Source organism: Phoenix dactylifera, chromosome 2 (genome assembly GCF_009389715.1).
Source record: "Phoenix dactylifera cultivar Barhee BC4 chromosome 2, palm_55x_up_171113_PBpolish2nd_filt_p, whole genome shotgun sequence".
Classification (NCBI taxonomy): Eukaryota; Viridiplantae; Streptophyta; class Magnoliopsida; order Arecales; family Arecaceae; genus Phoenix; species Phoenix dactylifera.
Genome location: NC_052393.1, coordinates 20,470,405 through 20,541,852, shown reverse-complemented (window position 1 = coordinate 20,541,852; position 71,448 = coordinate 20,470,405). Strand labels below are relative to the sequence as shown.

At 37.2% G+C, this 71,448-nt stretch overlaps 3 protein-coding genes and 1 pseudogene across 5 annotated transcripts in view; 3 read left to right on the top strand and 1 right to left on the bottom strand.

Moving 5' to 3' along the window:
- The window catches only part of LOC103699723 (UDP-glycosyltransferase 86A1-like), a 1,683-nt gene extending 672 nt beyond the window's left edge, over positions 1–1,011 (top strand). Inside the window, 2 exon segments of the mRNA XM_039123636.1 lie at positions 1–260; positions 263–1,011. The exon segment at positions 1–260 is cut by the window's left edge and continues 21 nt beyond it. Of these exon segments, the coding sequence (XP_038979564.1) occupies positions 1–260; positions 263–868 (866 nt within the window). The 3' untranslated portion in view covers positions 869–1,011.
- Positions 1,012–11,533: 10,522 nt separating this feature from the next.
- Positions 11,534–13,862, top strand: LOC103698364 (annotated as a pseudogene).
- A 2,972-nt stretch (positions 13,863–16,834) lies between these two features.
- On the bottom strand, positions 16,835–30,954 carry LOC103696929 (ABC transporter G family member 3). Of its 3 annotated transcripts, none has more exons than XM_039123633.1 (13): positions 30,881–30,954; positions 29,129–29,801; positions 28,617–28,696; positions 24,339–24,625; positions 24,048–24,219; positions 22,460–22,573; positions 22,205–22,333; positions 20,918–21,109; positions 19,882–19,968; positions 17,990–18,262; positions 17,652–17,759; positions 17,389–17,520; positions 16,835–17,064 (listed from the first exon to the last, which is right to left on the bottom strand). In XM_039123633.1, exons 2-13 carry the CDS (start codon positions 29,604–29,606, stop codon positions 16,933–16,935), a joined length of 2,184 nt encoding a protein of 727 aa, XP_038979561.1. In that variant the 5' UTR covers positions 29,607–29,801; positions 30,881–30,954; the 3' UTR covers positions 16,835–16,932. The 3 variants fall into 3 exon arrangements, with proteins under 3 accessions (XP_038979561.1, XP_038979563.1, XP_008776879.2); XM_039123635.1 differs by lacking the exon at positions 30,881–30,954 and adding an exon at positions 30,587–30,852; XM_008778657.3 differs by lacking the exon at positions 16,835–17,064 and having other exon boundaries at positions 17,134–17,520.
- Positions 30,955–36,456: 5,502 nt separating this feature from the next.
- Positions 36,457–47,243, top strand: LOC103696930 (cell division cycle protein 48 homolog). The gene is made up of 9 exons (XM_008778659.4): positions 36,457–36,643; positions 36,732–36,897; positions 37,290–37,518; positions 43,894–44,660; positions 44,811–45,032; positions 45,160–45,231; positions 45,325–45,606; positions 45,704–46,063; positions 46,757–47,243. Exons 1-9 carry the CDS (start codon positions 36,606–36,608, stop codon positions 47,054–47,056), a joined length of 2,436 nt encoding a protein of 811 aa, XP_008776881.2. The 5' UTR covers positions 36,457–36,605; the 3' UTR covers positions 47,057–47,243.
- Positions 47,244–71,448: the final 24,205 nt, after the last annotated feature.

Here is a 71,448-nt window from a genome sequence, read left to right as displayed (position 1 = left end):
CCGAACTCATGTCATACCTCCAAGAGACCGATACGTCTTCCGTGGGGCACCAAATAATCTTCAAATCGTTCGAAGAAGCCAAAGGGGCGGACTTCGTACTATGCAACACGGTGCAAGAGCTCGAGCCAACGACCATCTGGGCACTGCAGAAGGAGAAGCCATTCTATGCCATCGGTCCGATCTTTCCGGCGGGCTTCACCAAGAGCACCGTCGCGACGAGCTTGTGGACGGAGTCGGATTGCTCTCAATGGCTTCGTACTCCAAGCCGGCAGGCTCCGTCCTGTACATTTCTTTTGGGAGCTACGCTCATGTGAGCAAGAGAGACTTGGAGGAGATAGCATATGGGATTTTAGGCAGCAAGGCGAACTTTAAATGGGGCCTTAGACCAGACATCGTGAGCTCCGACGATCCCGAGCGATTGCCGAGAGGATTCTTAGAGGAGAGTCATGGGAGAGGGATCGTCGTTCAGTGGTGCTGCCAAATAGAAGTGCTGTCGCACACTTCGATCGGAGGCTTCTTGACGCATTGTGGGTGGAATTCGATATTGGAAAGCATATGGTGCGCCGTCCCGTTGCTATGTTTTCCGCTGCTGACCGATCAGTTCACAAACAGGAAGTTGGTCGTCCAGGATTGGAGGATCGGTGTCGGAATTGGAGAGCTTAATGCTGTGAGGAGGAAGGATATCTCGAAGAAAATCGACAGCATGATGGGAGGAGAAATTGGGGACCAAGCCAGGAAGGAGATCAAGAAGGTGAGGAAGGCCCTCGAGAGTGCACTCGCTCCTGACGGCTCGTCGCAGAAAAACTTTGATCAATTTATTAAGGATCTAATGAAGCATGGCTCGGAAATAAAAGCTAATGGAAAATGATATGCATCTTATTTGTAGCTCAATTTCTTCCTCCATGTAACTATGAACATGCAGTATCTAAGGAAGAAAGACAATGAGCTAATTATTGTGAATTATGTTCTACAATAAAATAAGAAGTGTTCACTATTTTAGCCAAGCTAGAATTTTGAAGGACTGCTGTTCTCATGGCGTGGTTAGGTGAAACATTATGGAACATGCTTTGAGACATGGATTCTGTGCACGCAAAAAGTTGTCTGGACGCATTAACGCTCGATTGGTAGCTAAATAATCGAACTTCTGCTGACAATACCAACCTCCCTCTCCCATATTTGGCAAGAAGGACTTTCCATGAGCATACAATTATTCATGAAAATATTTGAAGATATATATATCCAAATTTCAACTTGTAGATTCGGCAGGGAAACTACCAATCAGGTATATGCAATGAGGAAAAAAAAATTCAAGTCCTTTTATAGGGGAGAAGTTAATATATACAAGAATGCATGTAAGGTGAATGAAACAATGTAGATTGTAGCCTTCGATGTTTGCACGTATTTCCTAAAGCAACCGTTCATCTTGCATTTTTACTTACATCCAACAAGCATGCATCTAGTTGATAACTATGGTTTCATTAATTAAATTGTAATCTACATATTAAAATTCTTAAAGTAACCAATCTTCCAACTACAGATTATGTCATTTAGATGCTAGCCAATTTGAGGTAGGGCTACTTGAGGCAGAGCCAATTGGGGGCAGAGCTTATTTGACACAGGCATATTAATTGAGGCTAAACTTTACATCTCCAGCGGTCGAGCAGCCAAACTTTTTTTGGAGACCAAATTATTTAAATATAATTATTTGAGATATGCCAAATGATTGAGGTGTACTAAATAAATTGCACTATGCATTTTTCCATATGTTTGCTCGTGGAGAAAGAATTTATTAATTATATTTCATATAAACTATTTACTCAAGATAATTAATTTTTCACTTCCTATTAGCTTCTAGCATTAATACAACTTGACATGCTTCCATAAGACTTTTGGCCGATCTAGCTAACTGAACAAATATATATAATTTAATAACTAATAACTCAGAAATTCCACTTAAAATTATCTGCATATAGCTTTATATTTGCTAGTTCTTGCAGTTTATTTATTCATTTATTTTTTGATGAAGAGGGAGGCAAGGCCACCCAGCCTTTAGTAGAAAAAGAGATTTTATAGAAACTATTTACAAAGGAACAATTTAATTAATTTAAATTATCATAAAATACAATAGTGTAGTTGTCATCTTTTGTTTATCTAAAAGAAATTATGTTACGAATTCCTAGTAGTGAAAGTTGTTAGCCTAGATGCACAAATATAATTGATAAATTAAATATTTCTAATATTCAAAAACAATAATTAAGAAGCTAGCAAATAATTAACTTGACAATATAATAATAAAATGAAGAAAGAGAGAGAAGATGGCCTGTGGATCGAAGCACGCTGATGCGCTGTCCCAGGAAAGTTTATGCCCCCCACGCACGGGTCTGCTGGCACAGATCTCCTAGAGATACGACGACCCAATACAGAACCACGTCTTCCCCGTCAGTGCGCCTCCAGGGAAGAAAGTAGAGCACGTTCACACTTGCAGATACCTCAAAAAAACTTAGAAAAATTATGAGGAGAAGAAAAATTTTCTTTATTTCTTTTCTCCCCAATGATCCCTAGAGCCCTTTTTATCTAGACTCTTGGAATAGGGAGAAGAGAAAATTTTGATTGTACTTTGAAATGATCCCTAGAGCCCTTTATATAGGCTCAGGCGCGTCAAAAGAAGAAGATTCCTCTCCGCGGATTGATGACGTGTCTTCTTGTGCTCCTTTGATCTTCGGCTTATTGCATCTTGGCCATCCACGTTTTCTTCCTTCTTCGAGGGGCCTTTCCATGCTTGCTCTTGCGCTGGATGCATGACACTTGTCATGGTTTGCTTTCATTGGAAATTTTTCCATATTTGCTCTTGCGCTGGATGCTTGCCACTTGGCCGTTGACTAATTTAGTTTTCAAATTTTAAAATATTTAATTTAATTCAACAATCCCCCACATAAATTAAATATTTAAAAAATTTAAAATCAAAATAAAATAAATAAAAATAAAAATAAAAATAAAATGCTGAGTATCTTATATTATGTAATAGGTGTAGGTACCTTTCGGTTTGAACCTTCACTTAGTGACAATTGATTACCTCTGTGGAGCCAAGGTGGACTATGCCTTGAACCTTGGTCCATGGCTCAGATTTCATCAACAGCACACATAATATAGCGTGAACATGCTCGAAGCGGGTTTGCGCTTTACGGCCATGCGCAGGTATCTCTTCATGTGTGTTATTAGGGAACAGCCACTTCCCACAGTCGCGGCCTCATGACTACACGCATATAGGTGAATCCTAAAAAGGGTACGAGCAAGTAGGTACCGCTGCCTCATGGGTATCGGATTCATTAAGAGTAAAAACTCAACCTAACTCTTGCTTTTTATGAGCACTTTTGCGCCTAGGATGGAAAAAATAAATAGTGCTACTCATTAGTCACCTATCTAGCTTGTTTCTACCATGAAACCTTTTCAGGTTGGGTTACCACCCGGTGGTGACTTTACTATGGGTTAGCCCCATCCCCCTCACAACTCTAGAACCACTGTTCTAGACAATCCTTTGGTAAGTCTGATCAGCTAGATTCTTTCAGATCTACAAAATTTAGTGCAATCAGTTATTCTTTAATTTGTATCTCAATGATTTATAGCGCACTTTCAAGTGCCTATTCATTTTCACAATTTGCATTTTCTTGCTTGCATTTATCTATAGCAGATCTGCAGTCACAATGAATAGATATAGAAGGTAATGGTGAAGTCTCAAGAGCAAATCTATCAGTAGATCTCTAAGTCCACTCGGCCTCAATGCTAGTGGTATCTAGGGCAATCATTTCAGATTTCATGGTGCTCCTAGCCACTACAGTTTGTTTTGGTAGACTTTCCATGATACAGCTGCACCTCCTAAAAGGAAGACAAAACTAGTGGTGGATTTGGTGTCAACCTGTATTACTGATCCAGTTGGCATCACTATAAGCCTTCCAGAACAGCAGGATGACCACAAATAGTGGTAATCCTAGAGATATGGTACCCTTAAGGTACCTGAGAATTCTTTTAGAGCAGTCCAATGATCATTATTAGGATTGTGAGTATATCTACTCAGTCGGTTCACAGAGTATGCAATATCAGGTCTGGTATAATTTGCAAGAAATCCTAAAGAACCAATGATCTGGGCATACAAGCTTGATTGACTGGATCACCTAAGTTCTTCTTTAGATGAAGAGATGGATTATAGGGAGTAGATACAGGATGACAATCAGAGTAGTGAAACTTTTTAAGAATTTTCTCCACATAGTGGCTTTGGGACAAAGTTATTCCATTTTCATTCCTCATGATTTTAGTATTAAGGATTAGGTCTGCTTCTCCTAAATCTTTCATGTCAAATTTTAGAGATAAAAATTGTTTTACTTCATTAATAATTTCTAAGTCTGTTCCAAAAATTAGGATATCATCTACATATAAACATAAGATTATAATTTTGTTATTCTTCTTTTTATAATATACACATTCATCTGTGTTATTAATTTTAAATCCATTAGTTAGGATTATTTCATCAAATTTAAGGTGCCATTTTTGGGGGCTTGTTTTAGACCATAAAGAGATCTAATCAACCTACATACCTTTTTCTCTTGACCTGGGACAATGAAACCTTCGGGTTGGTTCATGTAGATCTCTTCATCTAGGTCCCCATTCAAGAAAGCAGTTTTAACATCCATTTGATGTATAACCAGCTTATGAATGGAAGCCAAGGCAAACAAGAATCCTAATGGTAGTGATTCTAGCTACAGGGGCATAAACATCAAAGAAGTCAATCCCAGATTTTTGAGTAAAACCTTTGGCTACTAACCTAGCCTTATATTTGTCTACAGTTCCATCTGGCCTAAGTTTCTTCTTAAAGATCCATTTACACCCTATGGGTTTACTTCCTGGGGTAGGTCCGCCAATTCCCAAGTGTGGTTTTGGATTATGGATTGCATTTCATTATCTATTGCTTCTTTCCAGAAGGGGGCATCTAGAGATTTCAAGGCATCCTCTAAAGAAGTAGGAGAGTCTTCTATTAGGAATGTGTAGTAGTCTTCTCCAAAGTTCTTTTCAACTCTAGTTCTTTTACTTCTTCTAGGTTCAGTTTCTTCTTCTTCTTCTCTAAATCTGGTTCTGCTAGAACTAGTCCCTAAATTATTATTGGTATTTATTTGATCATTTATCCTTGTTTTAAAAGGAAATATACTTTCAAAGTAGATTGCATCTCTTGCTTCCATTATGGTGTTGTTATTAATTTCATTTATTTGAGAGTTAAACACTAAAAATCTATTAGCATTACTCTCAATTGCATATCCTATAAATATTGCATCTACTTTTTGGGTCCAATTTTCTTTCTTTTATTTTCTGAATTTTTACTTTAGCTAAGCACCCCCACACTTTTAAGTATTTTAAGTTAGGTTTTCTATGTTTCCAGATTTCATATGGAGTTTTATCATTATGTTTGAATGGAATTCTATTCAAGATATAAGATGCAGTTACTAGTGCTTCCCCCCAAAGATTTTCTGGTGCTCCTGAACTAATTAACATAGAGTTAACCATATCCATTAAGGTTCTATTCTTTCTCTCAGCTACTCCATTAGATTGGGGTGAATAAGGAGCTGTCACTTCATGAATTATCCCATATTCTTCACAGAACTGGGTCAGCTCAAATGAGGTATATTCACCTCCTCTATCAGACCTTAAGATTTTAATCTTTTTATCTAGTTGGTTTTCAGCCTCTGCTTTATAGACTTTGAATTTATTTAAGACCTCATTTTTAGCTTTGATAAGATAGATGTGACAGTATCTAGAAGGGTCATCTATGAAAGTTACAAAATATTTGTTTCCACCCCTTGAGGTTCTCCCTGAGTCACATACATCACTATGTATGAGTTCAAGGAGATCAGAATCTCTACTTACAGCGTGAAAGGGTCTTTTAGGTAATTTGGCCTCTACACATATCTCACATTTATCATTATTCTTAAGTTCTGATTTTGGGATTAAATTCAAGTGCATTAATCTTTTAATTGAACTATAGTTTACATGTCCCAGCCTACTATGCCAGACAATAGGAGAGTCAATATGAAGAACAATAGAATTTTCATTCATAGATGGAATAATTACATTGAGTTTAAACAATCCATCACAAAGAAAACCTTTTCCGATGAAAGAGACACCATGGGTTACTACAACTTTATTTGATTCAAAAACAATTCGGTATCCTTGCTGGACAAGCAAGGATCCACTAACTAGATTTCTACGGATGTCTGGAACGTGGTGCACGCCTTGCAGAGTAAGGATCTTCCCAGAGGTAAGTGTCAGATCCACTCGTCCCACTCCAAGCACGCGCGCCAAAGCATTATTACCCATGGTCACAGTTCCTCTACATGAGATCTGATAAGATGAAAACCAGGAGCGATCAGAACAAACATGTATACTAGCTCCGGTATCAATCCACCAGTCAAGTGCTAATTGTGTCATGTTAACTTCAGGTATGAAGGAAACAGACCTGATAGCAGTCTCAAAGGAGTCAGCCCCACAGGTCACCATGTTGGCCTGGGCGCCAGAAGTGGCAGGACCCTTACTTCTAGGTTGACGAGGAGTAGTGATCTTGTAGAAGCATTGGTGGCCATATGGTTGGTCCGACCACAGACAAAACAGCAACGAACAGATTCTCCTTCTTTCTCTTTCTTCTGGTTCTGAGAGAAGTTGGGTTTTCTGTTGTTGGGCTGAAAGGAGTTCCTATGGTTGAATGATTTCTTCTTGAAGGACTTGTTGTGGTTGGGTCGGAAAGAACGATTCTGATTTTTGGATTTGGGCTTGGATTCAACATTGTTGACTTTGGGCAAAGGATTGGAGGAGTGGGATTTTTCTCTAAGGCGATGTTGTTCTTCAATCCTGATAGAATTTAGGACTTGGTTAGAGACAGATCACCTTGGGTGTGGCTCAAAGTCTTGGCAAAGTCTGACCAGGTAGAGGAAGTTTGTCTATAATACAGGCAACTTGGAAAGACTCATCTAAGTGGGTTCCATTTGCCTGGAGTTGAAGAATCAATGTTTCATATTCATGGATTTGATCATTCATAGGTTTGGAATCAAAATTTAAACTTGCTAAAGTCAGAAGCTTTGAATCTCTTTACCCCGGCATCATCAAGTCCATATTTATTTTCTAGGGTATCCCAGAGATCCTTGGCACTCTTAGCTATATAATAAATATCATAAAGCCTATCAGAAAGGGCTCCTAGGATTCTATGAAGACAGTGGTAATTGGTTTATGTCACCTGTGGAATGAGAAGGTTTATGTCAAATTATTGCACTGATATCTAATTTGAACTTTAGATGTCTAATTGAAAAATTCAAAGAATAACAGCCAGATCAGCTCTAGATCGGTGGTGGAGCATTTGGCTTACTTAAGTACCAGCCTTTCTTAGGCACGTATGCCTTTTTGACAAGCTTTTCTTAGACATTGTTATTCAATAGATAATTTTTACTAGATATCGTTCAATTTTATCCTAAGTGCAATATTAAACTAGCTCCTATGAATTAACCAATTTCCGAATTTCCGAATTTCCGTTTGAATGAAATCTGGAAATTACTCCGTAAGGAGTCCAAATGGAGGTATTAATAAACCTCTTAGAGTTTAAGCAATCTAATATTTTGCTTGAAAGATTAAGTACTAAAGTAAAGCTAGCATAAATGTGTAACAGTTAAAATATAACAATTTATATTATGTAACAAAATATATAATAAATGTTGTAATTTAAAATCTAGTGCTAATAGTAAATAAACTTTTCTGGATTGTTAGCCTAGATGCACAAATATAATTGATAAATTTAAATATTTTTAATATTCAAAAACAATAATTAAGAAGAATAAACTAGCAAATAATTAACTTGACAATATAATAATAAAATGAAGAAAGATAGAGAAGATGGCCTGTGGATCGAAACAAGCTGAATGCGCTGTCCCAGAAAAGTTATGCCCCCCACGCACGGGTCTGCTGGCACAGATCTCCTAGAGATACGACGACCCAATACAGAACCACGTCTTCCCCGTCAGTGCGCCTCCAGGGAAGAAAGTAGAGCACGTTCACACTTGCAGATACCTCAAAAGAAACTTAGAAAAATTATGAGGAGAAGAAAAATTTTCTTTATTTCTTTTCTCCCCAATGATCCCTAGAGCCCTTTTTATCTAGACTCTTGGAATAGGGAGAAGAAAAAATTTTGATTGTGCTTTGAAATGATCCCTAGAGCCCTTTATATAGGCTCATGCGCGTCAAAAGAAGAAGATTCCTCTCCCGCGGATTGATAACGTGTCTTCTTGTGCTCCTTTGATCCTTCGGCTTATTGCATCTTGGCCATCCACGTTTTCTTCCTTCTTCGAGGGGCCTTTCCATGCTTGCTCTTGCGCTGGATGCATGACACTTGTCATGGTTTGCTTTCTTTGGAAATTTTCCATATTTGCTCTTGCGCTGGATGCTTGCCCCTTGGCCGTTGACTAATTTAGTTTTCAAAATTTTAAAAATATTTAATTTAATTCAACAATGAAAGTTGTCTGCTATAACCGCCTCTCGCTTCATTCCAAAGATTAGAAGACGCCTTGCAACAACTTGAAGGTAGAATATAACCAAGATTGGAACAGGTGAGCCAATGTTTTAGTTCTTGAGTTCTTTATCTCAGAGCCGTCTTATTTTAATAGATATCGACAAAGCAAAAGCTTGGTCCCGTTCTTCATACAATGGATTGTCTTAGACCTTTAGTGCATGTCTTGGATCCTCTTAGAAGGAATCCACTTTTCTGAAGATGCTTGTAAATAATTCATCTACTGACTTTTAATGTCAATAATCCATCAAAGAAACGAAATGGGCAATATCCTAGTGCTTGGATAGACCTTTCACCATGGTGGGAGGTTCTTGCCTTCATTGAACAATCCATCCTTATCTTCTCAAGGGAATTGTCTTCTTCTAAACGTCGTTAAGTAATCAATCTAAAGATGCCTTGAGTACACCCTGGACCATGCATATTGATCTGTCCTTATCTCCTGGAACATAAGCATAAACCTCTTTGTCCAGAGCTTGCCTAGCATTTTACTTTTTTAATTAAAGAAAATAATGAAAGAATCATCTAAAAATATGAAGGTGCACTTGCCAATTCACCTGCATTTCCCAAATCATGTATACAATAGAGACCGAAGGAGTTGTAAATATTCATCAGCTTTTAATGGTATTTGTGCCAAGTGCCATTTTCATTAATAAGAATAAAAGATACAAAACAAAACCACCAAACCCTTTGCAAAGTTAAGCGGAAAAGTTTGATGGAAACAAGTAAACAGAAAGAAGCCAGAATTTTTAAAGAAATAGTTGGCTTCCAAAATGAGAGAGATGGTAGTAGCATCAGTCATGATGATTTACCTCATGAATAATCAAAATAAGAGTCCACATACTGACATTGTAGCACAACAAATTTCTGGAAACTTTTCAATGATGCCAAACTACGAACACGCGGACAACCTTTCTCAAAGCTTGTGTTTTGATACCATGTAGAGTTACAAACATTAAAAAATCATCAATTTCAAAATCTATGGCTTTGGTACCATATAGAACGTCACACTAACCAATGTAGATCGGATGGGCCATTTAGGATCCAAAATAGACACCAATTAAAACAAGTAAAAAAAAATTGGAGAGATATAAATTACACACACACACACACACAAAAAAGAAGGGCTAAAACAGTCGTTCTACTCTCTCTCACAAAGACTGTCCTATGAAAAAAATCTCCCACCCCAACTTAAGTAACTTTCTTTCTTTCTTAATAAAACTACAGTTTTTCTCCTACTAAAAAATAAAAAATATCAATGTGGCCTATTGGAGGTTGAAAATATCGCTATCTCCAACTATGCAATAAACTTTACTATAGAGCCTAAGACTCAACTTAACTAACATAGGCCAATGTAAAAGACAAAAATAAAATATTTAAATTATTTAACCGATAAGTTGGAGTCCGAAACAATTCACCTAACAATGCCCGAAGATTACAAATGCTCAGCTAATGTTTTAAATAGTAACTTATTTATTCAGAAAACCTCTCATTTCCTCGAGTCCAATGCAACGATCCAATCACGTATTGTGACATTTATAGCACATATCTTAGCATAGCTGGTTCAAAACTGGCATGATAAAATAATATATTAGAAGATAACTTCATCATTAAATAATCCAATGCTTTTCCAAATTATCTTCATGGAAATCACTGGATTAATCTATCGAGATACCATGAATAACCTCTACCCATCTATAATGTAACAGATATTATTGCAGCCGATCTCCACCTCCTCTGATGTAGTACAAATTAGTAAAATATATTCTCCCATTTTCATTGGTCTTTCTCAATCTTTCGTGTATTTTTTATTAAACACGTCTTTTTTTTCATGTACCATAAATTTATCTTTGTTCAAAAGCTTTTCTCAATCTATTGATGAAATATAAAGAGAATGCATAAAAAATGAACAAGCGCATACGTATCTATAATCAAGAAATACTAAACTAACAAGAAAGCAGATAATTATAATAAAAAATAGTATATGAGCTTGTTGGGTAGTTTTTCTATTTTTTATCTCCCTGCCATTAGAACTATTCATGGACCAAATTTTGAATCTACACTATATTCATTTTTAGTCGGACTTCGGTCCAGTATCCAGATCCAGCCTTAAAAATGAGTTACGGGTGCACTTACAAACCCTTCCCCATCGAAACTAGATCTTTATCCATAATTTTATTGCTATATAGGTTTCTAGCATCTTAAGATTGATGATAACTTCATATTAAATTCAAGTCAATGGGAGCCTCAAACAGATACAATATGTACTTAAAAAAATCAAGAAAAAAAAAATCCTTCTTTAAAGTTGCATGTGCATTACCACACGCATGCTAAACTCTAGAGTTCGTTAATCCCTAGGGACACAATTTCATTAATCCAGCGGGTGAAGGACTATGACTCACCATCACATCTTCATGTTGACAGCTGGCCAACATCTCTGACCAGCTAACGGCAGCGACCCTCCCATTGTTTTAATGGGCTATATCATTATTATTATTTCTTTTCTCTAGATTCTTTTTTTGTTGTTGTTTTCTGGTAAAGTGGCCCTGTTTTAATGCGCAAAAATGCCGTGCCGTGCTCCAACATGATAAGAGATAGACAGCCGTCCAATAAAAAAGTGTTACGTGTCCATCTCCCACGTTGGTTATCCAGCACCATCTCACCGTCCACCAGGGATCCTGGGTCCCTGAATTCGTGAAACGTGTATGTAAGTCACAGCAAGCGACCTAGCCTTGTTTATTTTATTATTATTATTATTATTATTATTTAAGGCATACTGGGGCTCACACATCAAGCGTGAGTACAGCCCATTAAGTTGGAGAAAAATAAAAAGTAGCAGCATCAAAGCTTGCGCGTCCCAAGCAAAACTTGGAAAGTGAGGAGTTGTAAAAGATGCTATCCAGTCACTCAAAGATACCATCTAATTCACCGCACTGTTAACCTCAAGAAAGATACAGATAACCGCACTCTTCCAAAATACTGCAGATGTCTTGTATCAGTGCAATTCATCTGCTGTATGGTACGATTCCGAATTTAATAGAATTAGATGGTCCGCACTCAACACTCTTCTCGCATAAAAAATTTCCTCCTATATGACTCTGAGCTCAGCGCCGAAGCACAGACTAATTGGAGATTCGTCGATCCCAAAATGTCACAAATCTGACTTCGTGTTTCTCATAACAAATCAGGCACCACACCGGCCATCGTCCTTGGCGCTACCAAGTTCAAGCACCTACCCTTGATTTAATAGCTAGGAACTGTTTCGCCCCCTTTTTCTTGCACAAACAGGTTCCACAACAATGGCAGAGCTCCCACCGAAGCCCCACGCAGTCCTCATCCCCCTCCCTCTCCAGGGCCACATCAACCCCGCCGCCTGCCTTGCCATCAAGCTCGCCACCAGGGGCTTCGCCATCACCTACGTCAACACCGAAGCGGTCCACCACCAGTCCTCCCGCGCCCGCCGCTCCGCCTCCTCCATCGACCACGATATCTTCGCCGACGCCCGTGCTTCAGGCCTCGACATCCGCTATGAGCTCATCAGCGACGGCCTCCCCATCTCCTTCGACCGCGCCGCGAACCCCATCCAATTCCTGCACTCCCTTCTCTATGTGTTCTCCGCCCATGTCGAGGAGCTCATGCGAAAGCTCACCCGAGCGGCAGGCCCCCTATCACCTGCCTCATCGCCGACACCTTCTTCGTTTGGCCCGACACCATCGCCAACAAGTTCGGCATCCCCTACGTGTCCTTCTGGACGGAGCCTGCAGTCGTCTTCGCCCTTTACTACCACATCGACCTTCTCATCAAAAATGGTCATTTCGCTTCTCGTGGTACGAAAATTCCCTTCATTGATACAGCCATCTCTGTTTTGTCATTAAATTCATCGATTAGATTTCTTATTATTATATTTGCTGATGGTAGAGAATCGAAAGGACACCATAACGTACATACCAGGGGTTGCGGCGGTCGAGCCGACCGACCTCATGTCGTACCTCCAAGAGACGGATACAACTTCGCTGCTGCATCAGATAATCTTCAAGGCATTTGAAGAAGCCAAGGGGGCGGACTTCGTGCTGTGCAACTCGGTGCAGGAGCTCGAGCCGGAGATCATATCGGCCATGCAGCAGGAGAAGCCATTCTATGCTGTTGGTCCACTCATTCAAGCTGGATTATTCCCCGGAATCTCTGTCAGAACGACCTTGCAGGTTGAGTCCGATTGCTCCCAGTGGCTCGACTCCAAGCCGGCAGGCTCCGTCTTGTACGTTTCCTTCGGGAGTTTTGCCAACGTCAGCAAGAGAGACCTGGGGGAGATCGCATATGGGATTTTACACAGCAAGGCGAACTTTATGTGGGTCCTTAGGCCAGATATCGTGAGCTCTGACGAGCACGAGCCATTGCCCCAAGGATTCTTAGAGGAGAGCCATGGGAGAGGGATCCTTGTTCCGTGGTGCTGCCAGATGGAAGTGCTGTCGCACCCTTCAGTCGGAGGCTTCTTGACGCATTGCGGGTGGAATTCGGTATTGGAGAGCATCCGGTGCGGGGTCCCGATGCTGTGCTTCCCGCTGCAAACTGATCAGTTCACCAATCGGAAATTGGTGGTCAGGGATTGGAAGGTCGGGATCGACCTCGGAAGGATTGAGGAAGTTAGTAGGAAGGAAGTGTCCAAGAGAGTCGACAGCTTGATGGGAGGGGAAGAAGGGAATGAGGCCAAGAAGATGATCGAGGAGGTGAGGAGAGCACTAGAGAGTGCGGTAGCTGCTGAGGGTTCTTCGCAGAAAAACTTTGATCAGTTTGTGGAGGATCTAATGGGATATAGTTCAGAGAACAGGACAATGAAGTAAAGATCGATGGTCTTGCAGTGGGGTATACTGTCTTGGGGGATGGTACGGGATTCGATATCGGAGAGCGTATGGTACGGGATTGGAAGGCCGGGGTCGACATTGGAAGGATGGATGGGTTTAGTAGGAAGGAGAAGTGGGCAATGAGGTGAGGAAGGAGGTTGAGATGGTCGACAGAACTCTGGAGACTCCGCTCACTCCTGATGGTTCGTTCGTCCCAGAAGAACTTTTGATCGATTCATTGAGGATCTCACGAAACACAGTTCACAAACCATGATAATAAATTAATTGAAGGTAGTCTCGCAATGGAGAATGCTGTTTTTGATCTGTGGTTCAATAGCTTCATATCCCTGTAACTTTGGATTTCAAGTGCGAAAAGGAATGGAAATTAAGCAGTGGACGTACTATTAAGAGAAGTATTTGAGCCCTGCTAGCTGTAAGAAAGGTTGTTTTTGTCGTGCTTAGACAACTGAGGGTGCATTAATTACCAACCCATGGACTCTCTCTCTCTCCCTCTCACACACACAAATGAAGGAGGGACAAAAAAACAAGGGCCTGCAGCTCAGCTTAAGTTAGGAACTTACCCCGATTGGAGTTTTTTTGAATGAGGTCTTAGATCCTTATATCAAACTCCGGAAGTAATATATTACCACTATATTGCTTAAAAAATATCAAGAGATGTACGTAAACTATTTTCTAGAAAGAATATAGGCTTCCTCATAAATCCATTTCAAGAGATAAAAAATTAATATATTATTCCTATATTTTCTTGGGTATCCACGAAATATGGCTGGATGGCTTAGATTTAAGATAACAATCAATTGCTACCTCATATTTTACAGGAGGTATTGGCAGTAAGTTGGAGTTCCATCAAAAATAGATGAATATAGAAGCACTCTAGTGATTAGTTGACAAGAAGCTGTATGGCCAGCGAGCTGGCCTATTTCTTGGTTTGCCTCCCAATAAAAATATTGTCTTTTACCCTTTGTTAGGTTTATTTGGAATTAAAATAATTGCTTTTGCATGCTGTCCTTTACACTATTGTTCAGCTCCTTTCTAGGTTTAGTCGGGAATAAAATAATGGTTCTCCTGAGGGCTATTAATTGCCGTTATAATAAAAATTAATGGGCCAACAATAGAAGAATAAATTAAAGTAGTATTTGTTTAAATTGTCATCTGGTGATTAAAGAATTACTTCTTCCAAGAAGCGTAGAGATTCAAATTTCAAGCGGTTACTTAACTTATTTAAATAGTAAAAATATCAGATAAAATTGTTATCGTTATAATAGAAGAACAAGTAAATAATAGTTCTTATCTAATTCTTTATTACTACGTATATGGAGCATATAGAGAAGCCTTCCAAACTACTGCAATTGCCGTTATTACTTTGAACATTAATATGAACCTAGTGATTTGCTATCCTACATTAATAACTCATTTAGCATCAACAAAAGAAGGACCATTTTGACTCCACAATAATCCAATTTATTTAAGATCTCAGCAATGTCCTCCCACAACAACTATTCCAATCATTCCATGGTCGTAGCCTTGTGGGGTTCACTTTGCAAAGCTTTGCTGCTTGGCTTCGGTTCCCAGCCCAGGCATGGAGCTAGCAAGTCTTTCTCAAGTGATTGGACCACTGCAAGACCTTAAGGACTTGGGTCTGCACCGACAGAAAAGGCCCTGTCCCCAAGCAGCAGTTTTCTTAATAGGATTCACCCGAACATAATTGAAGTTTTCATGTACGTGTAAAGAGACTACCCACACGTAGCCTCTTAATAGGATTCACCTAGGTGGTAGCCTGGTGGTAAAAGAGCTTGGACTCTATCCGAGTTGTCTAAGTTCAAAACACGCAGATGTCGATTAAATCGAAGGACCGCATGCCCCACACCTAGATGGTTTTATATAGATATGCTTTCTTTCCATCAGTATTAAGGTGGCGCTGGGGTGACGTACATACGTAAATGATCTAGTGAGATTTTCCACGAATTGGGAAGGGCATGCGGAAACTCACGATCCGCATCGAACATTTCTTGACAGAAGGAGGGCTCAGTGGAGGCTGCTATGCGGGTGAGGTTATGCCCCTCCCCCTCCCCCTCCTTTTTTTCACCAAAAAAAAGAGACTACTCTACGTGCCGTGCCGACACACTCCGGACATGAGCTGCTAATCTAATTAAAATATTCAAAATGTGTATCTATAGTAAACAATTTTTATAATAGGTTATTTAACAATATATGTAAATAAATGCTTTTAAAATTAATAAATAAATGAGAAAAGTTAGATTGCTTGTTCACGATCAGAACTTGGTATGGCTGCCCTAAATTTTGTAATCAAGCACAATGCGCATGCGGTACTCACGTCATCTAGCGGTAAACATCTTGGAGTCCCCTCATTAATTGACACTTTTCCTTGCACATGCTTAAAAGAAGCCAATTATACAAATATTTTTACCATTGCCTGCTGGACAAAGATGAAGAAATAAATATTTTATTTTGAAAAATTATGGTGACAGCTACTAAATTTGGATGGATTCTGAAGACACTTTTTCAACTTTAAAAACTTTCAACCCACTCTTCAAATTTCTAAATTATTTCAAAGTGGTCCTTTCACATGACCATTACATTATAGCATGAAGTAGTTATAAGATAAAAATATCCTTAATGAGTATTAAATAGGTTGGAGCCTCAAAGTATCTTTTGTGTAAAACAAATCTCAAAGCACATATTTCAAAGTATCTTTGGTACATGGCCCAAAGTTAAATAATTTGCCGCCGACAAATCTCAAAACTCCAAACCCCTTCATTTGTCTGCCCGTGCATATCTCAAAAAATCCTATGTGATCCATAGTTAAAAATTACCAGCAGCACAAATCCAAGCACTCAAACTTTTTATTCATCCATCTGCACAGACCTTAAAGCATTGCTCATAATTAAGAATCACTCATTATACATATCTCAAAGCATTCCAAACTTTTTCATTCATTCTTCTATACAAATTTCAAAGCATCCTTAGTACATAGCTCATAGTTAAAAATTATCTATTGCTCATATCTCAAAACACTCTGAACTCCTTCCTACCAGCCTCAGCCTGCACCTGCACGTGCACGTGCACGGACGAATGAGCATTGAAAAACCACAACCAACCAATTCCAGTGGGCTACCTCTACCAAAATGGCTGCTAGTAATAGAGAAGCTTTACCATGCCAATGATGGTTTTTAAACTGAACCGAAATCAGTCCCTTTCTAAGAACAACCATTTTCATCTCATGAAGGAAAGCTACTGGAAGAAGTTTGAAGCCAAATAGTTTGCAAAAGTTTTAACATCCATTCAGAAAGGCTACGTTATATCTTCCCCCTTTCTTTTGCCCCACTTTCCAGAGTGCAAGCCATGAGAAACAATAAAATTTGATTTCTGTAACTACAAAATTATTTCCATATTTCCAGCTCAAAATTTTACATCTACAAAAGAACCATTTTCCAAAGCTAATGAACACCGAAATGCTACGCATAATTAAGATTCACCTTGCCTTACCTGTAAACATTCTAGGCCAGCAGAATTTAAAGGAGGCAATGTTTTTCTTACACTAAAGTGAAGCAAAGCAAACAAGAGAATACGGTATCCAACTGCCATTAGAAACAGCACCAGTAAATTTGGAAAGGCTACATTATATCTTCCCCCTTTCTTTTGCCCCTTTTTCCAGAGTGCAAGCCATGAGAAACAATAAAATTTGATTTCTGTAACTATAAAATTATTTCCATATTTCCAGCTCAAAATTTTACATCTACAAAAGAACCTTTTTCCAAAGCTAATGAACACCGAAATGCTACGCATAATTAAAATTCACCTTGCCTTACCTGTAAACATTCTAGGCCAGCAGAATTTAAAGGAGGCAATGTTTTTTCTTACACTAAAGTGAAGCAAAGAAAACAAGAGAATACGGTATCCAACTGCCATTAGAAACAGCACCAGTAAATTTGTCCACTTTGCATTTCTGGAAGATGAAATGTTGTAGGAACCGCGAACAGCCTGTACGCCAGAAATGGCCCTCACCTGACCAACTGCAAATGAAGTCCCAATATACTCATTTTCGAGGAGCCCCTGCAACACCAATTCAAGATCCTCATTTATATATATAATATATATATATATATATATATATATATATATAACCAATTGTATAGAAGGCAAGATGAGTTATATGGTAGACAAAGCCAGAGAAGACTGCCTGCCTGGATAGCGTATGTGTGGAATGCAATGTAGGATAATGGATACATCCAAACTGGTCCTGGAAGAGCATCTCGGATCCTAAAATAACCTCCCACTAGCATCATTATTACCTGGGAGATGAACACCATGACAGATTTAGTCATACCTGTATGCTTATGTAGTAGTCCATTATGATGCATTTTTAAGTAATGTATCATACTGTTCAAATTGTGTTCAGCCACTTCACAATTTAACATTATAAAAACATCATAGACTAAACATTTTGAATAAACAAAACATTTTGAATAAACAAATAAATGGTACCAGACCCGTCATAAATACTGCACAAAGTAGAACTTACATGTACAAAAACTACAGTCAAAGTGCACTCGAAAGTTTCAAGCCAAGTGTAAGCAACAATCATCATAAGTGCTTCATTTGCTAACAGGCACATGAAAATATTCAGAACAAAATACATCAACAAGCTGAATTCACCCCTCATCCCAACAAGGAAATAGAAGACCAGGGTCGAAGATATAGAAATGAGGAACAGGAAGGGGATGCTGGCAAAGAGGTGCCCAAGTAGGAAAACTACTGCACCAGAGTGCTGATTAGATTCCTCATGCAAGTATATCTGCAAAAGTTCAAAAAGTAATTTCTTTCATGAGGACAATACAAACTAGACAAATATTTCAATAAGAAATGCATTACAGGATGGAGCCATATTGCAGGTAATATGAATTTTTGTTGCACACCATGGGAAGCTAGTAGTACATGGAGACATCCAATTAATTGTACTTACCATACAGATCGCAAAGATATAACATCAGAGGTGGTCCTATACAGGATCACTTGGTTAATGAGGATTCATAAAGCCGACAACAAATGGTTGGGAAAAAGGCTAGATGATTGTGATTGTGATACAGATCACAATTCAGTACTTCTTGACCTGCTCAACAATCTATTTGTTTCTTACAAGTTGTAAATAAAATTGATGCTGACTTGAGGCATATATTCTATTGGGTCTTGATGTAAGCAGATGCAAAAATTGAGAATATATGGCTTACATCTATTGCAGGATTAGAAACAAGTTTTAGTGTGCTAGGAGTCATTATCATATCTTACATTGCCTTATTTGCCACAATGTTAGCAGATAACAGGATATCTTACATTCAGTATTCCATCCAATCAATCTCATAGTCTCAACACCTCTTCTTTAAATGCATATCTGATTTCATGTAATGAATGAAAGAATGGTTTATGGTCCTGCTTCAATTAGCTACATTAAGCTAGTTTCAGCATCTGTTGTAGACAGTGACTGACGTATACGAGTCTAAGTGGCTCCTTATTTTCCAATAAATAAATAAATTAAAGAGAGTCAATCCTTCTATTCACCATTAACAACACTCAAATCCCAGTCATATTCCCTTCAATATGTCTCTTCAGAAGCCCTTTACAGGAAAGTTGAGCATCTCACGACTTCAATCAACTATAATCAATAGAAAATCTTAATCATAGCTTTCATTACGAACACAGTCTTAAAGCAAGTCCCAAGAAGAGGAGAAAGAAGAAAAGAAAAAAAAAATCACACAAATCGATGCGAGATGCCAGATTTCGAAGACTTTCCCTCTTCATCACGAGTTTCGCGAATTACGGGAACCGGAGAAAACGAAAAAACTTTCGAAAAGTGGTTCGGAATACACATGATGAGGAGTCATGTGCGAAATTCATATAGGAAAGTGATCTTAATGACAAGGGCCGACGACGGAAGCTCGGGACGGAGCCGTATGATGCGGAAGTCTCACGTACGGTTCCCTGAGAAGGGAGTGGCTACCCACTGGAGCTTCGACCAACCACCACCGGTCAATTCCGCTTTGGGGCCAGCCCTTACTCTACCATTATTATAGGGGTATGGGGTTAAAATTAGAAATGGAGAAACGGCTTAATAGCATGTTATAAAAGATGACATGAACAATGAAGAGAAGCATCTTTAATGGCAATGAAGACAGAACTAAAGAATTTTTTGATAACATTCGAGTATGTTGTAAAAAAAGATCTGGGAGAGCTTGCATTGACAGCATAAATAGCCCATGACAGGAATGATTAGCAAACATGAGAACATATACTTGACATCAAATACTTCGGATAAATCCTATGATTATCATTACAATCATATGGTTGTATGAGTTGTTAAAGCTAGTTTATCTATATTATCACTAGTAAACTGCAAGGCAAAAGAAATATCATGCTTACCTTGATTTCATTTATATGAGCAGGCAATCCAGCAACACTTAGCAATAAGATAAATGACACAAAGACAAAAATTGCTGCAACTCTTTCCTGCAATTAAATAAGGTAGAGTAAGAAACAGGCCATGTCTGTACTTCCAGCATTGTGTGGTGTCTCAGTGTGATTAACATGCAGAAAGGGGAACAACTTCCACCAAAGATTTTACTCAAATTCCTCCATGACCCTAGCCTCTTATTTTTGCTGTCACTAATCCATCGATGTTAAAAGCAGATGCATAGGAGCTAAATCTAAAAAAAAACAATATTGAAGGCACCAGATTAGTGTGTCTTTAAGGAAAGTTAAAGAGTAGAAGGCTGTTGGCCATGTACCTAGAAATAGCCTGTTCAGGAATTAAAAGTCAGAAGAAATATCAAACATTTCTAAAGTTAAGATGTGACCAATAGAAACATGATTTAGAAGATATATTCCTATGTCATAATGTGAATTGACCCTTTGTCTACACCCATAATGAATATTTAGTCATCTGAAGTTGGCTTACCATTAGTGCAGACAAGAGTCATCCCAATCAACATAAATAAGGTCAGATACAAAAATGAGAACTTCAAGATGAGAAAAGATTTCTTAGATAGTTTGATAGTTAATAATGTGAATCACCAAAAAGGATCTCACTGTGAACTAACCACTTGACACCAAAAACTCAAGCTATTAGGCTTAACAATCCCTTCACCTCCCCCCATTCGCCCCCACCAAAACCAACCAAACCCTCAAGCTGGCTTGGACCACACCCGAACAAGGATAAGAGAATTGAGCCACAAGACCGACAACCAGCTTAATCATATAAACAACTGACTTGAGTTCTTGAAACATGACCTCCAAAACCCTAGTCTGAAATCATCTTAACCAACCATCTGAATCCAAAACTTTAAGCTACAAAATAGCATATATCAAGCTTAATACTAACATTGAATCTACCAGCATGTGTTTCAAAAATTTTATGCCTGGCTCCAAGAGGGATTGAAAAATGCTTTCATAAGCTCACCATTACAGATGATAAAGAATGACCGATGTTGGAAAATATGGTACCAACAGAGAGCATGACAAGCATATATAGAAGAAGCCGAATCCAAAAGTACTTCCATTCCCTGGACATAATCAACAGTGACCTCCATGTTAGTACTGCAGTTCTTGTTGCATCACTAGCCCTGCCTTTACTTTTAAGATGAGGACCTTCCTGCAGAATTCAAGTTGTGCTTAATTTATTAACAAAGTCTAAGAACAATTTTGGCAAAAATACTTGTGCAAGTAGTCATAGCAGATGTAGGTTTTCTTTCACATGTCAAGTTGCAGAAATTTCAACAAGTTAACAAACCATATTCGACAATTATGAAGGTCTCGAATTACATGCATTACACATATAGCAAATATGCCAAGCACTTAAATTACAAAAAATGTTCATTTTTTGAATAAATGTTATCCATGTTATAGTAATCAGAAGGAACTAGAAAAATCTAAATGTAATTGGTTCACCATCATCAATGTGTTGACATTTTGCATGTGTGTTAATGAACATCTATGTCTACATCAAGTGGCAAATCAGTTAGTAAAAATCATTAATAGTACTATTTTATGACCATTTGTCTTTAGGAGATCTGTTAGTAAGTAAAATAACTAGGGAATTACATCTGCATGAAAAAGTAGATGAAGTAGTTATGAGGCTAACTTGAAGCTCTTAGAAACTAGTTAACAGTATTTCCCTTTTCTTGATAGCACATATTGTGCTCACATTTTGCATTTTCTTAATAAAATTAATCTAGGTTACCAAAAGGAAGGTCAAAACAGAACTATAATATTTGTGTGTAAAACATTCAGAAAGCTATAATTGCATCAATTATATGAAGAATGAAAATGCGCTTTAACTATGTCAGCCTGACTCTGTTTCTGGCTAAAAATGAGAACAGCTCCATCCGAACTTATGTTGATAAAAGAGATCTAAATATCCAGCAAATATGGATATAAATAAATTCATAAACATAGATTATGCAAGCTTATGTTTCTCCTGAAAGTTGGACATGTTAATTTGATTCATTCATCTTTTGCTTGATTCATTCATCTTTTGCTTCAGCATTGTGAAATCCTCAACAAAAATGAAGCTAAAAGCCAGGTTTCCAGGTCATATCTAAAGTTTTAGCAATCAAGGCAATAATTTCAGGGAATCATACCTTAAGCCATAAAGCCAAACCCATATAGATGCAATCCAACTTTTTCCATGAAAGTTAAGCAAAGAAAACTATAAAAATCATTGTCTCAAGAAGACTAAAGAGTACACCTTTTCAGTAAGTTTGGCAATCATAGATTCAACACCAGCAGAATCAGCTGATGATTTATATGTAGCTTCAAGTGTTCGAATTGCAACAGCTGTATCCATGCTCACAGCTGAAAAGTCCCCATGATCATCCTGTTAAAAGTGTTACATATCCTGTTACATCTACCATAAACTTTCACAGTGCATAAAAACATTTACCAAGATAATACAGAAAAACAATCTACCAATTCCTGCTAAATAGAACTCAAATGTAGGTACCTGCAAATTTTTGCACATTGCTATAATCCTATCAAAATCAGTATTGATTGCACGTAAAAAGTGATCTGAAGGGCTTTGCATGATTGGGCAGGGAAAACCAGCATTGGAGAAGTGCTGCAAAATGAGAAACGTTAACCTCCGGAGGGCCAAATAAGAGCTCTCCACAATTGCAATCAGAAAGTATAAGTCTTTAACAACCCATGCTGGCTTAATTAGCATTCAGGTTACATAGCCGTGCAGTAATAGAAATCAATTCTAAAATATGGTGAGAATTTGTTGTTATGAAATTTATAACAATTATACCTATGAGCTGAGATGGTCTTATGTCACACACCTAGAGGTTCATGAAATGAGAAATTTTATGTATGAGTCGCAAATTAGAGATCAACTTGTAATATGCATACAGAATTTAGACTATAACATTCTAATTGGTTCTTAAAAAATACGCTTGGGATGGGATGCCACCACGGTTCCAAGGTTCAAACCTTGGACCTCTTCCAAGTGAAGAGGATTCCAATCAGCTGAGTTAAGGCTGTTTAGATATGCACTCTAATTGTACAGTAATTTATTTTTTCCTTATGAAGAAGGGGCAGATGGACATGCAAATATGGGGAAAGGTTGACCACATAACAATGACTTGCAGTTGTAGATATCAAAGCTAAGTGTAAGAAGAAATGAAACTAATGTTTCCCACTATTAAGATGGTGGAATTAAAAGGTGAAAATGTTAGATCTTTTATGGATAAATTATTGAAGGACCCATGAAGTACAAATATTTCAAATATGCCCTGTTGGTGTCAGGTATATGCTGAATACTGATACTTATTGGATACCTCTAGGATATGTGCCAGATACATATTTTTAAGTATCCTATTTTCCAAAAATTAGAAAAATTTTGGATAATTTGAAAATATATTTGAGGTACTTCCCTGGTATCTCTAGGGATAAAGGCAAGGGCTGTGTTTTTCACCCTTTTTTAAAAAATTTTTGATGAACATTGACCTTTTAATGATGAATGGTTCATTTTGGAGTTTGTCGTGTTGATATTATTGTATGGAATAGGGATTATGGTCTATCGATTTGAATGATGACCAAATATTATTTGTGGATGTAAATACTATTGTGCAGATTATGGACTATGTTATGTTGATAAACCATCATGTTTTGTATTTTTTATAAAAATCCTATATGTATAAACTATGGACTCTGTTGTCTCCTTGCCGTATCATATCCTCCTTTTTCAAGATTTATCGAATCTAAGTACTTCGATTGTGTTGCATCCATATCCTGCATGCCTGTGCTTCATAGAATGGAGCTTATACTCTACTGAATAGAATATGGGACCAGATGGAAAATTACATCAACTAGTTAGAGAAATTCTTCGGGAATCCAAGGGAAATGATATATTCATAAAGTAGTATCACGATGTGAGGAATGAGGCAACTAAGAGGAATTCCTACATCAGACTACCAAAATATATAGCATGGCAAAAAATAATAGTAAATAGTGTTGATTAGAACAAGAGACCTTGTTCATGCAGCTTCTCAAAATTTAATCAGATAAATGCATTAAATTGGATAAAAATTTACCTGCAAACAAGCCAGAGTTTCTCCAAAAAACAATGTATTCCCATTTGAAAGTAAACAAATTCTGTCAAAGAGGCCAAAAACTTCTGTGCTGCTCTGATACATAGTAAATATGAGAGTGCATCCTGTGCTTGCAAGTTTCTTCAATGTAACCATCAATAGAAGTGCAGATACACTGAAAATAAAGTTAACCAGAAAAATCAGTGAAGCTCTACCCAATAGATATAGAGCTGCAACAACTAAAGGAGATGTGCCAGAGCAATTGATTAGCATTAGAGGAGAACTCAAGAAAACCTGTCAAGATGGTAAAGAGGTTCGTCTATAAATAAAACATGTGGCCTCATTACAAGCTCTCTTGCAATGCTGACACGCTTTCTCTCACCACTAGGAAGACTCTTCATATAACAGTGCCCACCAATGAGTTTGTCGGCATAGTCCCCTAAAGACATAGCAGCAATCGCTTCCTCCACCACACACTTCTTTTGAGAGAAGAAACCGGGAAGCTGTAGAAGTGCTGAGTAGTATAGCATCTCTCGAACAGTAAGTGATTTAATCAACACATCTTCCCTGTCAACATATCCCTGCAAATGTCTGATTGAGTACTGCAACTAGTAGAATATATGTACCATAAGCAATGGCGACACTGTCCTATGCAACATTGATTGACTGAATAACAAAAATTAAACAGATATGATATGAACTACTTCATCAACAACTTGCCAAAATGCATGGAGAAACATATTAGAAGTACCATAAAGCAACTACAAAAAAACATGGTACTAATAAAAGTTGCAACAAGCAACTGGTACAAAGCTAATTGTAGAATCAAGACCTGATGGTTCCTTGTAAAAGTTCCGAACTTGATAATTACATGTAAAATTTTGGAGCGCAAAAGGTTCATATGATATATGAGGCTATAGAGAACATTTCACTTTCTGACAGGAGTATTGGATATACTATGACAAAGAGGACTACAAGAAGGGCCAGAAATTGAAGAAATCAAATCTGAACCATTTCTAAGCAGATTAAAGGCAACATAACCTCTAAATAAAAAGGCAAAGGAAAACAAATAGCTTCTGAGCACCCTGAAGACCTATCAGAATACGAAATGACAGAAATAAAAATTATTAAAAGAAAAGGAAAAAAGAAAAACTCAATTGTTCTATGAAGGTCCATCGCAAAAGCTTCAAGAGAAATAACATTGTGTCGTGCATCTTGAGTTTGAAACTCCCTGAACGTTAAATACTTTCAGTTCATATCTTTCCAAATCATTCAGAAAACACTACACAGTAAAATATCTCAGTTCTGTTCTTACTTTCCTTCCGAAATACTTGAGCTCTCAACCAGTCGATTCAGCACGTCATAATTAACAATTGTGCAAGCCTCTGAAGAAAAGAAAGCCATTACGAGTTACCGACTCCTTATCTATCATGCATAATAAAATTTTAGCCTGACAGGTTCCTTATCCATTTGCCATCGAGCTTCATATTCGCCTTCTTTAGACTCCAAAAGATACGAAATGAGCCAATGACCATAACTGGACTGACACTTCCACTCAAACAAGGGAAATCCATTATAAAAATAGTGCTAAAAAGGAAATCTCCGACATGAAAGATTGACTCTGAAACTTGTAAAAGACTCCAATATGTGGTATATTAAACATACATCCCACTAACCATTCTCAAAAATGAGATACCTCCTGCAATCACTGGACATATTCCACGTGAGCAAAGAGATTCATTTCTTTCTAAGCCCTTGAAGAATCAAATCCAACACCAAATTTGATGCAGGAAAAGTGAGTAGGGTTGCTTTTGGGGCTTACTGCCCTAATATTGGACTATTTTCTGCTTTTATGATCTAACTGATATTTCTTTTATCTTGCATATTTGTCTAGTTCCTGTTCTTTTTTCTTTATTTATTTATTTTCTTCTCACACTAAAATTAAATAGGGACCTAGGTCCAGAATATTGCTGCAAGCAAAATTCTACCATAAAAAATTAGGTATCATAATTGAACTCACTTCCAGGTGTTACAATATCACATGGGTACAATACCATTTTCATGTTATTTGCATCAAACTTTGCAGTGGTCACAATTTTACATATTTCCCATGATGACAATTCAATGAAAATCTGGTCCATGTTATTATTATTTTCTTTTTCATTTTTGTTTCACATCAATATTACGATGTGGACTTAGTCTATATGCCATCACAATTGAACAAGTGCATGCTTGCAGGTTTCACAGTATCACAAGGATACACTGCCATTGTCACAATGTTTGTACCAAAAGTCTGCAGTGCCAACTAATTCATCACATTTTGCAATAACCCCTGAATGACAATCCAAATCTCAAGGGCAAAGTTGCATTCCAAAACAAAAAAGACAAGGAAAAATATTAGCAATTAATGCACTGTCTCGACTAGAAGTCCAAAGCCCTTAGCTTCAATTTCAATAATCTCTTTACTCCTCAACATCCAGGACACGAGTCCTATCTAAACTTTCAACATCTCATGGGATTTTCAGGAGGCACTAACAATTTTGGAGATTGAGCCAATAGATTGATCCAATAACGAGTGAAAGGAAGGTCATAAGGAGTATCCTATCCTCTGTGACTACATAAACGCAAATTGAGAAAGGAAAAAGTAAAGTAGATAGGAGCCTCATAAAAGAGAATTGTAGAACTCTAAAATTTTGGCCACCCAACCGAAGTCTTAACTTCACAATTCAATGTGAGTCCTATGCTTCTATAATATCAAAACAAGCTCCTAGGAGAGCCTCCTTTTGACAATTTGGTTAAGAGCAATTGGAAACTAGACATTAGAAAAGGGATTGGTTCAACGAAATAGAAAGGCTAATGGAGAAATAGCCCCCACATAGCCAAGCAGAGGAAATCATAGTCACAATTTTTTTTTTGTTTAAGCATAGAAGGGACAACTTTCATTAACCAGGAAAATAAAAATAAGTTGCTCAAAAGATAAGGTATATCTGGTACAATGTTCAGTAGGGGATAGCCATGACCCTTATGACAGAAGATAAGAACACGACCTGAAACATATTGTTTTCTGCTATGAAGCGAACTGGCATCACCGCCAATTGCTGCCAGTACGATAAAGATATAACCAGTACAGGAGAGCTGAAACTGTATGTCTTGCCAGCAACCAGAACAATGGCTTTAGGAGGGCAATTCAATCTACATAGAGATCTGAAATCTCAAGGTATGAAATGCTTAACATGAAAAAATTGATGATTATTTATTTAACCTATATTTTTGTGCATTGAGTATAAAAATTGACAAACTATTATATATCATAAGGTTCAAACGCCTCCATTGTAGTGATTTTAGTTAGAAGCCAGACAATTGTGAGGTGACAGCAGATACTTAATGGCATTAAGAAATATAAAAATTTGAATGCTCTAGGGCCTTCTGTGGGGAATCCTACTACTTAGGTTGATGAGTCAAACAAGCCAGTAACAAGTCATCCCACTTTGACCACAGAAACATCTCCCAATTTCCATTTATAACGGGGTTGATGCTAAGTCATCTAGATCTGGAATTAAAAAAGCCTCCAGCCAGTATCCACATTACCAAGCCATGCTGCCTATGGAGGAGAATTTGCCTTTGACTTCAGCATATGTTTCTTTGGATGAGTCTAAGCAACCTCCAAATTCCAAGCTCAGTCATGAGCCACAGTCAATCTTGTTAAGGAGGCTATGGCTTTGGTAAAGCGCAATTGGGCAAAAAAAATGCTCCTGCGGGCTGGATCAACAAAGGTTGGGCCATCTAGAGATGATACCACTTCTAATTCTGATCTGGAAGAGGATATACCATGAATGGAAAATGGTGTTTAGCATTTCTAAGGGTCATTGAGTTTCCCCTCTCCATTGAGGGACTCCTACTCAATCCATCTTACGCATTTCAAAACCTCCTCCCCTAGAACTCCATTTTGATAAGTTGGTTAAACTCTTATCTGGAGCAGGTACCACTATTGGTTGCCATCATGGTGGAGTGGCAATCATGGAGGCAATAAGCCTTTCACAATATTATAATCAACGTGCAGGTTATCTTGTTGGGCTAGTAGTTAGAAATGTGTTTTCCTTTTTATTTACAAATAATTCTGCAACATGGCACCAAAATTTTGTTAAGATGGACTTGTCAGGATGTATTTGCCTGAGGGAAACTTAATAAATTTCTTTTTCTTATCACATATTAAAAAAATGCCATACATATCTTGTATGATAAAATATAACAAAGACTTTTCTATTAATAAATGCCAACCAACATAAAGCTAGCATTTATTGTTTTTACCATAATTAGTAACAGCAATCACGCCAACCAGATTATATTCCCCTAAACAATAAAGTGCATTCTTTATAGTTGAAGAGGTTGTTTTGAAATTGGTCACATCTCATTTCACCATGTTAAAGGATTTATACATAATCTTTCTGGTACAAGTTTCATATATTGGAAGAATATCAAAATGCTAAGCTGAAACAATTTAAAACATTCATAACTGAATAGTAGTTTGAGACCTCAGAGAATGAATATAAATGAAATTAGCAGGGCACTTACATAGGAACCATATGGCATCTGAGATTTCACCCCATTCACAAAAACTTCGCCGTACATTCTAGCTGCACCATGCAATCTACCTAGAAAAGCACAATACAAACAAAATATAATTTTGTCAGTTGTCATAAAAGTATGCAATAAACAATTCAAACACCAGCCTCAATGCAACATCCTCCTTGAAAGTCCTCGTTTCTTTTCAATGACAAATTTAAAAACAACCTCACTTCACCTCCTTTCCAATTCCTTTTGACAATCATGAACTACTTCTTCTTTCTTATAATTTTCGTGATATTTCTGGAATATATTCACAAACTGCTTTTTCATATGCACCTTAACTAACATTTTTTTATTCCATTCTGTTTGAAATTATGACATCTTTTATGAGGTTTAATCTTGAATTTCAAAAAATATTTAGCTGAGTTGAGACAAAATTCTCCCACCACATTATCTGAGAAACCCAAATTACCCGTGAAAGCTACGAGAATACCTTCAGTGTCAGTTTTGATGCAAACCTGCAATTGCCCTCAGTAATGTAGACTTTCCAGATCGTGCAGGGCCCATGATAACTGTAAGGGTGCCCGGCAATGCATAGCCATTTGAACTCTTTACAACCTTATCAGAATACCTCCTCTTGTCCTTCACTGTCACAGTCAGGTCCTTCCACACAATTGATGCCCCAGCTATCTTTCTTGCAGTGACTGATGAAGAAACCTCGGGCAATGATGGAGAAGGCAATGACCCACTGTTGATCTTGGACAACGATGGGGAGGCCGTAGCGGTGGCAACGTGGATTGATTCACCCACTTCCTCTATCTGTGCATCAATCTCTGTGTCATCCCACTCGGGCGAGTCTTCAAAAGAGATAGGTTGTCTGAAGGTACCCGGTTTCCGCAGGTAGAAGAAGGCACCTTGTGTTGCTCGGCCTGTTGGACTACTTGCTGAAGATGAGGATGATCTGTAGTTATCTGAATATGACTGTATCTCCTCCATTTTTTTAGCAACCTTTAAAGGCTAAAATCTCAAATCTCACAAACTATTGTTTTACCACTGATAGAAACAGTATATCTTCCAAAATGGAGGCTGTTCTTCTGGACATGATTGCATGAATTCAACATCAGACTACTACTCAACTCCCTTGTAGCATTCCCACAGACATACCTCAACTCTAATTGGAAATTAGCTGGCCTGCATTGTTTAGATAGATATTACAAAAAGAATTAAAAGAAGCTATTTGACCAAGCCAATTTAAAGTTATATATACTTTTGTTTCTATATCAACGCCAAATCATATACCATTCTTAAAAATGTAAAAAGCTTCGTAATAATTACATGTTTGATCTTAAAGAAAACATCATTCCACCACAAACGAAACAACTGAAAATTGTAACCATAATTAAATCAACCAATCAATTGATTAAATAAGCATGCACATATATTCGTACAAGTGACAACCTCATTTAAATAAAACTCACCTATTAAAAATATCTGAAAAAGAAAGAAAGAAAGAAAGAAAGAATTCCCACATCAGACAAATGTTACTAAGATTTCCGTGTAACATCCTGTTCAGATTATCAAAAGGACCTCATTTAGTTTTCAAGGGCATGCATTCCCACACAGATATGAAAGTGGCGACAGATATCAACAACAATGCAAACAAGATGGATGCCTTTCGCTCAAAGGGCGAAAAAAGAAGGATTAGTGTCAATAAGAGCACCAAACACTGTCTTCAATCGTAAAACCCATCTTTTCTACACGAATCCTAAAACCCTAAATCACCCAAACCATTACTCCATTTAATTTCCCACAAAAACCCAAGTCCTAAGCGACATTACTCACAGTAAAAAACTCCTTGTTTACTTAAATAACACTCCCAGGAGTTCAAACAACACCATCTGAAGTCACCTACAACAAACCCTAAACCCTAGCAGAAATCAAGAATCCAAATATCAATATCAAACACCCACACCTACTTTCGCACAACCACCAACCCTTCAACAACCACCAACACACGGAGATCTCCAAAGGAAGAAGAAACTCATAGCCCTCCATACTCCTCAGAAACCCAAATCCTTTTGAAACCCATTTAAGAACAACAAAGGAAACGGATCCTAAGCTACCTACGAGGCAAGATTTAGCTGCTCATGAGTTGCGAGAAAAAAGGCAAAAAAAAAGCTCCCTCTTTTACAAAGCTGCCAACAGCCACCGCACAGGAAACAAACGAAGAAAAGAAGAGAAAGCCATTAGGCCGAAAGAGACCCTCTTACCTCGATCCCAGTGGCAATGGAGTGAAGCCTTCTTTTCCATGAGAGAGAGAGAGAGAGAGGCCTACCCTTTTCTTATGGTTTCTTTTTTTAATATTTTATTGACTTTTGTTGGACCTTCGTATGGTTAGGTTCCTGTGTCCTTTGCGTACATTTTAAGTGAACCTCGCCCACTGATAACGACAAGAGAAGCTGAAGACCGTCAGTAGAATTGCAGTTGTAGAGGACTTGAGGTGAGCCTTTCGTCTTTCTAAATAGTGTTGGTTCTTTAAAGCTTTTGACTGGCTTTAGCTGTTTGGAATGGCCCTGTTCTCTCTTTTTCGGCTCTACTATATCTTTAGTAGCCGGGAAGCGTGTTTTGTTTTCTACTGCGTCAAATAGCGGAGGGGAGGCAAGCAGCAACGGAGGGGGAACGGAAGCTTCAAAAACAGGGTTCGGGTTGTATTTTTGGCCGGAAAGAATGATTTCAACCGTCGAATCGTCCAATGGCTATTTGAATCTTTATAAAAAAATATATTAGAGTGTTTTAAGATTCATGCGATGGAAAGAATTTTTTTTTTTTTTTTTTTTTGGCTACAACAAATGGTCCATACACTTCTATTATGAATACACTATAAAATCAAAAGATAACCAATTTCCTTTTCCGGATCCACATCCATAAGATACTTCCAAAATCATCCACCACATATAAGGCCATCTAATGTAAACATGCCTAATCTGAAACTCAACATTATGTCTCATCATGACTCGTGTAACAACCCAGGACCTCACCCAAAATGGCTAGCCGAAAGGTATTATATGGGTTCCTTGATCCTGTATAAGTACCCAAGATCTACCCAGCAAATAACCGATGTGGGACTAAACACACGCCCGCACGGGTCCTCACAGACTCCTCCCGTTTAAGTCCTGACGTCCTCGTCAGACTAAGGGTTCATATATATTCAAATCAAATCACAAATACCACGATTGACCCGTAGTCAGCCCCAATGGATCCGTGCTGCAGTGTCCCCTAGTCCACATAGGTTATGGGCCGGATCCGCTCTGATACTATTTGTAACAACCCAGGACCTCACCCAAAATGGCTAGCCGGAAGGTATTGTTTGAGTTCCTTGATCCTGTATAAGTACCCAAGATCTACCCAGTGAATAACCGATGTGGGACTAAACACACGCCCGCATGGGTTCTCACATGCGGGCGTGTGTTTAGTCCCACATCGGTTATTCGCTGCGTAAATCTTGGGTATTTATACAGGATCAAGGAACCCAAATAGTAACTTCCGGCTAGCCATTTTGGGTGAGGTCCTGGGTTGTTACAACTCGGATGTTCCAAAATAAGAAATGATGCCCATCTGTGCCACTAGATTCCTCCTGGATTTAGCTTATTATCATAGTCGAGTCGCCTTTTAGTAGAACCCCTCTGGCCTGCAAATCATGCTGTGCATATCTTAGATTTGCCCATGCCGCTTTCAACTCTGAAAGCGATTAGGGATGATTTAGTGGCATTAGGCTATTTTGAAGTTTTTCAGGTCTCTCTATCATTATGGTCACTTTGCGCGGCAAATCTATGGAGTGGGAAATTGAGATGCAGTTAAGTGGAATTTCACCTCAATAATACAGGTTTTTTTCCACAAGTGCAGGTCTTTACCTGACGTACGGGTGCCCCAGCTCAAGGAATTTATCATACTCTTGGCCCCACGACAAGTTGCACTGACATAGGAATCACTAGTAGTTTAAAGGATTAGGATGGCTTTTAGATTTTGAAAGAGAAGTCATCATGCTTTGGCTTTGGACCAGCAGAGCGAGCGAATGGCGGTCATGATGCCACTTCATCTTGTGGGCAGGAGTGGGAATTTATTTGCATTTAAAAAGATTTGAGTTGTTGGGTGGCATACGGGTCGCCTTGTTTAAATTCATTGTTGAAAGTTGAAAGCACCCTCTACGTTGTACTCGTTACTTTATTTTGATATGGCTGAATCTATTCAATTTAAAGCTATATGAATTGCCGTTTTCATCAAAAAAAAAAAAAAAAAAGTTGAAAGCATTTTTAAATGCCGAGAAAACGGTTGGCGTCGTGCTTCGGCGTGTCCGGTGCCCCCCCCCCCCCCCCCCCCCCCCCGTCGTGCTTCGGCGTGTCCGGTCCCCCCCCCCCCCCCCTCTTCTCTGCATTGGCTACAAACTCTAATTAAATATACCATAGTAGTCATCAATAGTCATTTTTTTAACTGCTGCTTATGATTTCCTAAAATTTCTCCATCTTAATCATCAAATCACACACGTTCCTTTTCTATCACTACTAGTAAAATATTCCCACGATATAGAGGAAATTAAGAAAATAAATTAATTATCTTGCCATAAGTATTACTTGAGATGGATAAAAAGATAGAATAATTATAAAATTCTTTGATAATTTACACAAATATAAAGTAAGAAAGCAATAAAAATAATATAGGGAAGTAGGAGATATGCATGAAGCAAGGAAAGTATATGCATATGTCGAGAAATATTTAATAAAATTAAAAAAATACAAGTATATTAACAAATAAAAGGTATATATAATAAAAAATATACAAAAATATCTACAAATAAGATTTTCTCTCTCCTCTTTCTACCTTCAACCTCCGCATCACCATTAGCCTCTTCACATCCTCCATCTCTCTCAATCCTTCGCCTATCATCCTAAGTTGGCAATTGCCATTATCCCCTTCTCTACCTCATTCTTTCTTTCTTGTATCTTAACACTGCCCCTCCATCACCAACACCATTACCTACCTAGCCATCTTTTTTTAATACTAACGTCACCGCTATCATAGTCACCATTTGTAATCTTTATTCAACTTTTTAAATTAAATTTGAAGTATTGCCGATGATATATGAAATTATGTTTACAATGTGATTGATGCGATGATTATATTATATGTTCTATATGCTCAAAAGGATTCTGGATGATTTACCACACACACAAAAAAGGATTCTTAACATTTACACTATAGTTCTCATTTTTTTGATCTAGCAGTAACATGTCGATATATGTATTTATCAATAATGATCCTTGTTTTTCCTAGTCCTATATACTAATTTGTTGATATTAGATTTTTAAGAATATGGATAATAAAGAGTATAAAGATAGCCACAAAATTAATATAATGTTTAAAGATTTTGAGTTGCAACAAAGACAGAGAAGCCCAAAAAGATGATTGCAAAATTAGCATCACTATAAGTAATGAAAAAAAAATGAAAAAATATGGAAGACATGCTTTTAGCATTATCACAAATAGCTAAACTATGTTATTTAGAATATTTAGAAAAGATGGAAAGACAGCAAATCATACCTGGGATGGTTTATGTCCAAGACAGCACATCGGGTCCTCCAAGTCATCCATTTGATAGGTATAGAGATACTAGCAGCTAAGATTTATTTTATGGAGATGTAAGCGTGGAATTTGGATCTTGAAAATTAGAAATAAAGTTATTATTAATGTAGATTGGAAATAAAAGTTGTTGGAGAATGTTAAATTGCCTAATCCCTTTTAAAGTAAGTTGACCTCCAATGAAATGTGAACATGCCATAAGGATGCTCTTCTTAATGAATACCTCAAGGGCCTTCATTTTTGGGACCCTTAATGCATTGTTGTAACTTTGTTTAACATCAATAATGATGGATCTTAGATATAGTAAAATGCTTGGTTAGGATGGAAGAGAGAGGGAGAGAGAGAACATATATTGAATTTGATTTCTAGTTTTAAATTGATTTGAATAAAAATTGGGCTTAATCAAATCATAGTGGCAATTTTACTAGGATTTCAAAGCTCATGTTCATCTGAACATTTGATTGTCTAATATATATCCAATGGTTGCAATGCGCAATAAATGAAATTTGAATGTTCCCTCATGGTTCACAAATTGTCATGGGCTTCTAATATTGTTGTTGGTGCTTGCAGCCTAGTCATCGCAAATGATCCATAAAAATTGCTATTAAGATCTTATTTCATTCCTAGGTATATAATCAAGAAAATAAGAAACTTGAACGACTGCAATTTGCTTCGATGATGGACACAGAAAGTTTCTTGATTATATATCTTGGTAAAGAATTCTAATTATAGAAGATCCACTTTCTTATTATGCTCTATACAAGATATATATATATATATATATATATATATATATATATATATATATATATATATATATGAAAAATAAGAGAAGTTATAGAAGTGAAGAAAGTGGGGGCATAGTTATTTTGTTTAGGAGATATCAAGGCTTCACATGTTTTATGATCATATGGCTTATAAGATTTATTATGATATATAATAAAGATAGACTTTGCTCTTTTTAAAAGGCAACAACATCTACTCCTATCCAGTTCAAAATTAATAATGAAGTGTTCAAGTTAAAAATCTGCATCACATATCATGGTTTATACCATTAAAAATACTAAAAAAACTAGAGATCATATGTTTGATAGTCTTTAATCTATGCATCAAGTTCGTGCAAAAATGAACAGTTAAAATGATATAAGACCATATCTTGCTATGATCTAAGAATTGTAATTTATTGATTTGAATTTATATAACTTGTATTATTTGTAGATCAAGATCAATGAGATAGATTTATAATTTAAATATTTTATCATATAATTTAGCGCACAAGCATGATAAATGCCATTCTTTCCTCTATCTACATGATGTATGATTAGGAACTACCAAATACGTGATCTTTAATTATAGGCATTTTGAATTATACAGATCATGATTATCATTGTGGATCTTTGAATTGGATCCCCTATTATCAATTTTGGGCTTATGAAATAATGACTTATCTCTACATAATATTTAACATATCGGGATGATGACGGTATATAAACAAGCTTTACATATTTAATGCATGCGCATGATAATATGAATGGTTGTTATTCTCCGGTTCAATCAATCTGCTGTTTGTTTTTTATATAATTGATATCTATTTACCTGCTACTAGTATTATTACATGTTTAATCTAACTTGTTAATTCAAGGAGTCAAATGTTATAGTTATAGAAGACTAGAAAACTATCAAATACAAGATGATCCAATAGTTCAATACCTTCAAGCACGCGCATCACATGTCCTAGTCTACTAGTTATTTATAAATCAATCCACTTTTTTCAATGCATGGGCATCAAACTATCATGATTATTATTATTCTTTGTCATTTTTTTCTCTCTATAATTGCAATATGCCCTTTATGTTGGAGAGGTATAAGAAATTAAGAACTCCATATGAAACATATGCATATCTGAAGCTCAGTGTATAAAGACGAACAGAAGGACCGACGGTATTGATCTGCTGATGCTGATAGCCATCAGAAGCATCCAATGGCCGTGATCCTTCCAGAAATCTTGCAACGGAGCCCCACCTATGCTCACCAAAAAGAAAAGGTCCGCATAGAAAACTTTCGATGCGGAATACACGATTGCCACCGCATTGCCGGTGCTGAATGCTGATTGACGTGGAAAGGACGGACGGTGGATCTTTCTTATATCACAATAGACTTTATGCGAGCTTTATTTGGAAAAAAATAACTTCCTTGATGGACAAGGATTCCAGTCATACGACTACGGCGAGGAGTCGCAGCCCTCTGGGAGCTATAAATACAGCGCTCCCTCTCCCGTCTTGGCTCGCCTGCTTTGAAGACAGAAATCTTCCAGTCGATCACCGATTTCTAATTTGATTCCAGTCTTCAAATCGAGCTCCGATGGCAAGCAAGGGCGAGGCCTCCTCCTCTTCCGATCCGTAAGTTTCCCTCATTTCGCATGGTTTTTTGAATCCGAATTTTAGGGTTTTGATGGATTTATCTTTTTTTGGTTGAAATTTGATGCAGGAAGGGGGCGAAGAAGGATTTTAGCACGGCGATTCTCGATCGGAAGAAGGCGCCGAACCGGTTGGTCGTCGACGAGGCGATCAACGATGACAATTCTGTCGTGTCGATGAATCCGGAGACGATGGAGAAGTTGCAGCTGTTCCGTGGAGATACCATCCTCTTGAAGGTGACGATCGTTCTCTTCTGTTTGTTTGTTTTCTAATTCTTGATGGGATTGAGAATTAAATCTGCGGGGATTAGGAAAGCTAGGGTTTTATTAGGTTTTATCTCCTATTTTATTTGTTGGGCGTCAGATTTCACGGTTTTTCAATATAACCGGGCATGAGTTTTGTCTGATTAGAAGTTTTGTGAACAAACATGGTTCTTGCCATGTTTTCTTAGTGGATTTGCAGAATCTGGATTCGATGTGGCTAGATGAATACTTGTTATTCGTTTGTCTGATCTTTGTCTTTAGGTTCAATTTTATTGTTTTCGTTTGCACATTGGATTGCGAGTTGGATTTTTAATTTGTTCTCCATATTGAATATATCATCTGTTCTTCGTGGTTGGTAATTGTAGGGGAAGAAACGGAGGGACACTATTTGCATTGCTCTCGCTGATGACACATGTGAGGAGCCCAAGATTAGGTTGAATAAGGTTGTTCGGTCTAATCTCAGAGTTAGGCTCGGAGATGTGGTTTCGGTTCATCAGTGCCAGGATGTTAAGTATGGGAAGCGCGTGCATATATTGCCCATCGATGATACCATAGAAGGAGTTACTGGGAACTTATTTGATGCATATCTGAAGCGTGAGCATTCTACTTCCTTTCCATCTAATTTCACTGCTATAATTTGTGGAATATCTTGCATAGCTTCTTGTGTCTAGTGTGTCCAGGTTCATGATTTTTCTTTTGGTGTGAAGCATGGCTTGTGGATCCTTTTATTATTGCTGTCTCCTTGTTGTGACTTACATGTTCTATGGTTCAATTTATTTCCCAATCACTAAATAGTCCGTAATTGTGGAACCAAGAACTCGCCTAGTTGTCCTAGGTAATGTTCGAAGGTGACTGTGTAGGGTGTGCCTGGTTCTATGGTATTGAAATCTTGAATGGCTAATATTTTAAGCAGAAATTTATGTTATTGTATTTATGGAAGAAAGAATTTCCTAGCAACATAAGAACTGCTTTATGTATCATTTTTTTTCAGATGCACTCTACTTGTATCAATTTGAAAAAGTACTGTTAACTTAAAATATGATCCTTCAGAAATATATCTGATTTTTGGCTTGTTTGTCCGGTTGGATTATTTGTAATATAATACCGCGTGATCCTTCATATTACGAAATCAAACTAATATTCGTAAAAGGCATACGGGTTCAGGTTCAGTGCTAGGTTTATCAAAGACATACATTGAAGGTTTCACTGAAAATTTAAAAACTGAAGCTAGTATGTTTTGGCTTTAGTCAGAACTAATTCAACACTTTGCTGTGATAGTTTCATCTGAAACTAACTTATTGGGTCAAATGTGTTACATATAAGGCTCTTATGCTAATCTTTTGTCACTTCTTTGTTTCTTTAAATATTGGAAACACCTTATCTAGCTTAGAATTAGATTTTAGATGTCAGAAGTTTGGGATTATTGCGTTGTTAGATTTCCAAATTGGAGGAAAATAAAGTTTCGCATATGTGCTATCATCTTGGAAGACATTTTTTTATGCTTAGATGTCACAGTGCCACTCAACAATAAACCAGTATGCACACTCTGTACATTTCTTAAAATTTTAGTATTTAAAACAAACTTCTTTGATGCTGCAATATGTTACCATTGACATGACATAACCATCAACCAAAAAAAATGACATATACAAAAGTCTTAAATGATAAAATATACATTAAATGTATGCATAATTTATCTATATTGATTTATTTCATCTATATCTATTGTTTTTGGTTTCCCCTATACCTGACATTTTCTGGTATGAATCTAGACTTTAAACTGCTGAAAATTAGTGGAACTAATGATTTTGGAACTCATATTGTTCATCTGGAAAGAAACAGAGACCGAGTTTTCAAACCTAAAGGGAATAGGTTCAAGTTGCTGTGGTCGATTCTTTGATTAGTGTGAATTCATTTGTCCATTCTATGTATAGTAGGTTGTCTCCATATAGCATTTTCTTAGGTCACCGCGTAGTATTTCAATGAGAGTTGGACATTCTCACCTTTTCAGTTTGGATACTAGTAGTAATTGAGCTTAAATTAAACTGCAAGAAAATTAGGTAGAATGTCTAGTATATCTCTTATAGATGATAGTTTGCCCTCCTCTAGATTGCTTAAATCTTGTTCTAGTCTAGTGAATGCTTGAGAAGAATGAAATGTAGTAATTGAAGATGACAAGAAAACTGGTGATTATGAAGCATACTTTCCATGCATCTATGGTCGGTGATATTTGAGATCCTTATTCATGAGTTCCACTTGAATCTTGGTTTAGAAATGTGTATAGTTATTAATATTGCTGCTTCCTGATTAGTCAAGTGTTCAGCAGTAAGTTTTTGAAACTTTTAACTGGAAGGGTCCACAGAAGAATGTATGGCTGCAATATTCACAACGAGTGTAAGTGATAGATGCATAGCATGGAGGCTGCCTATTGTGTAGGCGGTCCCTAGATGTCATGGTGGCCCAAAAAAAAAGACCTAATAAATACAAAAATCTAAAAAAATTATTGAGAAAAAGAAACATAACTGCTCAGATAAGATGTTGTTAGCTTGGGAAGTACACATGGCAACGTTAATGCGGGCACCTAGAGGTGAAGGCAGCCATTTTTTTCGAAAATTGATATATTGAGTTTCAAATTTGAGACTCATTGTTGGAAAATATCTATTGTGATACTAATTCTATTCTTGCATATATTTTTGCAGTCGTGAGAACTTATGAACAAATGTCATATTTGAGTTATGAGCTTTTCATTTTTTATAGGTGGATTGAAACATCCTAGAAATGGTTGTTTTGATTTGTTTGGCAAGTATTTGTGCTCTATGATGAATAGAAGTAATGGTTCTTATCAGGGTCTGTTGTACCGGTACCGGGCACGTATCAGTTGCCTGGCGGCACGAGTCGGTACGGACCCACGCCGTGCCGTGTCAGGCCTGTACCGATACAAGAGATTGTGGGAGAGAGGAAAAGGGAGAGAGCAAGCGGGTGAGGGAGGGAGAGGGAGAGGGAGGAAGGCCGGTGGAGGTGCAGGTGGCGGAGGCTGCGGTTGGACCCTTGTTTCGAAATAGGGGTTGGCCACGGCCTCTGCCACCTGCACCAGCGCCAGCCTCCGCCGGCCTCCCTCCCTCTCCCTCTCCCTTCCTCCCCTGCTCTCTCTCTCTTTTCTTCTCCTTCTCCTTCTTCAGCGACGGCGTCTCGGTTTCTTTGCCGGAACCGTTCTAGTCCGCCGCCGGTATGGCTCGGGACGCCCCGAACTGGGCAGTTTGGAATGGTTCTGCCGACCTTGATTCTAACTGTTGTCAATCAATTCATGTTATTTTTCCAGTAAATCAGAATTTTTTGCTTTTCCAAAACTATTCTGCTGCCAACAACCTGATCTTAACTTGAAGATGATTGTTGTATATCGTCAGATTGGATCCTTTTCCCCCTTATTCTTGATTGTTTGCCATTTAGTAATTTTTATGCAGAAATTGGTTTTATTCTGCAGCTATGGCATCTGCCTTCTTTCATTATCAGTTTTTTCCAAACTAGGTTTGTAAATCTATATACCATAAATTGACGAACTGTTGATGTTTGATGTGATGCTTTTTGGTGTTCTATGCATATGGGTGTAGTTGCTGTATTTTGTTCCTATCAATGTCAGTTGAAATATTTCAAACTTTTTAGTTTCTTGAATGGTTGGACATGGTCACACCTTGTACACTTCAAATCGTTAACCTATAATTATATTGCTGTTGGATGTCAAGTTTGGCACTGCTATTAAGGTCTTGAGTTTAACTTCCAAGTAAAGGTTTTTTCAATAACTAAAGTATGGGGTAATTAGTTAAACTTATCTGTTATTGCATATGAAGGATTTGATAAAAATCCATAGGCCAAGATGTTAAATGCTATATCATGCTGTTTTGTGTTGGTACCTGCACCACATTGTGCTGAAATAAGGAAAAAAAATATTTAATGTTCCTTATTATCAAATTTCTAAAAGCATATTTGAGTGGCATGCCGACTCATACCTAGCAATGATGTTGGCCCCGTGTGACACATGCATGGCCAGCACTTGATGATCAATTGGTGCTGCAGCATTCTGGTTAGTCAAAACATCGAATTCTCATTTATCTCTACTACATGTGAAAGTGGGACATATTCATTCGAGTTAAATTATGTGAACAAGTTCATGAAGATTTGAGATTGGGATTCTTTTATATGTGAATTCATAAAATAAAACTCTGCACGGAGATTTTTTCTTCAAGTTTTTTGTTTTCAGATATTGCTGCATCGGTGAAGTCTCCAATCTATAAGAAGAATTTTCTCAGAAGATCTCTAATTAAATAAAATGAATAGGATAAAGCAAAGGAAGACAGAACATTAATACGGCCACTTATTTCTTAAGTATTTTAGGTTATAAAACCAACATACTTCTATGATGGAATTGTTATACATCCTCCTCAGTATTTTCTCGAAGAGTGCGACAATGCCTCTCCATATTTTATCATATAAATGGAGAAGAAAATTCAACAAAGACACCCTAACTTGGTTTCACGATCAATTGTATGAGGCAGCACTAAAGCTTGGGGTTAAGCCACTAAAGATGCACCTTTCATGGCTGAGCAGTGCCTCTTTACTAGTGAATTCTTTTTTTGTTTTATCTTCCCTTTTTTCTATCCCAACTAAGTACTTTTTTATGTTTAGTTAATGCTAGGTCTTTCTTTTAGGGATTGATCTGTTGTGTGGAGTTCTTTTTAATTGGGTATACTACTTGTAGCATGGGCCATTGTGACCTAAAGGTCCTATTGTGCAATAGGGACTGAAAAATATCTTAGGTGGTCCAGACTCTGCCAAAGTTTCTGCTTCACCAAAGGTGCTCTATCAGCAAGAAGCTCCTGGATTTTATTTTATTTATTTATTTTTTTTGCGTGTTTGTGGTGTGTGAGACGAAATTGTTCTCCCTGGAACACATGTTCATTACCCTGTAACTGATCTATATTGGCTCACCTGGTTGGAAAGGTGTTTAGCTTGATGAATTAGCTGGAAGTTTAATGGAGAGCTGCTTTTCCCTGATTTTCTTTTCACACTTGGGGCCTATGATCTTGTCTTCTTTTTTTGAAACTAAAATGACATAATTTGCCGTGTTTGCATTGATCTTTTGAAGTTCCAAATTTCGAACAGAGACTTTGTAGATGAGGTTTGACACTTCGATTCAATAACTGTGGTGATATGGTGCTCATGGTAAATGGCTTGGGAAGCATAAATGCTTCTGTATATTGCTTTGGCATATCTTTATAAACATGCGTTACCATAGAAACTCTGTCTGCATTTCCATCCTACATGCTTGACCATATTTTTCTTTCCTGTGATGTTGTTATTTTTGTCTTTATGTACTACATCCTTTCATATAGTTGAGTAACAGTTCTAGTAGGACACCTGGTTGCCTGTGCATTCCATGTTTATACATCTAATATATCAATCTTAGGTCTGCTTCTGTTGGTTTTTGTGTGTTATCTGCTACCTACCTAATTGGTTCATCTGCTCGGTAGATTTATGCAGCAAACTGGAAATTTTATTTGTTGCTTTATGAGTATCAGCTGTTCTTCATAATTTAAGCTGTTGCTACCTGGAAAATCTCCTCTGCTGCCTGCAGCCTAAAGCTTGCCATTTTGTATCAATTGAATATCCACAAATCTTTGTGCTAGTCTAGCTTATGTATTGCTTTAGTCAAGCCTATGTATAAAGTAATTTGGGTCTTCATATGTTTTCTGTTGTGCTGAATTTGCCCTGAAAATTATGCCTAAGTAAAACTATAATTCGGCTTGATCCTGTAGTTTTGTGAATGCAGTAACTTAGCTTTGAGAATATATAATATAAAACAAGTTTGGCCTTTCTGCTGAGGTTTGATGCCTAATATGGTGCCTAACTGAAGTTCTATTTGGGCTTCGTTTTGTGATTTTTCCGAGGCCATTGCTTAGTTCTCACCATATGTAGTATAACATGTGTATACTATTGATGTTCAATTTTTGCTTGGTTGTGATATTTGAGCTAGCCCATGTTCTACTACATCTTGGTCAGACTTGGACCAAGCATGTCGGTTCAATCATAGAATACTTGAGGCTAGGACAGTGATATAGTTGAGCCAATCTTTTGACTGTGCCTAGGTCTGATCAGTTTTGGCTTGAAATTATATTCTAGCTTATTTTCAAACTGATCTGGCTTGAAATTTGAGATTAAGTGTGGCTCATTTGTTATTTCATCGAGCCTCATTTGAGCTTATTTGCAAGCTGACCTAGACACTAGCTTTCTTGATTGACAACCATGAATGAAGCTGAAATCAATTCAAGCTTGTGTCAAGCATGGTTAAAGTTCAGATGTTTCTCAGTTCAAGTTCAAGCTTGAATTAATGTTAAAGCTTAGTACAATGCTCGAGTATTCCTTCTCCTGAGAGCTCTGTAGCAACATTGGTATGGTTTGGAAGATTAACAAGTAAAATTAAAACAGAAAAAAAAGAAAAAAAAAATACGACAGGAATTCATCTTACTCATCAAATCTTATGGATAGCTCATGGTGTTTCAGGTTCTCCTGCATTTGGCCTTTGTTGTTCTTGACAATTACATCTTGACAAAATAATTTTAAGGCATTCTTGAATCCCTTGCCAATATATTGTTTGTTTTACTTTAGTGATGATTTTGTATGGTTCAGCCAAATACTTTGCTTTATTCTATGCTGAATGAAATGCTTAATGACATTTATAATACATGTTGTGGTTTTTGTGTTCTAGTGCTATCCTGTTGAAAAGTTGCAATATCTTGTCATGTTAGTTGTTTGGCATGAAAAGATCCTATTGGCTATGTTGGTTTTTGATAAGAACTTCTTTTATTTTGAAGGTATTCTTGATTAATTTGTGGAGCACGTTTTGCATCCAAAACATGCTGTTGTGTGCTTTCTAATTTCAAATCATAATTCTTTCATTTCCTGGATCTTTTGCAGCTTATTTCCTTGAGGCATATCGTCCTGTAAGGAAAGGGGATCTGTTCCTTGTTAGGGGAGGGATGAGGAGTGTTGAATTCAAGGTGATTGAAACGGACCCTCCTGAATACTGTGTTGTTGCTCCAGACACGGAGATCTTCTGTGAGGGGGAGCCTGTGAAAAGGGAGGATGAAGATAGACTGGATGAGGTGGGGTATGATGATGTGGGTGGAGTACGAAAACAAATGGCTCAGATTAGAGAACTAGTAGAACTTCCTTTAAGACACCCCCAGCTATTCAAGTCTATTGGTGTCAAGCCACCAAAAGGTATACTGCTGTATGGACCACCTGGTTCTGGAAAGACACTGATAGCCAAAGCAGTCGCGAATGAGACAGGTGCTTTTTTCTTCTGTATCAATGGCCCTGAGATCATGTCAAAACTAGCTGGTGAAAGTGAGAGCAATCTGAGGAAGGCTTTTGAAGAAGCAGAGAAGAATGCACCGTCAATCATTTTTATTGATGAGATTGATTCAATTGCTCCCAAACGGGAAAAAACTCATGGAGAAGTTGAAAGGCGCATTGTTTCTCAGCTCTTGACATTAATGGATGGGTTGAAATCCCGTGCACATGTGATTGTTATTGGGGCTACTAATCGGCCTAATAGTATTGATCCAGCTCTTAGGAGGTTCGGAAGATTTGACAGGGAGATTGACATTGGTGTGCCTGATGAAGTTGGACGTCTGGAGGTCCTTCGTATTCATACAAAAAACATGAAGCTAGCGGAAGACGTAATTAAATCTTTGACCATTATCCTTCCGACTATAATCCTATTCTTTTCTCTCCCACTCCCCCCATAACAAAATAAAAACAAACACAATTTTGATTCTTCACACATTTCCGAAAATCTTTAAATGGATGAATTTGTTCATACCTTGTAGGTCGATTTAGAAAGAATTGCTAAAGACACTCATGGGTATGTTGGTGCTGATCTGGCTGCTCTTTGTACTGAAGCTGCCCTTCAGTGCATACGTGAAAAGATGGACATCATTGATCTGGAGGATGAATCTATAGATGCTGAGATTCTCAACTCTATGGCAGTTACTAATGAACATTTTAGGACCGCTCTTGGAACCAGCAATCCATCTGCACTTCGTGAAACTGTAAGTGACATGCTTCTAGTTCCCCCACATTTGGCACTAAATACTCCTAAAAGCTGTACTAGGTTGAAAAATTGAATGCTTTCAAACCTAATATATTTTTCAACCTAATTTGATGATTGATGTACAGGTTGTTGAAGTGCCCAATGTTTCTTGGGATGACATTGGTGGGCTTGAGAATGTCAAGAGGGAGCTGCAAGAGGTAGTGATTTGTTGTAATTTTTCCTTTTTCTTCCCCCCTGAAAGCTTCAGAGTTGCTGACCAACCTTCCTATTCTTGTGTTCCATGCATATAGACTGTTCAATATCCAGTTGAGCATCCCGAGAAGTTTGAGAAGTTTGGAATGTCTCCCTCCAAGGGAGTGTTGTTCTATGGACCTCCGGGTTGTGGGAAGACCTTGTTGGCTAAGGCAATTGCTAATGAATGCCAAGCAAACTTTATCAGTGTCAAGGGTCCTGAACTGCTTACCATGTGGTTTGGTGAGAGTGAAGCAAATGTACGTGAAATCTTTGACAAGGCTCGTCAATCTGCACCATGTGTCCTCTTTTTTGATGAGCTTGACTCCATTGCAACTCAGGTTGGTCATACTTCTGCAGGTCACTTGTTTTTCCCCGCTCTTTTTTTTCTTTAATGCTTGTTCTATTTACATAATTACTGTTTACTTTCTGTTGCAGAGAGGTAGCAGTGTTGGTGATGGAGGAGGTGCTGGTGACAGGGTTCTTAATCAGCTCCTTACAGAGATGGATGGCATGAGTGCCAAGAAAACTGTATTTATTATTGGAGCAACTAACAGGCCTGACATTATAGATCCAGCATTGCTTAGGCCAGGTCGTCTGGACCAGTTAATTTATATTCCTCTGCCTGATGAAGCCTCTCGCTACCAAATATTCAAGGCTTGCCTGAGGAAGTCCCCAGTGTCTAAAGATGTTGACCTGGGGGCTCTTGCCAAGTACACTAACGGATTTAGTGGTGCAGATATTACAGAAATTTGCCAGCGAGCTTGCAAGTACGCTATCAGAGAAAACATCGAGAAGGTCAGTTTCTTTCTTTGAGTCCTGTATCAATTTTGTTTTTGGTATATAATAAATTGCAAATGTGTTTATGTTTGCCCTCTTCTCATTTAGCCACTCTGTTTTGTACTTATATATGTAGAGGAAATGTATGGATGGCTTGGTGGAGAACTGCAAATTGCAAGAAGCTTGCATGACATGTCATGCACTTCTTGCAAAATCTCAGAAGCTTGCACTTCCCATCATACACATTTCAGACAAGCTCAGAAATTAATCATTGTTCTTGTTGAGACATTTATGACTTCACCTTGGCTGTGTTTTATATACATTGATAGCCTTTTTTTTTTTCTTTCTTTCAATCTCATCCTGTTAATTAATTGTCATGCACCTGTATTGTCTTAGTAACCTACTGTCTCAAGTGGGTTGTTCATAAATCCACTGTTGATTGAAGCAAATTAAATAACTCAAAATTGTTTTTCTCAGCAATCAAATTCAATTGGGCTATCTTTATAAATTATTGTGGCGATTACAAAATAATTTGAGGGTTAGTAGTTTATTTGTTCTCAGAATGCAACACCATCTCCATGATTCCTGGGCAGAGTCTCTCTGGCCATTCCATTTCTTAAATATTTCAATTTCTAATTTGTTAATTTTGCAACGCATTGAGCATACAAGATTATACGCAAGGAAAACTAATTCACTTATTTTGGCATGCAGGATATTGAAAGAGAAAGGAGGAGAAGCCACAATCCTGAAGCCATGGAGGAAGATGAAGCTGATGAAGTACCAGAAATCGTCCCTGCTCATTTTGAAGAGTCGATGAAGTATGCTCGCAGAAGTGTCAGTGATGCTGACATTCGGAAATATCAGGCTTTTGCGCAGACTTTGCAGCAATCAAGGGGCTTTGGTAGTGATTTCCGCTTCACAGAACGGTCTGAAACTGAAGCTGGGACTGCTGGCTCTGACCTATTTGCATCTGCAACCGCTGGGGCTGATGATGATGATTTATACAATTAGTTGATGACCATGCGTTGTAACACATTATTCTGGTATATTTATCTGGATATTTTCAGGTAGCCTTCTTTGTTTAGCTATAGACTAAAGATACCCTTTTGGATTCTATGTAGTTCTTAATGAAAAACTCATAGGAAGAGCTCAAGATGTTTTTTTCCTCATGAACCTTAATCACATACACTTCAACATATCTTTAACTGTGTGGACAACTTTTGAGGCAAATAAGTTGCAAAGTAACTCTAAATTTCTTTAGTTTTGAAATTTAATGCACTGGAGGTATCTGCTAATCCAGGTGAGTTCATGGGCTGGATGGATGATGCTTTATCAAGGTCCTTGGGTTTTGTACTAGAAACCCTAGTCTGTATGTGGAATCGCCAGGCTGCTTGTGTTACTGCCTCTGTCGTCTATCTGTGTGATTTAGGCTGCGTTTGGTTGTGCGATTAGTCAGGACAAGGTGGGGAATAATAATTTTTTCGCCGCGGTTAACTTTATTTTGGCCATAACTTGATTTTGATTAATTTCTATCTCACTTTTGGGGTTTCAATAGCCCTCATCCACTACACTACACAACATCTCCAGCTATTCTGTAATGTTTATTACCAGGAAGCAGTAATTCAACAAAACAGCATTCGGACTTTCTTCCATTTTGGAATAGCAGGCAGCATTATGAAAAGTCTGCCTAACTAGTCTGGTTCTGTCATTGATGGGGCATCACAAGTATTTAATTTTGACATGAATAATTACGCCTTCTGCTAGCTCTCTTTTTCTCCAAGGAAAAAGCAGCAGCACTAGTTCTATTTTCAGAAAACTGCAGCCTCAACAAAATACTGTAATTTGGATATGTTTTGAGGGTCGTATGTGAGGTTTAGTCCCACATGGAGATGGATTGAGATAGATGGTTGAGTCTAAAACATAACAGAAGTTGTAAGTTGATTTTAACTCTAACTTGTATAGCAAAGTCTTCTTTTGGTTGGACTTGAATTCCTCGTTTCTCTTGAACAAGTAATAACCAAGTTGATGGATGATGATCCTGGATAACTCTTGGAGCTATAAAGCATCAGAGATTCAGAATTGGTTGATTGCTCTTGCAGAGAACAGTAATACATGCATTGGTAGAATCCGCCACATTGCGGCAAGTGGATTCGATGGAGCAAGAAGGTGGGGTTGAACATGGGCTCGAGAATGGTTCTTGGAAGAGCAAACATTTGCAAAAGTTTCTTGGAGTATAGAACTCTTGGATTGAAATGGTAATATTCTAGGTGAAGTGTAATGTGGCGCTCGAAAAGTAGGCTCTTGGGCTGGAGCAGTAACATGTGGATGCAAGGCTTCATTGTAAAGTAATAGCGGATTGGAATCCATAGGGAATTAAATTGGTTCACACCTAAAAGGCAGGAATATTAAAGATCACGTTTGAGATTTAGTTCCAAAATTTGGGATAACTAGTGGGAGGTAGATTGATTGATATAGATGATGGGGACCAAAATTTAACGGCTTAAGTTTTAAAGTTGATTTAGGTTCCAGTTTGTATTTCTAAGATCTTCTGCTGATTGCACTCAAACTCCCCATTTCTCCCGAGCATCATGACACTGTGGCTGCTGCCTACCTCCAGTACCATCTGACTCCATATCATGCTGAATTCATGCATTGAGGCCTTGCATGAGACTACCAGCAGGCTTTCTAATTAATAAAAGCTGGATTATGATGCATTTAATTATCACTCCATGATGATTTCATGCATTGATGCCCCATATAAGACTACTAGTTGGGCTTCCAAATTCATAAAAGCTGAATTATGATGCAATTACCACTTCTTATGAACTGGAAACATAGAAAAATCAAACAGCTGTTGTGGAACTATCTTGTTATTTTATTTTGGGTTGTTGCTGATCTGGCTGCATTTTCTTTTCGTTGTTGTAACTTGTCTCACTAAACCGTTGCCATTTGAAATTCAGCTAGAAAGTGATGAAATCTAGGATTTCTTTCAAAAATCATTAACCACAACATTAGCAACATATATTCTCAAACAGTCGGCAGTGATCATGCTTTGGCTTGTTAGGCATAGAAAACCCTAGTTTTGCCTCTATCCTCACATGGCAGATGAACCCTCGTGTCATTTTTTCCAGTTGTACCAACGTTGATGCTTTGTTATGAGCTAGTTTTCTGAATCAGGAGCAGGAAATTTGTGACCTTCTGCAACCGTTTCGGTGCAAGAAAATAATTCTAATAAAGAAAAACAAACTCTTATATCTTTCTCTTAGCTTTGGTTAAAAGCTTATCAAGATTCTTATTTTCTTTATTAATTTTTAGTTTAGTCCAATTCCAAGGCTATTTTGGAGCCTTCCACTAGTATCCAAGTTGTGTAGCTTAAGGGTGAATATTGTTGTTATACATAAACAACAGTTATATTTCTAGTTAAGTGGACAGACAGTACCCTTTTGACACTGCTCTTAAAATTTAACTTCAAAGTAATTAATTATGATGAAGCTATCAAAATCTTTTACATGCTCATCTCGGTAGGTAGGAGGTAGGAGGTAGGAGGTCTAACTCTGGTTTAGCTTATGAGAGACTTGAAGACTGATTGTAGGTTATGAAACCTTAATAAGGACCAAGCTGCTACGTCCTTAGGTTTTGATACCTTAATAAAGACCAAGCAGCTAGGTCCTCCCAAGTGCTAAACCAAAAAGGATCCTGCCCTCATCATTGGCGATCAAATCAAAATCATGGGCGAGTGGTAGATGTGTGCTTAAAGCACATGCACCTGTTCATGACTTGTATTGCTTAGCTATAACATAGATTGCACCTAGTTCCTCTTATTTATTAGTTCCTTGTGAAAATAAAAGAAGTCTTGTATAGCAGAACTGGAGGGTTTGGTTCATGATATGCATAGATGGTGAAGACCTACAATCCTACATGCTCGTCTACAAAGATTTAGCACCCCTCTTTTCTTTGAAAATTAGAGGAGTTCAAGACATGAATCCAGGATATTGGTATCAACTCTCAATAACTTGCAAACTACATTAATTTTTTGTTATAGAATTTGCTAATTTAACTAATTGACACCTTCATTTAGAAATTATTTTTGATTTAAGTAATAAATGAATTTTTATATTTTGAAAATCTAAGCATATTAACATGCTAGTAATTAAATGGAACTCAAAATCAAGAAATTCATCTCAATCATTCGAATAATCTATTCATTACATATCTTATTGTTTTTGTTAAAAGTACCGCTATCACCTCTTCATTAGGAGTGCTAATTTATAACCCGATCCGTCAATCCGGTCTACAAATATTCCGTTTTAAGTAGATTCAGATTTGACATAAATAAGTTTGGATCATAAATGGGTCATCCTATCTAAACCTATTTAATAAATGAGTTGTGTTTAAGTTTAGACCTTTGACCTATTTAACTTAATTTGACCTATATAATAATTAGGTCGGATCATATTCGAATTATTTAACATGTTTATGATTTGTTTAATTCATTTAAAACTTGCTTAACTTATTTCTGTTCTATTTAACCTGGCCCGTTTCATCTATGTAACCCATTTAAATTTATTTAATTTGTAAAAACCTACTTAACTCGTATAACCTGACTTGATTTGTTTAATAAATAGGTCATATGGATCGGATTAAGTTATCTATTTAATAAACTTGTCAGTTTTAGCTGAATTTTTGATCTAACTAATAAACAAATCGAATTTGGGTTAATAAATTTTTGGTCCAACCTGATTACCATTCCTACTCTCGATCTACTTCCTCGGTCAGCCATTATATAAGTGGCGGTTGGGAATTGCTGCAGTAGGTAGATGATTTTAATTGGGATTTTTAGTACTATCTAACCAATCAAAACCGATGAAGAGACCTTTAGCATTTTTATTTTATTGATTAAAATCTAAGAGTTAACTTCCCGTTCTTCCTTATTTTAGCAAAATCTCTGCAAACGCCGGAGTTTGTAAGCATCCAGCTTGCCCATCTCGAATTCCGGTGTTCGTGCTGTACGCTTTCACTCGTGACGGGGAGGGAGTGTGTGCACGCGTGGGTCAGTCTGAGGAAGGGGGACCCACAAAAGCAGTGGCTCCACGTGCAAGGTAGGCGCCGGGTGGGTCGCGTTTGAAAAGGCCCGTCCTTGGATTAGAGAGAGAGAGAGAGAGAGGAGGTGATGCCGCCCAATTGACGGGACAACGTAGCGCCATAATTTCGACGTGTCAGCCCCACCCACACGTGCCGTTCATCGAACTCCACGCGGCGTCCATTTATGACCCTATTAAAAGGCGGGTCCCACGCCCATAGTTTGCCCCTTGACTTGTAAAGGAGTAAAGGGCAGGAGATCGTGTGGATCTTGGCGTCCCTGAAGGAAAGCCACCACCGTCTCTGCTTTTACTTTGTTACCTCCCCCACGTGTGCTTTTACAGTGCTACATTGTACTAAGCTAGTTTAATGTCTAAATTCTCACCATTGTATATATTCCTCGAGACTTTGGTAGCTTTGGTGTGGAACTCTATATTGCTAGACTTTACTATCTATGCCACTTTGAAGCAAAGCTTGTTAGCTATATGCTTGTGGAAGCAACACCAAAGTAGTGCCATCTCCCTTCAATGCGAGTGCTATTAAATGTTGAATTTGCATGATCTAGCTGAATATGCTCGTGATTGATCTTTGTGCATGAAGTTTGTGGTGACAAATTCAGGACTTCTATACAATCTTGCTCTCATGATAACAATTTTTTTTTCTTTTCTTTTGCTACATCAACCAGTTGCAAGACACATGTGAGTTTGGATCTTTTATTGTGCAACTTTTGCACTGTATAATCCTGTACCACCGTGGATAGCCGTTACATCATTCATTTTGAAGATGGACAGTATTTTAGTTATCTCGAAAACATATTCAGACATTTTCAGTGTGATATATAGTATGTCACAGAAATGAAGCAGAGTCGTCGTCTGTCTCCAAGATGAATGACGTGGCGATTATCGACAATGATACCATACTCTGCAGGTAAAAGTCGCATTGTAAAGAATCCTATTCGAAACATGTAGTTACTATGAATAAATGAAGGTCAAGAGTATTAGTTTTATAAGGAAGAGAAAGTAACCAGTTTCACTTTTGACTTTTAGGATCAAGTAGTAGAGTGCCTGGGCCAGGCCAATTTCCATCCTTTCATTGATATCCTAACAACCAACTTACCACATCTTCATAAATAAACCATTATAACCTTCCTTTCAGGTACTACCACTTTAATTTTACTCTGAATCCTTTATCTCCATTACCTCCTCAATTATTAGTCCTCCTATAATGCGGAGGCACCAAAATTCCTTCTGCACCTGTTGTTCTTTGAATTGCCATCCCCAGAATAATTGATAAACTCATTCTAATGATAGGAAAGCATGCACTAACTCAAATCATTAATGATTATTATTGGTGGAATCAATAATGACCCAATGGCTTTAATATCTACCTGTCATCATATGAGTCTTGAATGCGTCCTTTCAAATATCAGGTGAATTGGACCAATGGTGTCCCCTCATACAAGGCGCACGTGTGGAAGACCTCTGCTTTAGAAAATATCCAACTTTGAAGCAATTCAACCTAACATCCTATCACACAGGGCGAGCATAGACAAACTTTAATGTTAACACTGAAATATCATAAAAAAGTAATAAAGGTTTTAATATATTAGCTTAATAAATTTTTAATACATTAGCTCGAGTGGAAACTAATTAAGTTTCAACTTTATAACATAATTATAACATAATTTAACTATTTCTTTGCTCTCTAAAACTTTTTATTGTAATATCCTATTTTGATAAAAATATTATTTTCGATGGGCAGAAAATTATTTATTTGGCCTTTTCTTCTTTCATGTTTAATGAAATCTAGCAACAGGAAACTTGAATTTTTTTTTAATGGATTAATTTGTCTCTCAAAGTGAGTGAATGACAGGAGGGGTGGTGGGGTGGTGGGGCCCCACATCTCCCGCACGGGCGGCAACCCTGATGAGCCGCGAGCCGTACTTTTTGACTCACCCACTCCCATGGATTCCCGCTGTCGGTTTCCCCTCTCCCGTTGCTATCAAACCGCGTGAACGACAGGGACAAATCCTACTTTCCCTCCATACCTCAGAACTCTCAAAACTCCACATGAGCAGCGGCTTCATGTTTCAAACTCCTCTAATAACCATGGCTTTCTCCAAATTATTAATAATTGTAGTGAAAAAAATCACACGCACACACTCTCTCTAGGATGATGAGTTCTAAGTTTAAGGTTATCAACTTGTTATGCAATTATTGAGTAACCAGCCTTTAGAAAGGGTACATGATCAAGTGCAATCTTCTTTGTACCAAGATTTAGCCATATGAATCAACTAAATGGCTTCTTAAACAGTGTACATATACTCTAGGGTGATGAATTTTTAGTTTAAGTGCTCATCAACTCGTTGCACGTTCATTCGGTCTTTTATAGACAGAAAATATGGACAAGGAACAATCTTTTTTGGACCTAGTTTTTGCCAAATTATCAGCCATCTAAATGGATTCTTGCAGCATATGTTTCACCTTTTCTTGCAATCCTTGGAGAGTCATCTCGTGGTACTTGATGGTAGTGGACCTAGGGACAGAAGTATCTACGGTATTGAGGTTAAGATTTCATAAAGAAATATTGCCGATGGCTTGTTGTGCCATATGTACCCTACTATTGTGAATTTGGGTATCCAAGGTTTTGCAATTAGTTTGCTCTGCATTTGTTTAAACATGCACACATTCTGCCTCGAGTGTATAATTGAAAAGAGTTGATAGACTTTGGTGGTTCTTATTGAGCACCACCCACTTCCAATAACTATAAAGATTGCCCTCATGAGCCAATCCTTGATGAAGTTAAATAGAATTTTTTCCAATGTTGTTCGATATTAAGATTTTGTCTTTTGATTTGAAGCCATAATTTTGAGGTTTGAAGTTAACATAATAGAACAAATTAAGTACCAATAGTTAGGGGCCCAGTAATTTTAATTGCTAAGGACCCAAGCAAAAGGGATATGATTGAGATTTAGTCCTGCAGTGGGTGCATGGTTGGTAGCTCATAAAACTTTTGGTCTATGTCAATTATTCTTTTGATGATTCAGACAATTATGAAAAGAAGATGACAGAACATTCAAACTTTGAGCTTGCTGAAGACTTAGGAAGAGGAATGGACGTCTCAAAGTAAATGTTGAAGGAAAAAATAATTCAACCCTTTCAAAAGTCTTTTGTACGGTTATATAGATAGTCTTACAACCTCCTGGTTGCTTGAAAATTCAATTGTATAAAACCTCTTAACCAAGATACTCTAACAAACACAACTTACTTTAATGGTTTTGGAGTGAGGAGCTCTTGAACATCATATCAAAAACTGTAGACATGACCTTATATCTTTGCTTATAAGGAGAATCTTGGTCATCATTTAGTTGACTTGCTAGTGAATGGATTTCAACCATATTCATTGCGTTGAGTGCACGGATATCTGCCCATGGTTGAAGAAACATGTAAATGCTTCCAAGATATCCCATTTAAATAATGCTAGTTTTGGTAAAGAGAAAGCATGAATAGCATCATGATTGAGTGGGTTATAAATTTATAAATTCATTGTTTGAAGTCATGGTGGTGATCATAAGGGCTGATCAAACACCAAAATATGGACTATTTAGAACTTTGGGAAAACGATCTCTTTACATCAATAAGGAATATTTTAGTTTTTTTTTTTTTCGCTCCCTTCTTGTGCATTTAGAGGGGTTGTATATTAGTAAACTTGGAACCATATTCTCTTTTCTTTCTTGTTTCTTTTCCTCTTATTTATTTATTTTTTAGAAATAACTTGCATTCACAAATAATGATATGTTGTGTATTATCAGTTGAGATATTATTACGGCTCAGAGCCATTTTACAATTTGATTGTAAAAAAAAAAAACCAAAAATAAATCCCAAAATTGAAGTATAGTAGTATTTCTATGATAAGAGCTCTTATAAACTGGGGGTCTCCTCACTTGGTCATACCCGTCCCTTAGCACCATAGGTTCTAGGTTTGAGTCTTAGATGGTGTACTATCCCTGCTTGTAAGGACCTAGGTAATTATATTTCAAGCCTTTTTTTTTATTCGAACGAAAAAAAGAGGGGAGTTGGAGCTTAGGAAAAAAATCAAGTTTAATACTATAAATGTCAAATAGGCCTTTGAAGATAAGCAATAAGACAACAGAATTCAACTTCATATAGCAACTTGATGTGAAATCTAAAGAGCTCAAATATAAGATTGTGTAAATCAAGCATTAGATGTTAAAAACTTGCACCGAAATGTCTTGTTAAAATCTTTTTTCTTTTCTTTCTTTCTTTTTCCTTTTTTTTTTTTTAAAGCGACTTGAGCCATAGTTCATATGGACTATACATCATATATCATGAGAAAAGATGTAAAAAATTCATGACTTTTTGTTTCTAGCTATTTTACATATCATATATCATGATCAATAGTGTTGATGTTCATTTTATCTCTATTGGAAAGCATTCAAATCTAAAAGCTCTCAGAATCATTCTAGTTTATATACACATAATAAATAATTCTATACATACGTACATTCATACATACACACATACACACAAACATACATACATACATACATACATACATACATACATACATACATACATACATACATACATACATACATACATACATACATACATACATAAATGCATACATACATACTTACACACATGCACTCATACATTCTCTTAAGAGGAGAGGATATTGATTCATCTTGAGTTCAAAATCAAAAGACAGGTATTTAAATTAAAGAATCATACAATTGACCATGATCAATACTACTAAAAATATCTAGAAACCAAATTCACATATCTTCTTGGTCCCTAGCTTATGCATAATATGCATACGAAAACAAATAATTTTTATTTTGCACTATGCAAAACTACATAACAAAGTATTTAAACTAAGAATCCATCTTATTGATTATGATCTATACATGTCAAAATATATATAGATTGAAAATTAATAAATTTTAATGCTTAGATCATAGAAAAAAATATAGTCTCTTATTATTTTAACCATTCAATTTTGCACCTACTTGACACACAAGTTAGAGGCTATCCCAAAAAAATAATTTTTAGTTTCTGTATTTTAGCGGTACAACTCATGATCAATAATATGGATATTTATTTCAGATATCCTGTTATTGATTTTAAATTTGAGAAGATTAGATATCTGCTCCTATCTATATCTTTCTCATGTATGCCAAGGTACACCATATCATACCAAACCGAATGGTACAGAGTGTACTGTGTAGTATTATTTCGAGACTAGTACGTAGTACAAGGAGTACTGATATTCGGTACACTGAATTAGTGTTTGTATCGGACGCATCGACATAGTAATAGGATGGTATTGGTACAGAGCTCAGTATCGAGACAACGTACCTTGATACATACATACATACACACACACATATATATATACACATACACACATACATTCACACACATACATATATACATACATACATATACATATACATATTATGCATATGTCATAATCACAATCATCTAGCTTTTTACTAACTATTTATGGCGGGCTTTTTAAACTCTCATTCATTGAGTAATCCTATTTAGGATCATCTCTGATGTTGTTCCAAGTTTCTCTATATCTCATTCACTGAGTAAAATTTTTTCTTACAATTTTCAACACAAACTAAAGCATATATTTTTATAAGAACATCTTCAAATATTCACTATACGTGTCCAAACCATATCAATTGATTTTTCATCATTTTGTTATTAAGTTGCGCAACTCTTACAGGTTCTTTAATTTATTCATTTTTAAGTCTATCCTTTCTAATTTTACCATATTCAATCTAATTTTGCTTACTTTCTTTATTTTCTAGGACTCTAAGCAATGCAACATTGCAAGCCTTAGTGTTATCATAAAATTTTCTCTTATATCTTCAATATGTATGCCCATCACATTATATTTCAGATACATCTCTCTATTTCATCCAATCAACTCTAATTATATTATATTATATATATAATATTATATTATGTATATATATTATATCGTTCATATATATATATATATTAATCTGTCTCTCTATTATTTTGTATAATAGATCCTAAATAATAAAATCAATCATTTTGTGTATCTCTTGTTATCAATCTTGATTAATAATTACATCTTCATTTCTATTCTCATCAAAATTGTATTTTAAAAGCTTTATATTTATTCTATTAATTTGTAATCTCTTGTCCTTTAAAGTTTTCCTTCCTTACCATGGTATATCTCTTCAATATTATGTATGAATTCATCCAAAATTAATACAAGATAACACAAACTTAGTGGCAATCCTTGATATATGCTTATTATAACTAAAATTATTTATTGTACTGTAGCAACTCCTAACAATTGTTAATACCTTGGAGTATATATATCTCCCAATTATTTCAATAATATCATTTATATACAATCTTCCTCTTAAAGCTCACCAAGTTACTTTTTTTGCCACACTATTATAAACTTCCATCATTTTAACTATAAATTTGTAACCCCATGTGATGCATAAGTTAGAGACACAAACAATATGCAATTTTTGGTTTTTACACTTTTTTTCGGTATACATCGCCATCAACAATTAGATGCCTCATTTGGATACTTCACTGTTGGTTTTGAACTGGAGAGGAATAGATACTCTCTTGCCCTTAATGAATTGTGTCCTCTCATTTGGTAACAAAAGGTATGCATGCAAAGTCTTTTTCAGTTTATTGATCTCTATAAATGTGGTAAACCTTTCTCTTTTTTTAGACTAAGAGTAATGCAATTGTGGCAATCATAACCTTAGTCGAAGTAGAATCCATGCATGTGTATGGTTCCCATTATTAATTAAAGTAGGATATATGCATGATCATTAATAATTCATTTTCAACTTGACAACAATCCTCAAAAGTTGGTGCCAAAGTTATGCGGCAAGGCAACTTTTCTTAATCCATCTTATGTTGACATTTTTCAGTCTCATGAAATGAGCAATTAAGTATCTACAATGTTCGAAGGGAAACTAATATGAAGTGGGAAAGGGAAGATTAGAGGATCGATCCATAAGCAAATACGCAGGCAATATTTAAAGGACTAATTTCTGAAGGCATTTTATGTTACATTTGTTGAGGGCTTAATATTCTGACTGGGCAAATTTAGTTTTATCACAATATTGACTATATATGCTAATCGGTTTAACCATAGAAGATCAAGAATTGCTATTCATACCTTAGGTACCAATCTCATCAAAATTTTGACAAACTCCATGATAAATGATAGAAACTAAACAACAACCAATTAGACCATGAACTTCATTGTCAATTTCATGATGATAATCTTGGCTCTTATTATGGCTGCTGCTGATCACAGATAATGGCTTTCTGCAACACTCGACAAAATGGCCAAATCCTTTCTTTTTTCTGATCACATAAAGGCATTTTTCTTTTTGAGATATATATAATATCCCACGCCATCAAGATTGTATCATGCATGACCATTTATCAATGGTAATGGCAGTATCCATCTAACAATCTTTTAGAGCTATATATAAATGTTTTTCATGAATTTGATTCAACACCAACTCTAACAACAGTTCTGTCGCGCGAAGCTTGTTAGCAGAGAAAGAATCCCAAATGTCAATTATGAGCTCAAGATTCCTAAAATTTTCTGTATATCTGATGCATTACCACAAATTTTTTTCAGAATTCTAGTTTAATTAAACTATATATAGAATTGTATATATTCTGATTAATTACTCATGGTCATCACTATTTCTATTTTATTTTTTTTGAAGGGGCAATCATCAATAGTTACGCTATGAGGATTCATGGAAAATCTCAGTGTGCACTCCACCAGCATATATATTACTGTGAAGACACATTGATCATTCGAGTCCAATCATTCTGGGCACTGGAGATGGTGCCCGCCAACACTCAAATCATGCAATACGTAGCAGTGAAGTCTTTGACAACTTAAGGGTACACCTGCCAATAATTCAACATTACACAGAATTACCAATTACTATAAATTTGTGGTGGCTTCTCCTGGCTCACTTTTGAGCCCGTTTCAAAATGCCTGCTGTTTAGTCATCTCTCCATGCACAAAGATTACAATCTCTTTCACCAGACTTAGTAGTGCAGCAAAGTGGCCAATCCATGAAATGGAAGCGGACGATTCCCCCTCACTATTTATGGATGTGATCCAACAGCTTTGCCCTTTTTTCAAGTATGTACTCTATCGATACTTTGGGAAAAGATGGTGTGCATGTGTTGTTCTATTATGATGGTACCCTGTGGTTGCTGCAAACTTGGTTTTTCTTTCCTTTTTTTTGGCTTTTTTTTGGGGTTTGGGGGAGGGAGGACACTAATGAAGTGCTCTCTTTGGAGGAGCCCGGGGGGGGGGGGGGAAGGGGGGTGTTGGAGAGAGAGAGAGGAACTACTGTCACTTCTTTGAAGATATATAAATATAGATATATAACCATCTTAATCAAAAGTTGTTTAAAAGTGATATCAGAACTTGGACTCCACTTACCCGCTTGAAAAAAGCCTAAATAATTGGTGCAGTTCCTTTCTTAATTTAGTGGCTAGCATGCGACCAAAGCTCAGTCGTAAGAAAAATTAGACAGTTTGAATGCATCATGTTCAAAAAGATCTAAATAAATAACACTTCAAATGACCACAGATATCAAAACTAAAAGAATATTATCTAGGGAGAAAATATGATGTCCACAAAATGGCATAATTTTTTATCTAAATATTAAAAACTAAATAAACGAAAGCATTTTATGAGGTACATGAAGTGAAGGCCAAAGGGCACCATAACTCGCCCAAACCAAGAAACACCTATGACGCACAAAGAACCAGATCTCAGATCACTAATTAATGAAGGAAAAAAGATTCACTACTTCTTTCAAGAAAAAGATAGCTCCTAATACTTTACATCTTTCTCACTAAGATATGGTAAAAAGGAAAAAAGTAACATTCGTTTTTTGGAAAGAGAATCTTTCTCATTCCCTTCTTGAAGGATGAGTACTGGATCAGCAAAAGGCCAGCTAAATCACCATATTTCATCACACCATCATCTTAAAAGCACCATATGACTAAGACTAACACTTAAAACAAAGCTAAACGCATACAAAGATCCATAAGTAATCCATTCATAATGTCTCTCATAAAATATATATCGACTTACATCTTAAAATGACCTACATTTTCCAATAACAAAGCTTTTTATTCAGATCAAGCAGTGTACTACCATGTATCTATATACTCCTATCGCAGAGTTGTCAAGGGTCACCGCGATCACTCCAGCAAACTAGCATCACGATGCACCGGCGGAGTATGTAGAATCTGGCCCTTTGCTCCCTCACCAACAGCCGGCACCTCCGGCTAAACGAGCAGCACTGTAAGCTCTTCTCTCTTTTGGCCATTGCCACCTTTCCCTTTCCCCTCTCTTCACGCCCTAAGTTTGCCACTTGAACTGAGGAGGAAGTGTGGGAGCTGGAGATAAGAGAGAAAGGGAGAGATGGTGGTTTTTCTATGACATCTGCCGGTGCTGAGTGAGAGACTCGAGGGTTTCTTTTATTCCCCCACCTTGTCCTTGCCGGAATGGTGCGAGTCCTCCACACCATAACCCAAGGTGGAGGCTCTACTGCAACCAGTTGCTACTAGAAATCGAGGGGGCCCGGGCCAGTCATTAATTAGGGTGTGGGTCCAGGTGTGGCTAGCTTTTTTGGTTTTGATGATCATCTCCCGGTTTGTGGTTTTGGACTTAATAGAACGTCAGATGGGGCTTGGGTCTTTACTTGCTCCATGCTTCTTTCTTTTGGGCTGTGCCAGGCCAGGACGGAACCATGATATGTGGGGAATGATCCTTTTGATATGCAGGGAATAAGAATAATTCATTGGTTAGACTATTTTTAGGTAACCATTATATAAGAGTCTTAAAGTCTGTCTCACCTGGGTTCTGGAATCCAGCTCAATTCGCCCTCTGTCCACTGGTGTGTCGGCAAGCTGGCTTGGGCTTCATCTTGTGTTTGTTTCTGGAACCTATACTAAAATATGAATTACGATCGAGGCTTAACCAATCCCTTTTTCTGTATGCGTTTGTGCGCGCATGCATGCCCATACGTGCATGCATGCGTGAGTGCACGCATGCCTACTTGCATGGCCAGCCCAAGCGGGTCTTCATAGAGGGAAAAACTTTGGGCTGAGTTATGACCTTTTCAGCAATCTTCTACAGTAAAATGGGATTTTAGAAGTGTAATAATCTTGCTTATCAATCTGTGATTTAATATCATTTTAATTTTTTAGGAAACATTTGGGACAATGCTATCTGCTGGTTTGGCACATACTGATGTATACATGATCAACCATCAATTTTCACCGTATCAATTGCCACAGACATTGACAATTTGATTCTGTTCGCTGGACTTGAAACTTGTGTATAATATAATTTTTTTTAAACTTCAATTGGTTTAATTTAGGTTATTTATACTTTGAGGATCCGTAACCATTGCATATGCCATTATCCTAAGAAATATCATTTGATCGAACTAGGAAAGGCTTCACTACTGAATTATAATATAGTCTGTATCTTGTAACCATTTCTTCTACATGTTCAGGAAATACAAGAAACTAAGAACTACAAATAGAATCCAAGAGACATGAACATAGTTTTCCCTTCAAAGGAATCTTCTCGAAATCGACAAACATAGTAAATCATCACAAAAGCTAAAGGTAGTAACTGTGACAATCTTTTAGCCTAATAACTAAGCATGATAGATATGAAAGACCTGGCATACAAGTGGTCCATTCAAGACAAGATTGGCAACATCAATGCTTCCTTTCGAAATTTTAAGTATGATGGACAAAGAAGGAAGGAATCCAATTCCCTGAGGCCTAGTGAATATAGTATAGTTTTTTGCAGTGCCTTCTCTGAAAAACTGCTAACATTAGCGGCACGATCTAGTGTGCAACGATTTCGGAATTTTTTTAGAAGGCTCCAATGCCTTTAGAAAAGTAGCTAGATTGCTCTCCTCTTAACCGAGGCTCCAAGTACTAATGAGAAAATAGGACTGCCTCATGATGCAAATGCTCAAATTGGCCTTTGCATTATATCGAAAACTTAACGTTCTTGTTAATTAGTGCAGCCAAGAAGCATACATCTCAAATAGACTGTTAAACTTAATTGGTATGCTGATATAAACATCTATTATGTTTGTGATCGAACAAATAATAAACTATTCAATAAAGTGCAAAATTGTTTTGCTCACAGTTCTCAGATGTTATATAGGCCTATAATTAAGTGGTCAAGAATTCCGTAAACTAGTTTAAATAACTCAAAAAACCAGGCTTAAGATTGTCCCTGCTAGATTTCCTGAATGAATGCAAGGGTCTCAAATGGGGTCAAACATGCAGCGTACGTGTGAGTTTATATGGGTTTGGCACGTATTGAATCATAGTAGGTTAGGGTGTATTTGCTCCACCTATTGTTGATAAGCATAAATACATACTAGTTAGCTAGAGGTGCGAAACGAGTCAGGACAAGAGACATGGAACAAAAATATTAAAGAGGCGTCCTCCGAAGAAAAGTCACATAAGCAACATTCAATCACAACCACCCTACAATATTCACTTTTCTCATGGCTAGCTAGTTTTCGTTTTAGGTACGACAAGGGTTATCAGCGAACAAAATTGCGTACGTGTCGATGATCAATTAAAACTTGGATTGGTTTAAACTAAGAGCATATTTGGTTGGAGGGAGTTGGACTTTTAAAATGAGAATGAGAATAAGTAACTTCCATTCCAGCAGTTTGGTTAGGGGGAGTCTTATTCCTATTTAGATTTTAAGGAGGAACAAGAATATCCCAATCTCTCAAAATTCAATTCCAACTCTCCCTCAAGTATTCATATCTCATTCCCGGTCACGAATCAAACATATTAGGAAATATGGCCATCCTGACCATTCAATCTATTTCGATTCCGAATCCGATCACGAAACTGAATGTATCCTACTGGGAAAATGGTAGTGATATGTGTTAATCGACACCGGCAGACCTAATCATTGTAACCCAATCGCCATCAGAGGGTGGGCCTATGAAGTTGTCTCACTTGAGATATGGCCTTTGGCTCAATTGTCGCGCTGAGGTCTAGTGTGTCGGATCCCGGGTCACGGTTGGGCCTCGCTTTCTTTCTTGGATGGGCCCTCAAACTTTTGGGCATGCACGACCCAGTCCATGAAGACCTTTTAAACCCAATTATGACCGTGGCAAGAATTTAATAGCTAATTTTACTTTCAGGATGGGCATATGCAGGTGCGCTCCTCCGCTTCCCACTTTTTATTTTTTATTTTTCCATCTCCTTCGCTTCTATCCACCTTTTCTCAAGTATTAACGGAGCAGGTAAGTAGACGGAGATCACGCCCAGCCAAGTTGCACGCAGACCTCAGAAATAAAGTTCTAATTTTGTTGGTACAGTAATTAGAAAGTTTTTTCCCTCAAGGATAAAAAAAATTAGAGAGGCTTGGTTCTGGTTGATCTGAAAGTTATTAATTCACTCCATAAAAATTTCAATATTCCCAGCCTTTGCATAAATTTTAGAAATAATTCAACAACTAGAGATTGTAGCTTTCAGCTTTTTTCGGAGTGAGAATAAAGCATGTTCAATTTCTCCAGAGAAAAAAAAAGAAAGAAAGCCAATCACAGAATGCTGTTGCTCTATCCTAGATTGTTAAAATTGAACCTGGTATGGACCCAAACTTGAGCAGTTTGGTATGATTTCCAATTGCTTAGAGTGGTCAAATCTCTTGGTCAGACTCAAAATGGGAGATTTTATCAGATTACCTGTTCTTATGAACAGCACAAGCAAATGTATTACTGGGCTAGAGAGGCCCATAACTGGAACTCATCTGTAGATGGTGGGCTTAGACCGTGAAAAGATTTTTTTGGCTTGTATGTGGGTAACAATCTGGCTTCCTACATTCTTGAGCCGGTTTTTCTCGGGAGCTCATTTCGGGTCACTTGAAGCCACTTTCAAGAGTCTTTTTTTTGAGATGAAGTGAGGCTCAGCCAACCAAAATTTTAAGCTACTTTAGAGTAACTAAATGTCCAAATCACTTGCTGCATACTCTTTTTTGATGAAGGAAATGACTTGGAGTGCTCATTTATGGTTTGGGGAGGGCTCTTTTCCCCTTTTGTTCGATGATGAAGAAGAAGAGAAGAAGAAGAAAATGATGATGATGAAGTAAATGACTTGGGGTGCTCATTTATGGTTTGGGAAGGGCTTTTCCCCCCTTTGCTTCAATAATAATGATGATGATGATGATGAGGAGGAGGAGGAAGAAAAAGAAGAAGGCAAAAGGCAGAAAATTCATTCACAAGTCGATTTTCATCATTATCTCCAACCTAATATTCTTGTATTAAGGATTTTGAATAGTGCATTAAATGAATTTGTTTTTTGATACTTGATAAGTCTTTGAATCAGTTTATAGAAGGTTACCATCCAGAAGAGAAGTGTTTTCTTAAACCGCAATCTTCAAGCAAAGATGAAAGGGGGAAAATAAACAATGTAAGGCCACTAATTTGGGCATAGTGGATGGCTTGGTCAAAATAGGTCCCATGCATGGTGTCTCTCTTGGAAACGTGTATGTTACAATATGTATTATGATTGCAATATAAATGGACAATGAGATAATTAGAATGTGGATGAGAATCTCAGGACTCTCAATCACAACTATCCCATGTGTAACAATGCTCCCTCTTTAAATTTAGCTCTACCAATTTTATTTCATTTTGGATGTTGGATTTCATTCACATCGATGTGTTTGTAGGTGACAAAGATGTAATTAGACAGATTTGGAATTTCATATGTTAATAAATCTAGAAATATATATCTAGGGTTGATTGATTTCAACTCTAACCTTATCCACCAAGACATAGGTCAAAATCCAGCTCTTTGTGGCCGATCAGATTTAACTAGTAGACATCCTCTCCTTGAACAGCAATCCCCCCTATCCCCTCTTCCTGAAAAAGCTTCGAAACACTGGAAGATTTAAGGTTGGCTATGCACTTGCATGTGATTCACAACTATGAATACTAGCCATTTTATAACATTTATGCTGCATTTGGATGTAGAATAGCTAATTACCGCTTGAATATATTCAATTATTGGTATTCACTCTCTAAGATTGTGCTTGGATGCTAAATAGTTAATCACCCTCTAAATAACTTTAACCATTGGTAACCAGCTAAATATTCACCCTTAACCAACTAAATAGGGAATAAAGTTGTTCAATGTTTGGTTGATACTCACCACTGACTATTTAATACCATCACACAAAAATTGATGGTAGTAAAGAAATAGTGAAAGATCTTGCCTGCCGATAAAAGTGGTAGAGAAATTAGGGAACCAAGGGGTTGTTAAAGTTATTTCATTCTCTCCCTTGAAATAATTCTGCCCCGGTTATCTACTTTTTTTGCTGATTGACTGAATAGGTGTTTTTTGTGCTTTTTAGATTGGTGTTTGATTGGTTAGCTTGATAACCTTATGTTATTCACCCTCTAATTAGCATCTAGACACAGAGGCTCACAAACTAACCGATGAATAACTTTATTCATTGTTGCTCCCATAATTAGTGGGACAAAAATGTGGGAAAGTGAAAAACTAGAGGCAAAAGAGAGTTTTGAGTAGTTAAATTTATTTCACCTTCTTCTGGAAAAAAAAAAATTCAAGTGAAAAAAGGATGTACATTTTTCTCTCTTCTGCCAAATAAATTTATCCACTTTTTTAAGCGGAGTTTGGCTGATTAACCAATAACTTTATGTTATCTATCCTTTAATCAGCATCCAAACATGGCTTCACTTAATATGTTAGAGTGCCTCTACGGAACATGATACCGACATCTTTCGTAGAAGATCCTAATACATCAACCAAAGTCCCATCTGTTGGGCTATATTTACTTTGCCCCCTTCACACCGAAGAGGTTTGTAATTTTTCTTGCATCTTTTAGGGTATGAGGGTTGTAGATGATATACCATTTTCTATATTAATCCTTGAAGAGCATGAATCTATGACACCTCTCCCCTTAGAGCAGAGCTAAGGGCGGCTTGAGCAGAGATCAGTTATGCGAGATCTTGTTTGGAGATGAATTTCATCTATCTAGAGGGCAACTCGGCCATTGTCATCAATTGGATTTGTAGGCAAAACTCGGAGGCGCATAGACACCCATTATTTCTAGATATATGGCGGAAGTGCACCATATTCAAGGCAAGTTATATTTATCGCGAGGCGAATAGAGAAGTAGGCTGGTTTGCATCGTTTGTAGCCGATCACTTTGGTGAAATGCTGTGGGCGGTCGGTGTGGCCTTGCTACCTTCGTTCCAGAATTTTTCGTATTCTGACTTACTAATTTCAGATATATATGGTATATCCGTCATAGCAAAAAAAGAAAAAAAAAAAAAGAGAAAAAAAGCATGGATCTCCTTTTTACCCTTCCCAACGGTGATTCAGGCTTTGTCCTTGGAAGACATGCCTTGGGAACTTAAGTTTAGCATTTAAATGTATAAATCCAAGCTAAGTTTGGCTAGCTTTTGCTTTTTATTTCATCGGCGAGCTAAATTTGAATATCTATCTGCTATTTGTACGAGCAAATCTTTGCCAAGAAAACAGCCTAGAGACCCATATATTTCTCCTGGTTGTGCCATAAAATTCAACGACAAGCTTCCATTAGCATATGCGCATTTATGACACAGTCCACCATTTATTGCTTCACCGTTTCTGGCCAACAATCCGTTCAGATTTTTTCAGCGCAACGTAGAGCAGGTTGGAACTTTGCCTTGCCCGTGATACTTTTAAAGAAACGGATCGAGATCCAAACCCCTCTTTTTTTCAGATCACACACGAGGTGGGTATATAACTTGTGCATCAACTGTGTTTGCGTTAATATTCTTTAATCAATTGGAAACCTTGGGCAACTTGTATAGAGAGACTCCATCATTCATTCAGTCGACATGCCATGTATATATGTATTCCTACGTGAAGTAGGACTCTTTTTTCTATTATTTTGATGCAGAAGTAGTATAACATCTTTGTTATAGCAAATTAAAGAAGACTTGCATCACCCATCATCATCTCAAGCCCTCTGGATAATAATAATAATAATATATACTAAAATACATCTAAATGAAGAAACGTATACAGTATAGGATTCCTCTCACAACACCTTGGAGATGCTTCATGGCTTGTGATGTCCCCCGGTGTTGCACAGCATGGACCCGAGAGCATGATAGTTGACGTACCGGCTTGGGGCCGAGGGTGGCGGCCGGAAACCCCTTGGCTTGCAACCCCTGATGACCTCCCTGCTGCGAAAGAATCGATGCTTGTCATGGGGTCGAGTTTGCAGCGTGACATACTCCCCATGCTTTGGATTCAATGGCCTCATCGTGGTTGCAACCCACGCCGAGGAATTTCCGGTGACTCCGAGCCCCAGAGGAGACAGTAGTATTAGGAAGAGAAAGGCCATGGTGAGAAGAGTAGACATTTGAGGCAGCACTGGTGGCTCGTAGTGCCTCTTTGTTTTGTAGTGCAGGGAGGGAGGTGGGATTAAAAGAGCTTGGAATGGGTCTTAAATAGACCCGTGAAGACCGGCCAGCGAGGGATGCCACAGCTCATTGACAGTGAGCAAACTTGGTGGACTTGGCGTGAACACCAGTTGTGAGTTGAGGGCCCTCCTCTTTTGCTGCTCTTCCGGACCAGGCAGGTGGGGATACTCGTGTCCACTTTACTACCAGCTTCATCTGGCGTTGTCAAACCCACTGTTGAGAGTTTGAAAGCTGCCAACTAATCTAGTTGTGGGCAAAATATATAGCCATGCAGTAACCATCCTGGAGTCTGGACCTCTGATGACGAGGCTAACACCACCTCTCCTGCCACCATCAAGTACGTATCCAGCGAAGTTGATCTTGAGAAAACTCGAAGATGAAGGCTCACTGGTAAAAAACAGTATCCGACATACTACAAGAGCAGAATTAGAGCCCTAGGTGCCCCGAGCTCTTAAAAGCCCATCCGAAGAACAAGTACGAGTGACCTCTGCCGCTTGAATCCGAGCCTGCTCCACGACTAATTTGGGTGAAGAGTTGCTATCATTGCTGCATGAGGCACCTATTTCATGCACACCAAAAATTAATTTCCTTTGCTGCATGGCATTACGATATTGATGCAACTTGTAAGAATTGGTTTGATCCACAAAAAATGGTTGAATGCTGAATTGCCAAGTAAATATTATATATTAATCTAGATATTTTTTGTTGGGTAACTATTAAGTATGAGTGCCCCAGTTAAAGCATTTTCTGCTACATATGGTGCATTACAATTTTGATGGGCAATTGGAAGCTATCTCATGTTTGGCTAGCCAGAATACTCCAAGACTCGACGTTCATCTTATTCTTAAGTAGAGACTGTAATAGGATTAAGCATTACCGCATTGAGGTTTGTGCCCTGGTAAGTACATTTACCATATAATGGTGCTCCATATATAGAGTTTTTTTTTTTGGTTTGTATTGTTATAATTTATTAGTTAACAAATTGATTTTAAAAATTTAAGCTAACAGTGGATAGGATAACAAAGTATCCCACACTAACCGAGCTTTGATAATTTGCTGATTAATAAATTGATCCCAAAAGCTAAAATTGATAGGGAAGGAGCAGCAATATATATCAAGCTTCACACATTTGAAAGAAAAAAGATCTTTTCTTTATTCACAGCATTATAGCACTACTAAGTACTGAGTAGTATCCAAAAAAAAAAAATCAATTTTGACGGATCATATCATGACTTAGATGCCACATAGTGTAAGTTTTTGAAGCACATGCATGGAAGAATATTAATACAAACCAAATACATTTTATTTCATTTTATAGTGTTGACTTTGGCTTCATGATGATAGAACAAAACTTCTAAATCTTAATTTTTTTTTCAATCTTAGAAAAAAATAATGTGAAGATTATATTTTCATTTAGCGGAGTAATAGAAAAGCAACACATTAATTGATTACATGATCTTTCTAGTAAGCTTCCTTATCAAGCAGATAATTTCTAAATCGTTTTCCTCAATGCTTTGCTTGCAGCATATCAGCCCTCCATGGGGCTATTTCCAGTGCCCATGCTTTCTTTTGTAAAACCAGTTAGCTAGCTATCATAATTTATCTTGGTTGGTTGACCTTTTTGCCAAAAGGACGGATAACAAAAGTCAACCCAAATCTAAGCTTATGCATCGTGGCGCGAGACTACGAGGCCACAACTCCCATCGAAGCACCCACCGGGCGGTGCGACGAACCTGCCCGGTCTTAACTCTAGACATCATCCTCACCTGCCTCACTTTCATCTCGTGCCACGAGTCGCATGTAGGATCCGTGGTTAGATCTCGATGGTTGTCGGCTCGTAGTTGGAAAAAGCTAGCTCGGATACTGGAAATCTTTGCATATTTGGTTAGGTTGGCATTCAATTCGGGGGCTCAGCGGCTCATCCGCTCACTCTGAATTAAGGTGGACGGTGATGGGGACTTGACCAATTTTGGCCGTAAAATGTATTCATTTTTTTTCACAAATCCGAACATAATCTCAAGTTGGGCACTCAGCAATCCTTGGCAAGAGTTACAGACTTCGAAGTTGCATGTGTACAAAGAAAAGTCATAAAAAATATAAGGAGATAAATTACAAAAAATATATATTAAGATTAACGATAAATTATATATACATCTAATAATTTAAAAAAACATAAACTTATATTTCTCAAATTTATTTTTATGCGACACTTTTAACCTATAACTTAATAGAACGTAGTTAAACCGTTAACATTAAATGAGATCCAAATATCATATCATGAAAAAATTCAAAAATAATTAAAATAATTTTAAGTGGCATAACAACCATTCAAGGATATAAAAAAAATATATGCATCAATCTTTCCATCTAAAGATAATTTTGACTTTTTACATGAGATAAACTATTTCATTATTGCCGTTAATTTAATTAAATACAAATATAAATTTTATAAATTATTAGATATAAATATAATAAATATAAATTTTAAAAAAAATATATAATTTACTTAATATAAAATTTATTTATATTTTTATTAATGGTAAATCGAGGATGGAAGTGACCAACCAGTGATGGCTCCACTAGTTTGGCATCTCTCTATTTGGGAGAGGGCCAACGTTTAGAGGATGGGGGTAGGGCCAAAAAAAAAAAAAAGTCACAAGAACAATAAATAATTGCATAAAGAACAACACGGCTCAGCGGTTTCCGACCCGCACAGCTGGTGAGCTCTAATTGGCTACTAGAGGTAGGTCCCGCTAGTAACGGAGAGCGAGCAGCGGTATTTTAATTTATTAAGCGGCGTTAAGGCGCTGTTCTCTCTCAATTTCTAATTTTCCTCGTTGGATGGGAGATACACAAATGTTGTCCAATGAACAACTGCCACCTATGCAGCCTAATCTGAGCGGAAACAACCGAGCCGCACCCATCACAAGCAATCTTATTACATAATATCGTACTTGTAATTTGGAAATATATTTTGAATGGTCTGAGAATAAGTTATAAAATCCATGAATATTTTAAGTAATTTGTTGTATTCTAATTCTCTAAGAATGCTATCCAAAAAAAAAAAAAATGGTATGATGATCTTTTAGACCATAGCCATCCATTTAAAATAATTAACAAAATTATATGTTGAAACTGAGATCAAAATAGCCATCATCTAAGATAACAAAATTAATCATTAAGGGCGGGATCACAATTTCTCAAACACAAGGAGCATATAATGGGTGGGAGTCTAGACAATAGTTTAATTAGTCCTTTAAATTAATTATCATACTTGGTTGACCGTAATCTCATTCTTGATGATTAGACTGTACTTTTAGTTCGAATACTTGATATGAATGGTTATAGTCCAAATGACTTATCATATTACTAATTTTGATGGAAGTCCACAACAAATATTTTTATTTGGATGGCTTTGATCTAGGAGCAGAGATATAGGAGGGGAATGGGGAGGATCATATATGAGATGGGATTACAATTATTCATTTTTTTTTTAAATGTGTCACATGAAAATATAATATTCTAGTACTAAAAAAATGACTTTTCTATGACTGAAGAGGCAAAATTGATTTATCTTTAACTTAATATGATGGTATTGAAAAGTGGCAATTAAAATATTACATATAAGACTGTCACATATCAAATTATATGCGAGAAGTTTGTGTTTGGCTTAAAAAAGAGCTTTCACGATTAGTAAACAAACTGAGCTAGAGGAGGCTTGAGTCTCTCTATCAAATCC

Coding starts and splice junctions, on each gene's coding strand:
- LOC103696930 (XM_008778659.4), top strand. CDS start 36,606: ATGGCAAGCAAGGGCGAGGCCTCCTCCTCTTCCGATCC. Junction 44,661..44,810: donor ACATGAAGCTAGCGGAAGAC/GTAATTAAATCT, acceptor CATACCTTGTAG/GTCGATTTAGAAAGAATTGC. Junction 46,064..46,756: donor TCAGAGAAAACATCGAGAAG/GTCAGTTTCTTT, acceptor TTTGGCATGCAG/GATATTGAAAGAGAAAGGAG.
- LOC103696929 (XM_039123633.1), bottom strand. CDS start 29,606: ATGGAGGAGATACAGTCATATTCAGATAACTACAGATCATCCTCATCT. Junction 22,574..24,047: donor AAACTCTGGCTTGTTTGCAG/GTAAATTTTTAT, acceptor CTCATTTTGCAG/CACTTCTCCAATGCTGGTTT. Junction 19,969..20,917: donor ATTCTTTATCATCTGTAATG/GTGAGCTTATGA, acceptor ATTTAATTGCAG/GAAAGAGTTGCAGCAATTTT.